The 71,182-nt window shown below is 30.9% G+C and overlaps 6 protein-coding genes, 1 long non-coding RNA gene and 1 pseudogene across 14 annotated transcripts; 5 read left to right on the top strand and 3 right to left on the bottom strand.

Moving 5' to 3' along the window:
• Positions 1-18,830: 18,830 nt before the first annotated feature.
• On the top strand, positions 18,831-20,454 carry LOC149882579 (uncharacterized; annotated as a pseudogene).
• A 655-nt stretch (positions 20,455-21,109) lies between these two features.
• On the top strand, positions 21,110-23,434 carry LOC145193490 (GTPase Era, mitochondrial-like). Its single transcript, XM_080070953.2, has 2 exons — positions 21,110-21,945; positions 22,336-23,434. Exons 1-2 carry the CDS (start codon positions 21,127-21,129, stop codon positions 22,552-22,554), a joined length of 1,038 nt encoding a protein of 345 aa, XP_079927079.2. The 5' UTR covers positions 21,110-21,126; the 3' UTR covers positions 22,555-23,434.
• Positions 23,435-25,179: 1,745 nt separating this feature from the next.
• On the top strand, positions 25,180-28,087 carry LOC149882578 (uncharacterized). Its single transcript, XM_090101223.1, has one exon. It carries the CDS (start codon positions 25,564-25,566, stop codon positions 27,925-27,927), a length of 2,364 nt encoding a protein of 787 aa, XP_089957349.1. The 5' UTR covers positions 25,180-25,563; the 3' UTR covers positions 27,928-28,087.
• Positions 28,088-29,454: 1,367 nt separating this feature from the next.
• LOC149882577 (uncharacterized) lies at positions 29,455-31,404 on the bottom strand. 3 transcript variants are annotated; one of them, XR_016456615.1, is made up of 5 exons: positions 31,143-31,404; positions 30,719-31,052; positions 29,994-30,287; positions 29,762-29,914; positions 29,455-29,613 (listed from the first exon to the last, which is right to left on the bottom strand). It is a non-coding gene; the product is annotated as an uncharacterized LOC149882577 (long non-coding RNA). The 3 variants fall into 3 exon arrangements; XR_016456613.1 differs by having other exon boundaries at positions 29,762-30,287; XR_016456614.1 differs by having other exon boundaries at positions 29,762-30,287; positions 30,755-31,052.
• A 4,231-nt stretch (positions 31,405-35,635) lies between these two features.
• LOC149882576 (uncharacterized) lies at positions 35,636-40,577 on the bottom strand. 5 transcript variants are annotated; one of them, XM_090065505.1, is made up of 4 exons: positions 40,185-40,577; positions 36,990-37,088; positions 36,575-36,735; positions 35,636-36,258 (listed from the first exon to the last, which is right to left on the bottom strand). In XM_090065505.1, exons 3-4 carry the CDS (start codon positions 36,725-36,727, stop codon positions 35,770-35,772), a joined length of 642 nt encoding a protein of 213 aa, XP_089921631.1. In that variant the 5' UTR covers positions 36,728-36,735; positions 36,990-37,088; positions 40,185-40,577; the 3' UTR covers positions 35,636-35,769. The 5 variants fall into 5 exon arrangements, with proteins under 5 accessions (XP_089921631.1, XP_089921628.1, XP_089921632.1 ...); XM_090065502.1 differs by having other exon boundaries at positions 37,020-37,088; XM_090065506.1 differs by lacking the exon at positions 40,185-40,577 and adding an exon at positions 38,105-38,452.
• A 2,529-nt stretch (positions 40,578-43,106) lies between these two features.
• On the top strand, positions 43,107-46,950 carry LOC145193304 (translocon-associated protein subunit alpha-like). The gene is made up of 8 exons (XM_090100765.1): positions 43,107-43,332; positions 43,970-44,055; positions 45,200-45,235; positions 45,357-45,447; positions 45,534-45,793; positions 45,877-46,035; positions 46,212-46,314; positions 46,622-46,950. The coding sequence occupies exons 1-8, from the start codon at positions 43,257-43,259 to the stop codon at positions 46,690-46,692; spliced, it is 882 nt and encodes a 293-aa protein (XP_089956891.1). The 5' UTR covers positions 43,107-43,256; the 3' UTR covers positions 46,693-46,950.
• Positions 46,951-57,602: 10,652 nt separating this feature from the next.
• LOC145193184 (GPI-anchor transamidase component PIGT-like) lies at positions 57,603-65,996 on the top strand. 2 transcript variants are annotated; one of them, XM_090099900.1, is made up of 13 exons: positions 57,603-57,948; positions 58,128-58,311; positions 59,153-59,387; positions 61,690-61,776; positions 62,242-62,323; positions 62,433-62,524; positions 62,713-62,809; positions 63,047-63,100; positions 63,198-63,239; positions 63,513-63,668; positions 63,767-63,932; positions 65,126-65,203; positions 65,610-65,996. In XM_090099900.1, the coding sequence occupies exons 1-13, from the start codon at positions 57,786-57,788 to the stop codon at positions 65,875-65,877; spliced, it is 1,704 nt and encodes a 567-aa protein (XP_089956026.1). In that variant the 5' UTR covers positions 57,603-57,785; the 3' UTR covers positions 65,878-65,996. The 2 variants fall into 2 exon arrangements, 1 of the variants encoding a protein (XP_089956026.1); XR_016456260.1 differs by lacking the exons at positions 65,126-65,203; positions 65,610-65,996 and adding an exon at positions 64,784-64,871 and having other exon boundaries at positions 57,628-57,948; positions 63,767-64,700.
• LOC145193192 (uncharacterized) lies at positions 65,993-68,357 on the bottom strand. Its single transcript, XM_090099901.1, has 2 exons — positions 67,994-68,357; positions 65,993-66,928 (listed from the first exon to the last, which is right to left on the bottom strand). Exons 1-2 carry the CDS (start codon positions 68,255-68,257, stop codon positions 66,113-66,115), a joined length of 1,080 nt encoding a protein of 359 aa, XP_089956027.1. The 5' UTR covers positions 68,258-68,357; the 3' UTR covers positions 65,993-66,112.
• Positions 68,358-71,182: the final 2,825 nt, after the last annotated feature.

The following is a 71,182-nucleotide window of genomic DNA, read 5'->3' as shown; positions in this document are numbered from 1 at the left end:
CATTGCCAGTAGCAGATTTTCAGGGTGGGCAAAGTAGGCATTCCTTTGAATTACAGGATCAATAAACCTCCTAACTTCCTGTAGCTGGGCACGAGATAGATTAGTTGTAAGCTAAACATATTTAGCACCATCTTTACAACTGGGAGTGGTTTTGATGGTAAACCACACAGGAGCATAAACTTGCACTTTGAATTTGGCCAACAGCTGCAAACTTTGCTCAGACTTTTTTGTGGAAATATAACGAAGAAGAATTTGAATTTCTGTTGTCAGCTAACGTAAGTGAGCTATCTTCCCTGGATTTTGTCTAGCAAGACCTTCAGAGTAGTTTCTATTGCTTACACTGCAACACATCTCATATAAATACTTTTGGTCGATGATTAAATTCTGGATTATCGCTTCAGGAATTTCACAGCTAATAGCTTCAAACTTGCATACGGGCTGAAGCTCACAGTTTGGCAAAGCTAACCCTATTGGTCCTGAGAACTATTTTAGTCTAGATGTTCCACTATCGAGATGTTTCATAAGATGGTGCAGTGTAGTTCATTTGTATGAAGCTGGCAGGGCAGCCACTGTAAAAGGTTTGCCAAGTTTTACCTCTATGACTCATTATTATTCTACCAGTAGCAGCAGTATTTGTGGCAGTGCCTACTCCTAATACTTTGTTCATATTCATACTGTTTTCAACATAGTACTTGCAAATGCAATCTGTTATGCTTCGTGCTGATGATGATTGAGGTGTCAGATGTGTAAGAAATTTCTCACTGGGTTCACAAATTAGAGTTAAGTGCTCTTCATTTACAGTTTTTTGGTACAATCGTGTTCCTTTTTTCTCAAGTTTCAGAGTATAATCCTTATGTCCATCAAAGTACATGATGTCAATAAAACCATCTATTAAAAGACAGTCTCTGGTGAACTTACGCTCCCACCGCAATTTATAGCAATCAATAACGTGTGTTAGTTCAGTTTGCAAAACAGCAACAAAACTCTCCACCACAGCAGCAGCTAATGCTGCTCCAGCTCTATCTGATGCACCAAACCGATCACACATTTTTGCCAACTTTGGTAATCTTTTTCTCATTTGTCTGGTGCTTGTTGATGAAGGTGTCTGAACATGCTTTACTTCAGCAACTTCATTTGATTCGTTGTTTGTTCCAACATCGTCAATATCTTACGACAATGTGCTTAAATCTTCTAAATCATATTGCTGATCACACAGGTCAAGTTTTCTTTTGACCCTTGCGTTTTTTATCATTTTTCGGTCAAAACATTTCTTTAACTTAGCTGAGCTAACCTTATCCACACTGCTAATAATCATCAGTCAAGTGGTTCGTTGATCCTGCACAAAAGTTTTGCTCATTAGCTGGCACTTTGTGCTCCTTTTCACACTCGCAATTTCCATAGGAACACTTGCATATAGCAATGTTGAACAACTTTTACTTGTTTTTGTCTGCATATGCCTGAAACTTCAACATATCTTAACAGTCTTCCTTTCTTTGTAAGGTTTTATCAGCTTTCTAAACTCATTGTGAGTACATCGTATTAGCTTCAGAATTCTAGTTTGTGAAACAGCAGGGACAGAGGCTCTTTTCCACACAGCCTGGATATCAGATTCAACAATTTCAGCTACTTCGCTTTCAATAGGCTCTTTTGCTTTTTCTGCTTCGATGTTTTGCGTAATGTGATTGTAATGTTTCATTACATCCATGTATGTTAGCAAAATAATTGTAGGAAATTAACAGGGATGATCAAAAGCTGTACATTTGTGGTGCGTCCTAGTGCAGATTTTTGACAGCGAAATCCTTTTCCTAGCAATCAATGAAAAATAAAATAACAATTCTCTCTGAATATGATTTTACACCTACATCTGTTATTCATTGGTCGTTAAGCAGTCCAAACTTACAGATCTACAGCTTTATTCCCATTTGGCAAACAAAATACCTGGAACTAGTTTAAACTGCAATAGCTGCATACTATAGTTTTAACTAAATTGAAGGAATTTTAAATCACTGTACATATTTTTCAAGTAAGTTTCATGCAAACATGTTCAGCTTACCTTTAAACAACAGCGAATAAAACCACAACACAGATTTAACACAATTGATTAAAATAATGTCAGACAGCCGTGTTTGTGTGCACAAAGATGCAAAACATTGAGCACGCTTAGAACACCTCTAAATATTAAAATAAGTAGGAAATATTTTGCAGTTTTTTCAGTCCATAAAATGCAAGCTTTTTTTGCTATTAAGTTTAAAAAATCGCATTTTCATTTTATCACAACAGCCTAATGTACATGCTGCATGGACTATTAGCTGAACGCTGCGAGTACACACAACTCAGTAGTTTCTTCTTGGGTTATTTAATAGATGAATTTAACTAATGGATATATATGTTTAATAAGAATATTAAATATGAAACATAATTTTTTAAATTTTATATTATTTTATATATTATTTTATTTATGTTTTAATATTTTTATTTTATATTATATATCATTTTATTTATGTAATATTCTTTGTAATATACCTGCTCTCAATAAATGAGTCATTTGTTTTTGACTTGTTTATTCAAAACAACTTTAAAAAATTGTTTATGGAATTTTTTGATAACATACTTCTGTCCATCAAAGTACATGGTCTATTAAAGTACATGGTTTCTATTGGATTACGTATGTTATCAAAAATTAACATACATACATTAGGTATGTTATCAAAAAATATATGATACATATATGTTTGTATGATTAAAAACTAATATTAATCCCTTAAAATTTAGGAATAATCGCTTCTAGCTTTAGGTATAAATGCATGTAAAAACACCTTTAATTTTTTTTTAAATGTATTGTTTAGTAAATTTTTGAATAAAGAAATATTTAGATCATCTACTATACTTTTCTCCTATATTATATACTGTTATACTTACTGTTATATATTATGGCTTCAGTTACACAGAAATTAAATAACTTTATCACGACGCTAGTTTGACAAAATATTTTATCTTAAAAAAAAATTCACCTGCCTACCATGCAGTTTTGTTATTACCAACTCGCACATATCATAGGGTAGTTAAGAACTAAAAGGTGCATAAATTATATAACAAATGCTAGTTAGGGTGAGTCGGGGGAGATATATATATAGGGTAAGAGATGGCCAGTTCAATTATTTTTAGAACTAAAAGCTAGATAGCACTAGTTTACGCTTATTTCACTTCTGTCAGCGGAGACCGCTAGTGCAAGTGCAAAGTTAGAGTGAAATTAAATCGAAAAGTAAGTAAAAACCTCTTTATTTGTTTTCAAAAGGGTAAATATTTTTCAATAAATTCACATTTTAACTCGCAGTGAAAAAAATTTCGATTGCAACTTGTAGTTTTTTTGTTTTATCTTGTTTATTATGATTGATTTATTGCATTCAAACCTCAAATTTGTAAGTATTGAAATTATTCACTTTATTCCGAAATGACCATTAGAATCATGCGCAAATAGGAGAGATGACCATATGCGGTCCGGTAAAGATGGCCTTATTTTTAATTTCGTTTTTTATTTTTAATTACATTTTTCGCTACTTCTCTGTAGATGCCAAATGTCTACAAGAGAAAAACAGATATAGGGCGCGGTAATTGGACAGAAGAATCATTTAAAGCCGTTATTCCTACTGTTAAAAATCAGGAAATGACCATCTACTTTGCATCTAAAACCTACGGCATTCCACGTAAAAAATTAGAACGAAGATACAAAAATGATATCGATAAAAAAGGACAATTGGGGCCATCTTCTATGCTTGGTGAAAACAATGAACAAAAACTTGTTACTTATATAAAAACCATGCAAAGTAAAGGATTCCCATTGACTATTGATGACTCCAGGGAAATAGCATTTTATTTTGCAGAGCGACTAAATATTTCTCATAGATTCAACAAAACAATTGAAAAAGCTGGTAATGATTGAATGCAAACGTTTTTGGAAAGACACACTGATACTTCATTAGGAAAAGTTTGAAGGAGTCTCATTGGCTAGATCTCAAGCTTTGAACAGAGTAGAAGTCGAAGCTTTTTTAATATAAGTTATTGGAACAGGTTTTCGCAGATAATAAATTTATGGGAAAAGCAAACTGTATTTTCAATCAGGATGGATAGGGTCTGCAATTAAGTAATCGTCTAGGTAAAGTTTTAGCAGAAAGAGGATCAAAGGCTGTATCTACGATAACTTCTAACGAGAAAGGTGAAACTATTTTTGTTATTGGATGTTGCAATGCCGAAGGAACTTTTAGAAAGGGTTAAAACCCATTTCGTGCCGAGGAAACCACCGGGCAAGGTTTTACTGCTATTACTTAGCCATTCTACCCACTCTAATTCAGTAGAACTACATGTTAGAATATGCAGTTGCTAATGATGTCATATTGTTATGTATTCCAAATCATACGTCGCATTATTTGCAATCTTTAGATAGATTTATATTCAAATTTTTGAAAAGTCATTTTTTCGAACAATGTAGACTTTGGGTAAAAAAAAATCCTAGTTGGCAAAATCTCAAGTGTATGTTTTAGCATGTTGATCAGTAAGGCTTAAGCAAAAGTTGCCTCGATTGAAAATGCTATTGCAGGCTTTAAAGCTACGGGAGTATTTCCTTTTAACGCAACTGAAATACTGGAGTACGCATTTCTTACAAGCTAGGCAGACGTTACACCTAATCCAACTGCATGTCAAAGCTCATTCATAACATCGCCTATTGTAAATCCCATACCCTGTGTCAACAATGAAACGTCTAAGTTTGAAGTAATAGCGAGTACATCTAAAACGCCATCTGCTGCACAATCAAACCTACCTGATTCTTCCAAAGAAAATACTTCTAGATGCCAAAGACTGTGTGACCAGAGTTCAAATATCGAAGAAAAACATTTTTTAGTGCTTCTAACAACGATGGTGTGGAAAATTTTGAAAAAGAATTTACTTTTTACCTCTAAAATTCTGAACGAAATCTCACCAATATCACAGAAAGTTGTTGAAACTAGAAAACGGGCGAAGCAAGTAGGCATTCTGTTAATATCTGAATGTCATATAGAGTTAAGAAAAGCCAAAGAACAGGAAAATATACCTAAGAAGAGAAAGTAATAAGTAAAAAAGAAAAATTAATGGAAAATAAAGAGAATGACACTAAGAAGATTAAGGTAGCTAAAGAGCGAAAGTTTGTTCAAAGGGTTTCAGAAAGCAGTGAGGACGAAGAAGAACCAATACACTGCGATTCAGATATATTGATACAGAAAATGAACAAGACAACTGCACTAGATGTGGGGAAAATTATTACGCTACTCAAATTATTGAGGGCTTGTTACAATATGTCATTTTTTCATTTTGGGTTGATGAAAAATGTACTGAATTTAACAATATGTGTTCTAAATGTGGTCAAAAAAAGAGAAGAGAAGTGATCCTGAAAACTAAAAAAAGAGTGAAGTAAAATACTGGCCGACTCTCCCGGACACCTCTGGAGAGATGGTCAATGTAGAGTTTTCTTTATAACTTTTTTTAATTTTATTTGATTAAACTTTGCTAATTACTTAATGATCTTGAAAAAATAATTAAAAAAAAAAAAACTCAAATGATTAAAGACTGATCTGATATAAGTAGTTCGTAAAAAACACCACTAGTTGGATTTTTACAGCCTCTAACAAAAACTAAGGCCATCTCCCCCGGACTTATCCTGCTAGAAATTTGAGATTTCTGCACAAGCGATTAATAAATTACTATGTTGGCAACTGCCAACAGTTGCAAGTTGGTTAGCAATATTCATTTTTGACCTAATACCTATGTTTCTTTGATCTAAAATGACAATTTATACAAATGCCTTTTCTTCACGACGATTAAACAAAATAAATTTAAACAAACTAATATAAAAAAATATATTTAGTTTTACTGAGAATTTGTATTTTATTTTATCATACTTGTTCTAAAATATGCGTTGAAGACGAGGCACGGCCTGAATGACCATCAACATCAAATGATGAGCTAGATGTCAACGAAATCAAAAAATTGGTGCTCTAAAATTGTAAACTGACTGTCCGAGACCTTACTGACCTCATTGGAATATATCAGTGAAAATAATTTTGAGTGATACTTTGGACCTCAGAAAAGTGAAATCTCAATTGAGATTTCACTTTTCTGACGTCCATGAAATTGAGCGCCAAAAACGCTCAATTTCATGGAAAAACAGCGCCGCGTTAAAGTGTGAAACAATGCTTTCTGACAAATCAAGACAAAATGAAAGGCTGGAGGTGAGACTTAGATCTACGTTTACGACCCGGAAACAACCAATTAATTGGGTGAATACCGTACCAAAGGTGAGCCGAGACCGAAAAAAAAGTTAAAACAATTCAAAAATCAAGCTCATGTTGACAATTTTTCTTTAAATATCGTGGTGTGGTGTTTTATGAATTCCTTCCACCCGGCCAAACTATTAACGGAGAATACTATTTGGGTGTTATACGTCGTTTTTGTAAAATTGTAAGTAAAAAAATGACCGTATTTGTGGAGAGGCAATTCTTGGTTTTTGCATCAAGCTAATGCACCATCTCACACTGTACTCGAAATTCGTGATCATTTTGCCACAAACTCCACTCATATTGTTCCACATCAAAGTATTGGCTAGGAGACTACTTTAAAGAGATGAAATGAATTTAGAAGAATAATTAAAGATTTTTTGATTTATAAACAAATTCCCGTTGTTTTTCTTTTGGCCACAGTAGTATTTATCAATATTTGAACTTATGATAAAACTTTATTATCATCAGTTTCTTAATTCTCATATAAGCGTTCGTTAATTTCGCCGCCATCTTGAAAGGCCACTGGTCACTGGCTTTTCAGTGACAAGTATAAAGTTACCGAAACAAAACTTTCGGTTTCCGAAAAGCCGAAAATTTCCGTTTACTAATAAAGATATAACGATTTTAATTGTTAGGCCGCTACGTTTTATAGATTTTTGCAGTAACATGTTATTTATAAAAATAATATTTGTGCTAATAAGCCTTTATAATACTCATTTCTGCAATTATAACATGCCTCTTATACCAGAGTCAATTAATTGGTATTAGAAACTGATGATTCTTTTCTAAAATCTCACTACCTGTCTCACGTAAGATTTAAGAGCGATCTGAATTTATGAATTTATTTTATGCAATCGTTTCATTTCACAGAAAAGCACGGAAATTCTCGGCATTCACGGCAAATGACAAAGTTTACAAAAATAACAAAATTTACGTGACTTCGGGAATTTCTGTTAGCCCTCGTCATTTTCTATTGTAAATTTATTTTGATGTTTGCAGTAAATTCAGATAACAGCTTGAATTGTGTCTTGTTTCCCACCTTTACGGATGAGTAGACCTTAGACCAGATTATTACAAACTTCGGAAGTTAGTTACCTAAATGCAATTTATAAAAGGTTCATGCGATGCCTTAACAAAATAGCTGAAATGGTATCTAGCCTAAATTTATATGTTTTAAGATTTTGCAAGTCGAAAAACATGAAAAAAGATTTCAAATAGGCTAACCAAAAATGGAACAGATACTATTAATCTGCAATGTATATAGGTTCTAAATTAGTACCTAATCCTAAAAGATTCTTCCCATATAAGCAAAAATTCAACTCACCTTTCAAAAAAGATTTTATCATTTAACTGACGTGGTTAGTTATAACTTGTTTTTATTGATCTATTTATCATAAAAATGGTTTAAATTGATTCAGAATAAATTAATAGACCTGTAGATACCCATCGAAAGACAGAATCTAGCCATGAAGAGGATAGAGTTAATGCATGTGCCACGTGTGGGAGAAAAATAAAACGAACATTGAAACCAATGACTTTTAACACCTACCTAAGGGAATATAGCAAAGAAGATTTTCGCTTTGGCAATGAAAAGTGTCTTAAAGGGCTATGCTCTACGTGCAGAGTGAAGCTGAACAGGACTGAAAAAGGTATCCTGACTTAACTTGTCCTGTGTTTAACTATTTAGATATTTTTTTGGTTAAGAGCACTACGTCAAATGAACGGAGAACACAGAAGTGAAAACAGAAATTGAGCCTGAATCAGTATCTGAGATAAACGGTGTTGTTAAAGAAACACTTCCCAAAAAAGATCCTATGTCTAAGAGGGCATCATTAGCCATATTTGTAACCTGTGGGAAAGAACTCGAAAATGGTGTAAGTAATAAATGTTTTATTTCGAAAGTTTCGCTAATATTTATCATTATTCAAGATGAATATCTTTTGGCACTAATAAGGGTTTTGAATGGCGTTGAAAAAAAACAAAGTGCTTCAGGAATTTATTAGAAACCTTAAATTGGAGCTCTTATGAAAAAAAGAAAATAGTAACTATCAATTCATTAAATTTTGCAAGCAAAGATACGGCTAGTTCAACAATGCAGAAAGAAAATTTCTAGATACGAAGTTTGGGGAGGTTGGAACTCTATTGAATTCTCTTTCATGAAACACGAATGAGAAAGGGGACATTACTTAAGTTACTTTTTGCACAATAGAAACCAGTTTCTTAAAGATAAACAGGATTAGCAGAAGATTCTTGAAAATAGGCTTGTAATTTTTGCGAATGCAAGTGCTGTTTTGGATGCAGCTGTAGAGTCTAGAGGTATGTGGAAATTCTTTACGCAGATTTGTGGATAAAGAGAAGGGCAATCAAAAGAAGGGTAAATTTGCTTTCAGTACAGTCCATGATTCTGTAGTTTTATTGGATTATCAAATCCTAATTATAAAAACGTGTTCACGTCCAGAGTTGCATATAATCTAAGGATTTTGTTAACCATACATTTTAAAATGGTTGTTTAAAGTTTTTTGGATATATACAACATAAAACTGGCCTAACAATTTTAATCTGCTTGCTAAAGGTTATCATGGTAGGTAGTTTGAAGCAAATCTATGCCTCAATTTATTGAGAAATTTTAATCTTTTAGCATCAACAGATGTAATTGTCCAGCCAAACTGTTCAGCCATTTGTCAGGATATTCAAAAAACTAGCAAGTATGTCGATATCAGGGATTTTATCACGGGTTTACCGCTAAATAGCTAATTTTAGTTCAATTTTTTTACCAGTAAGTTTTAAAAACTTGATTTTTGGAATCTCGGATTGAACCGAATTCATTGATCTTCACTTGTTGAGGTATGCGCAGAACTAATTGAAAAGAAGCTGGTAGACATTAATGTAGGTTTGTCAAATAATGTCTGCATAACACCAGGTGTAGTTGCCGTTAATAAGAGAGCGGTAAAATTACTTAAAAACTATCAGTTATGTTGGTTATTGGCAACTTTTACAATTGTTTGTTTTAGGCCATGTGTAATGTAGGCCATGTGTAATAATTTGTATATTTAGACATACAACATTCCAGGATTTCAGAAAAAATTGCGATCCTCGCAAATCTTTTGTAATTTTGTTTCAAGAAATTTCGCTGAGTGACGTTTCAATTAAAACCGATTTAATTCGATTCGAAAACAAATTTTAACTAACAATTTTAACAATTTTACTTACAATTTTACATACGAATGTAAACATGTCACACCGAAAAACATGGTTTTTTTAAACTCACAAAGAGTTTCATTTTCATAAACTTTAGAAAATTTGATTTTATCTTAATAGATTGATATAGAAATTTGTACTTTATTCATTATTCGTTTTTAACCGAAAAAACCAATGTCGATGCTTACTCCTTAATAGAAGTCTAAAACACGGAAAAAATCTGGGCTGTTGAGAGACTAAAACTCTTTAGACCAACAAATGCACAATGAATTACACAATGACGCAACTACAACACCCCTTGATCTCTAGATCACAAAGTCTGCATATCTATTCGGGAACTTCCGCATTCGCATCGATTTTCGGTGATTCAGGTTGTCCGCAATGGGTTCTTCCGATCCTCTAGTAGGCAAATCGGCTGCGATGGGAACAGGACGGACGTCCGATATGTGTCTCGTCAATCCATTGATCTCTACCGAAACTCCTCGTCCTTCATTTGTAACTTTTCCTCTGTTCCATTCGTTCGTACATTTCGAGTCAGGTGGTTTTACAAATACTTCTTGTCCTTGAAAATAATTGTGGAGAACTTCTTCGTTGGTTTTCGCAGAAATTGTGTGTGGTTTCCACTCATAAGAAAATATAGCTTTGTAGGGGAGCGATGTTTCCTCGCCATTTTTCCTGGGAGCCCGGTTATACCAATATACCAGTTTTAGCGGATCTTTGCCACTTCTGGCTGCCATTCGCTTGATAATGCGGTGATGACGTTCAACAATTCCGTTCCCTGATGGCCTGTAAGCGCAACGAAACAGGATGGACACTCCCCATTCTGCGCATAATTCACTAACGAGTTTTGAGCGAAAGGTCTTGCTGTTGTCAAATAGAACTTGCCATGGTGGTCCTCTTTCTCGAAATATTTCTTCCAAATGGAAACACACTGTTGTTTCTTTCTCGTTCTGTAGCTTTCTCCAAATTGCAAACTTGCTTCTTTTTCCACAGTCAATAATAGACAAATAATTCTCTGATTTATAGTGGGTTACATCGATAGCTAAACGGTGCCAACTCTTTCCAACTTCAAGATTTCCTTCTTCCCACTTTATTGGCGCAGGATCCACCGATAAACATCTTTCGCAACTTTTCACGACTGATTCAACGTCTTTTCTACTAACCTTCTCCTTCGGATATGTCTGTTTCATCAGATAAAGGGTTCGATTGACTCCAAAGTGATGAAGATTATGAAATGACTTCACATCAGGCGGTACAACATTTGCTGTCATTGCAGAATGGTTTAAATGCAGCCAGTTCTGCGGTACTCTCGTAAGAGCATCGGCTTTATTTTCTGCCGACTTTACCAGAAAAAGTTTTAATTTTATACCGCACTCCTTCACAAGGTCTTCAATTAACGACAACCGGCGACGGACAAGTGGTTCTCCAAGACCGTGTACTCGAACGGGTTTGTCACCGATAATTAAGGAGTTCAACCAGCCGGCAACAGTAACCGAATCACACTTTATGGTAATACATTCGAATCCCCATTTTGTTGCTAGATTTATTCCTTTTATCACGGCTTCTAACTCTGCAAGGTTAATGTGAGCCGTATCATCTTGTTTCCTCAACCACGAACAGTCTTCTACTATTTCCCCAGCCACTTCCAACACTATGCCAACGGCTAAGCTGCTTGCATCACACCACACTGTTGCTTCGGAAGTGTTTTTGACGTTCCATGACCCATGAACGGGATCTTCTTTTGTAAGTCTTTCATTTAAACTGTTTACTAATTTGACAATACGTTCGTCCACAAAAGAGTCCCATCCACAACTACTCAAAACCCTTTTTAGATAGCTGCACGAAGGGCGCAACCAATTTGCTATTGGAAAATGTCCGGTCAGCTGTCCGCACCAAGAAAAGATTTGCCGACGTGTCATTTTTCCTTCAGGAACTTTAGGTATGTTGTCACGTTTCCAACGGACTTGGTTGCATTGTTTGTACACTCGCAATCCAAGCACACGACCGCCGACAAGTTTTTCTGGCAACTTAGAATCCAAGCCATATTTTTCCAAGAGTTCTCGAACTCTGCAACTTGACACTATGTTATTATTGACAATGATATCATCAATAAATGAGTCCGTCCCAGCCTCGACAACTTTGTCTACGGATAATACCTTTTTTAAAGTTTTAGTCATTATTCTGGGCGCCACATTCAAACCAAAACCCAATCTTGTTAGACAGTAACGCTGCCCTTCATATTCCACGACTTGATATTTCCACAGTGCTTCGTCGACACGAATCTGCAGATACGCTTTCTTTAAATCGATTATTTCAAGATTTTCTCCCAACTTTCTCCAGTTGCGAAGTTTGGTACTGCAAACGTCGCCATCTGCAGTATGACTGGACACAAATTGATTCAGCTCCCGGTAGTCCATCACCGGACGTACTTTTAATTTGTTTCGTTGAATTACTGCCATCAACGGAATGATGCCATTACATCTCCCTTCAAATGGTTTCAGCCATCCCTGTGCTATCCATTCACTTATTTCCTTTGCATAATCACTTTTAACGTCATCAGAGATATGATAGTTTGGAATTTTGTTTGTCAAAGTTGGTGGTTCTATCAGCCACTTCCAAGACACGCTCCAGCTACCATTTTTGAATTCTGCTACGAAGTCTTTATCAATCAGCTTTTGAATAGTAGGCGAGGATACTTCATTCGTTTTTTCTTGAGAGACTGCAGTAGCACTGATAGATAGTTTTTCCACATTGAAGTTTATGGTTTCGCCGTCTCTCCCAACTTGGACACCTCCAAGCCGTCGTATTGCGTCCATACCAAGTAGCATTTGATATTCGGGGACAATGTTGGCAACCAGGCATTCCAAATCAATGGTAGTGTTATTTATAGAAAGATTAACAACAATCTGGTGTTTTACTTCAATTGACTTTCCATTCATCATCACGACCTTTTGTCTTGCGTGTTTGACATTTTTTGCGTTTACGATATCCCGACTTAAAATTGATTTCGAGCATCCAGTATCCAACAATGCTTTTATTTTTCTTCCATTGACATAAACACAGAGAGTTGGTGGTTTTATATTTCGTGGGAAGCCGCTCGCGCATAGACGGGTGGCTTCCCTTCCATGTTTTTTGAGTTCGTACACTTTTTGTAACAGTTCAGGGCCAGGTGGTTGTCCATTCCACACACAAAACACTTCTTCTTCTCAATTCCTTCGCTGCAATTTCGACTGATATGTCCCTCCTCACCGCATCGGTAGCAAGTCATGGTCTTTTTTCCGTTTCCTTGAGGAACCTTTCTTGGACCAATAGCACCAAGATTCACGCGACTAACAAAACACGATTCTTTACAACGCAAGATTACCAAACTTCTTGCTTTTTCAGCGATCTGGTGCAGCGACATTGTTGATATCGAGAGTGCTGTTTGGAGTTGTTTTCTTGCTTCGTCAGGTAATCCGAGAATAAATGCGCACCTTATCCACTCTTCGCTTACGTGAGACGATATTAGCTTGCTCAGCCTTGTTAATTCTGCGAGATATACGTCAACGGACTCGTTTTCCTTAAGACGACGATTCACGAACTCTTCGTATGCTGTTAGCGGAGAAGCAGAGAAGGCAGTAGTCAGTGCATTTTTCACTTCATTGTAGTCTTCTTTTATCTCATCACTGAGTCCTTGATAAACGGCAAACGCTCCGCCAGAAAGAAATAAGGGGAGCACCACATTCAGCTCGTCAACTTTTTGAAGTTTTGCTACCAGTTCCAACTTCTGTATCCATTCTGAAAATTCACCCGAACCATCGTACTGCGACACCAAATCCGCGAACTTTATAATAATACTCATTGCCGAAATAGCTTGTAATATCAAGACAACTAAATTCTATGTTTGCTGTATATTTTCTCATAATGTTCATCCGCTTGTACAATTTAAATATCATTTCTAAATTCATTGTGCACAATGAATTATGCACAACGAGCCATATATAGTCATTGAACTACATATTCATTGTGCACAATGAATTACACAATGACGCAACTACAGTACTGGCGGGCGAACCGTTCTGCTGGAAAACATACGGCAGACGTCGCAGTTTCCATCAACGACTTTAATACATTTATCAGAACATGTAAATAAAGTTTCTTTTGTGGCATTTCCCCCTTTACTTAAAAAATGCGGCGACATTTTGAAAAATAACTTTTAGTCTGTAGGATGTATTAATTTTTGCATAATTAGATATTGACTTTTTACGATGAACAATCGAGTTTATTTGTTAAATCAAAAATTTTTTTTAATTAAAGTTTTCTTTTTAACAAAAAAAAAAAAGAAATCTAATTTTCAAAGTGGACATAAAATTTTACATAAAAATTTAAGAAGACCTCAAGACAGAGTATTCAAACAATTTACCAAATAAATTTTCCTCCTTGGTACAGTATTATTTTTATACAGCGTGTAAAATGCAGAATGATTATAATCACACGTATACAATTGTTCCCCCACCCCCTCACCCAATCCCTCTCCGCCAAATAAATATGCATTTTTAATGGGAAAAAAATTATAATCATACGTATATAATCACACAAAGTTCCTGTATGTTACAGATTATTGAGATTAAAAAACAGTTTTCAACAATTTTGGAAATATAATATAAACTTCTAATGGCTTTTTTAGTACAGCGTCTTTAAAATCACTTAAAGCTAAAAAAAACGTGGCACTTTACAATTAGCTACGTTTTTTTAGCAACGTAATTGGCTTGTTGTAGTGTTGGTAGTAGAGTTATTAGTGGGTTAAGAAAATTGAACCCAACCCACTGCCACATGAACCCAACCCAACCCATGGGTTGACCCACGGAGTGCATGCAAACGTGTATAATTATACCGTTAAATTGGCGACATTTTAATACATTCTAGCCTATACAACCATATCAGATACAAATAATATGTTGTTACTCAGTTACTGTCACTATATGTGTTAGTAAGCAAACTAACAAAGAACAGCTTTAACATAAATGAGCACTATATTAGTGAAACATGTCATTTCGCATTCCCCAGCGTACTAATTCGATAGCTTCTACGTTAGCCGGTGATAGTTGCGACCTTGTGTCTGTAATGGAGTGCCCAACAGAAGAAAAGTCTCTTTCTGACTTCGCAGAGCTTGCTGATATGCAGTATAGTCTGCGAGATGTTGCTGCTAGAATGGGATAATCGGCTGCGTTGTCCTTCCAGAAGGTTACGGGATTCTTGCACGCAGCAGTAACACGAAGACTCTTGTAGCTGGACAGTTCATGTTGGCAAGTCTCCTGTAGCACTGTTGCTTCATTATGTAATTGCGCGTCTTGCGTCTGTGGCCGATCTCGCTTTGACTGCATTGTTCGCAGCTCATCAAACGGGTCCGTTCTTCTCTTCTTTGCTGGCGCTTCCAATTGGAGTTGGACACCTTGTTCCATCAATTCTTCTGCTGCTGCTTTCCTGGCAATTTGTGTAGCAGCGGGCTGCATTTCAGCCAGAAGCCACTAATCGACGTCATTGAGCAAGTCACGCTTAAATCTTTTGTCAGCCGCCGTCACATTAGGTATAAATGCAAAATTTCTGAAAGAGGGATCTAGGAAACAAGATAGCCAATGCATTGCTTTAATAGATGTCCAAAACTTTAAATCTAAGTATTTAATGAGTTTTTGCCGAAATGTTGCTGCTGCTGTTGTCAATCCTGGTGCAGGTTGATGCCGCTTAATCAGTAGGTAGTAAGACGGAACTGCTAGTTGCATAGTTGGTTCAGTAACCTTCTCCATACCTTCAAATATATCTTTTATGCCGTCAGTCACATCACGAATTTCGACGGTTGGCTTTAATAAAACTGCGTCATTCGATAGCAAATCCGTTAAATCTTAAGCGCAAATAATGAAATAAACATAACGGTGAAACGGCGAAAATACAATGAAAACGCAGCTAAGGCGTGGGTTATCAGTGGGTTATACTTCCTCAACCCAACCCAACCCAACCCAACCCAACCCAACCCATGGGTTAACCCAACCCACTAACAACTCTGGTTGGTAGCAACGCTATGAGTAGTATTCGGAATATTTTGTATAAAATCTTTTGATCTTCTTTATCCTTATTTATGCAAACCGATCGTTCTTACTTTCAGAAATTGTTTAACAACTTTTGTTTTAAATGAAATAAATTTAATTTGATATGTTAACATGAAGCAATAAAGTTGTAGGAGCTGAAAGCAACACCTTTGTTGACCAGCTCCAGTCATTTGTCAGATATTTCCAAAGCAGTATTCGTTATCAATGCCTTTGCAAAACAACAAGCCTAAACAGTAGAGAAAAAAAGATTTTACGTATTGCTATTATCCAAATTCTCTAATTCTTATCAATAATTCAAAAGATACAACATAAAAAATCAATGACAGTAGTTGTTGTTTTACATATAAATGGACTTGTAAAACGAGTTCAATTATTTATTATAAATATTAACATACAATACAGTTAAACACAAAAAAGAAATTGCAGATCACAGCTAGTAGTAGATGAAGTGCTCGAGTCTGTTGTAGTTTGATAGTTAACTGCAAGAGAAATACTCACTTAACCATGATATCTATACCTATTCCAAAGGGAAACATTAGTTGTTTGTATAATAATAAACCAATCCAAACACGATACGTTTAATACGATTTAATTAGCGCAACTGTAATGTTCCTTATCAAAGATGCTCTTTTGTCAATGTTTTAACACATGGTAGTATATAGTCTTTACACAAATAACGATACAAACTCCAAGATGTTGACAAATAGGAATAATAAATCCATCTCTATCTTCCGTCCACCTTTTTTATTTTCGCTCTGTTCAAAGATATTTTCTAGTTCAGTGGAGAATACGTCAATCACAAACAAAATTTTTTGGTTTGTTTGGGATACTATTTTGTGCAATAGACTTCAGCCAACAATTTCTCTCACCTTTGCTGAATGGATTTTTGTAAACGTGGACCTTATTTTTCCATATCATAATTTCCTCTGTTACACGATATCTTTTAATCTTTATTGATACAAAATTTGATAAAAATAAGAAAAAATTGAAAATGTACTACCTAGAACTAAATGTGAAAGTTCATAAAAGCAAGACGTTTAGAAGATGACAGTATTGGCCATTAATAACAATCCATCATGTTATTGTAGCATGGATGTAAGTTTAAAATTACATATTTTAAAAATTAAAAGAGATTTTTTCTTGATTTTTTTTTTATTATTATTTAAATAAATCAAATATATACTATATAAATTTATTATAAAGTAATAATGAATAAAAAAATTAAAAATTGAAATATTGAAATGAGAACAAGTGTTCATATGTATCAAAAAAAAATGTGGCCTAAATAAAAAAACCACATCAACAAAATTAACTAACCATAAGAACAAAAAAAAATTAAAATACACAAAAAACAAAAAAAAGTAAAAACTAATATTTTGTTGACAATCCTTTAGCTTTTAAGCATTCATTGATCCATTTTGGCATGGAATTCACTAAATTCTGAGTAATATTTTTTGGACATTATTTAGTAATTTTGTTACTTCTTCTTTCAGCTGGTCCAGATCTTTTAATTCAATTTTACCAAGATTGTGGTCTAACCAAGACCACAAATTCTCTATACAATTGAGATCTGGATTATTGGCAGGCTAAGGCATAAATTTAATGTTGTTTTCTTCAAACCATTGCTTACAAATTTTAGCAGTATGACATGGAGCATTATCTTGTTGGAAGATAATTCCCGTGTCTTTTCAGAAAATGTCAACAGAAGACATCAAATAGTTATCCAATATGTCTAAATATATTTGAGAATCAAGCCTTCCATCAAATAGTTTGAAGCAACCAACACCTTCATAGTTCATGCAGGCCCAGATGCCTATACTGCCACTACCTTGTTTTGTTCTACACATAGAACAATCTGGGCGCATTTTTTCATCTGTATTCTTCTCAGCATTACTCGGTTTTTTCTTGAATCAACCTCAATGTTTATTTCATCGCTGAAAAGAACGTTGTGCCACATGCTCTTACACCAAATTTTATGAACTAAGCACCAGTTTTTCCTTGCTTTCTGATGTTTTTTGATAGACGTGGTTATTTGTAAGCAGCTTGTCACATGTAATTAATTTTTTGTAGTACTTTTCTAATTGTTCGAGCAATAGCAACAACACCAGAAGCTTCCTGCCATTTTCGACTGAGATCAGTAGATGATAACTTTCTATTTTTTTTCACTATGCGAATAAGTGAACGCTCATTTCTTTTGTTTGAAATGCTAGGTCTTCCAGGACGCGGAAGATTTCAATTGCATTGTATTCATGATATCGGTTGATTATTCTGCTACCAGTTGCATGTGATGTGTTTAAATGTTTCGCAATTTTTCTTATTGAGATGTGTTTTGGTCATTCATAGCTATGATTTTGTCATTTTGTCCTATTATCAATAGTTTTTCCAGTCTTTTTTTCATTTTATTGCTGAAATGTTTTAGTTAATTAGATACTAATTTTTATATTTCATTTTACACAAACTTTTCAAATATCTATAACAATTAAAAAAAAAAATTCTCGAACAATAATTATTAATTTGCAAATAAGTTCAAAGTTTTTCTCAAAGACAAACTCAATTTTGAAGGATTTTTGAAATAATAGAGTGGATGGTTAATTTTGGCCATTATAATTATTTTAGATTATGAGGTAAGTGTTAAAAAAAATCCAGATAATTAGCGCATCAATTGATACTTTTATGAATATCTATATTTATTTGAAAGAAAATATGATACTCATCAATTTACACTTTTTATATTTGAAAACAATGATTGATTTTCTATCAATCAAACAATCATTCAATATATCAATCATATCAAGGCAAACAATCATTGATTTATTATCAATCAAAGTCGAATGATATTAAAAAAATTATGGTGGATTGTTATTAATGGCCAATACTGTAGTTTCCTATTCATACTGGCTCAGATTTGTCTCTACTCAAATTTTAACTACCCCACAATCAAATCTTATGAACGCGACCCCACAATCAAATCTTATGAATCTTTGAAGTATCCCTGCGTTTCAAATATAAAGATTTTCGAGTATATTCAACACATCTGTTGCACTTCATGTTTTAATTCTTTAAGTCTTAGATTTACCTTCTCGCCTCTAAACCACGGCGTTCTCTATTACAGGCCTATTCATTGTGCAACCGGAATTTTTTGTGGGGACCTATTTTTTACGGCTGTCTAAAATTATTTGTTCAGACTAATTTTTAAAAGAGAAAATGTGATGTTGTATATAATGTTGTAAATCGTTGTAACATGATATAATATAAATAAACTTATAAAATTTAAACGTGGAGTTTTAGAATTAATTTAAAGCAAATAATTTATTTTTCAATTTCAGAATAAATCTTTATATCATGCCAAAAAAATATGTATGCTGATCACACCAATTTTAAAAATGAAAAGAAATATACATCGAGTGAAGCTAGTAAAGTATCAGTGTATCAATTTCCAAATGATAGTTTTGAGAGTGAAAAATGGATAAAAGCTGTTCCAATCTCTAATTTAGTTGTCACCAATAATACTGTTATCTGTGAGTTATATTGGCCTCCAAATTTTGAAACAGTCACAGTACATGGAGGAAAACGTTGACCAAAAAATGCTCCATCTGTTTGGCTGAGAGTTTCCAAATCTCAGATTCCAACTGCTGTTCCAATTCAAAAAACTACCATAATATCTTTAAGTGGCATTAAAAAATACATTAAACGATAAGTTTATGAAAATCTTAGCTTTGAAACATTTCATAATAGAGTTCAGTGTAATGATTCTAGTTTAACAATCAATCTAATGATAACTGTTGACACCTGCTCTAAGTTTGATAAGATACTTCAGTTTTTAAGTTCCATGAATATGGACAATAAAAAAGAAGTAATTATGCAACATATTTCAGTTATGGAACCAAAAATAGTTGGAGATAAAATTTATACATCAGACATGTTTATATGCTCTTTTTTATATTTTCATCGTCAAGAGCATTTTATAATTGTTTGAGAAATGATTTGGTGATATGGCATGCAAAATGGTAGGTCCACAAGTTAGATTTATTAAACAACTTTCTAAAGAAGCTGCAACTTGTATACATCAAACTTGTTATGGCTTGGTGGATTTATGCAGACATTTACTTAACACTACTCAAAATTATGTTCTTCTTGGTCAATTTACATCAGATCACCTGGAAAAAGAATATAGTATACTTCATCAATGTTCTAGTGGTATTTTCTGAATGTTCAACAGGTCAATGAAAAATTACTTATCAAACATGCATCTTTACTTTTGAAATTAATGTAGACATGGACAATTTTAATGTGGAATCTGGTCATTAATGTGCATTATGCTAATATAAATTATCTGATAAAAGTTATAAAAGTTTTGATAACTTGCAAGAATTGAAATCTATTGCTGAAGAAAGTATCACTTGTTCATATTGCTGGTTATGTTACATGGAATGATAAAGAAAGAAGTAAATATGAACTTTTAGATCAAATAAAATTCTATTATTATAAATATGATCAATTTTCTAAATTTTTGGATTGTGGTGGATTAAAAATTCCAACAGATAATTCTTGCCAATGGAGATTTTTTTGTTTTATAATATTTCAAAAAGTTAAAGATCATGTTTGCAGAAATTCTTTAAGCAATTTTAATGATAATATCAGACTATTATTTATTGGATATAGAAGAACATAATTGTATAATTCTGAGCAACATTAAAAAAAAAAAAATTATGTACCACTGTCACTCCAAGATCTGGCAAAGATCTGCATTAAATGATCTAGTTGTAAAAATATTATTACAGTTTATAAAATTGATTGATTGAGTACCACTTTCTAATCATTATAAGAAAATATCAATTTTGTTGTTTCAGACAGTAAGGCTTCCTTTCTTCCTTTTTTCCTTCCTTTAGGTGAAATTATAATTATGTAAATATGTGAAGTTTTGAATAAAAAAGTATTTCAATGCATTTTATTTAAATTGTCTATTACTTTAGGTTGTTCATTTTTTGTTTTGTTTTTTTACTTCATACAAAAAAAAATTGCTAGTATATAAACTCAAAATATTTTTTAGTTTTTAAAAATTAACTCTTACTAAAGTTTTCTTTTTTTTTTTTTTTTTTTTTTTTTTTTGCTGTAAAAAAGTAAGCCCCCACAAAGAATCCGGTTGCAAGATGAATGGGCCAGTAGTAGAGAACACCATAGTCTAAACGTAATAGCCTAATTTCATTTGTGACATTTCTATTTGCTAAATAAATTTTTGCATTGCGCAAACAAACAAAAAAAGTTGCAAGATGCAACCTTTCTGGAAAACCACTTTTTTAATTGAAATTTTTACTGATTGAAATTACAATCATTTAGTTAAAAAAATTTTTAATTATTTTCTGGTTATTAGATTTATCAATATTAGGAATCATAAGTATATGTTTAATTATGCTTGCTGTTTTAAGTCATTAAATAGAAGGCTGTTTTATAAGTCTGTATGACTTGTTTGTATATTTCTTGTATATCTAGTATCTTTAGCTATGTATGTAAAACAAATCTGTAATTATCATGCATTTATGCGTATGAAAATTTTGTTTAGATGCCTGTATGATATACAAATGTTTCAATCTCAATGTAAATTTTTTGGACAACACATGAGGTCACTGCAAAGATTTTTTTGCTCCTTAAATCAAAGTGATCAGAAGGTGCTAAAAGTTGCAATTATTGGTACTCCAAATGCTGGTAAGTCAACTTTAATAAACACTGTGGTTGGTTCACGAGTATCTGCAGTTTCTGAAATTAAACATACAACGCGCACAGTAACTAATGGGATTAAGAATATAGGTAGTTGTCAGATTATTTTTACAGACACTCCTGGTATAATTTCTCATGAAGAAGGACATCGTCTTAATATGGATCGTGCTCATTTACGTGGTCCTCGCCGTGTTGTTGAATCTGTTGATATGTTAGCTGTCATCACAGATATAGCATCTAAAAAGACAAGGAACTTCATTGATGAAAATATACTTCATATTATGAACAATAACCCTAAAACTCCAGCTGTTCTAATATTAAATAAAGTAGACCTACTGAAGCGAAAAGAAGACATTATTCCCATTGCATGCATGTTAATGATGGACCGAAAAAAAGATGTTTGGGGATATGAGTCATTTGGAGGATCTAAACATTTTAAAAAATGTTTTATGATATCAGCATTTTCAGGCGATGGTGTAGATGATTTGCTTAATTATTTTGTATTAAATGCAAAACCACGTGCTTGGGAGTATTCTGAACAAATATATTGTGATTCCAGTATAGACTTTCAAATTGCTGAGGTTTTTAGAGAGAAGCTATTGGTACTCTTTGGTCAGGAAATTCCATGGAAAGTAAAACAGGTGAATAAAAACATTTTTCATTTATTACTTAACATCATATGCTTGTAGTTTTTTTGAGCTCTTACTAAAAATTATCTTAAAGCTATGAAGTGTAAAGATAAGCAACTATCAGTTGTCTTATCAGTAGACTTATCAAAAGCACTCAACTAGAGAGATTTTTTTTTTTTTTTTTTCTCAACCAGAGATTTTTTTTTGCAAATTCTTTTTATGTAATTGTTTTTAATTTAGTTTTAATTTTTTACTTTAAAAGTTTCAAATGATTTTTTTACTTTGTTTAAATTTAAGTTATGTTCTAAATTTTTATTTAGTTTTTTTAACCTTATTTTTATTATTCTTATTTTTATTAATCTTATTTACTACAACAAAACACTTCATATACTTTTTGTTTAGGACACTGTGTTGTTTCATGGCAATGGTGATGTAATTCGACTTCATCAAAAGTTAACATGGCCAAAAAGTAGTCAATGTAGATATGTAATGACAAAACTTAATGATCTATCTCAAGCTTGCGAGATTGAGCTGGCTGAAATGTTTCAGAGTAAAGTCATACTCACAATTGACATTAGTCAAAAAGATAAAATGACAAAATATGATTTAAAGAATTATTAAAAGTTCTTATGCAAAAACTGATCGAAAATTTATCATTTAAAAACTCACTGTAAATATCTTTAGATTTTTTATTTTAAATTTGCTTTTGTTTGTAAAGTGATTTAGATGATCAGTTTTTTTGAAGGCTGCTTATTTTGCGCATTTTAAACCTTACTTATTTCAGGTTTCTCCACAGGTTTGACATAACTTTAAGACAATTACAGGAATCTCCACAAGTTTGTCATAACTTTAAGACAATATAAGTTATAAGTATGCTCCAAATTTAAATCAATAAACTGTGAATAATGGATGCTTTAGCTTTTAAACATTGATTTTTTTATCAATTTAATCGATTGATTTATTGATTACTTTATGAGCTTTCGTTAGGTTCACTTGACATTTTACATTTTATTGAATTAATTAGAAATTGAAACCTTAGCCACTCTCAATGAAAGTTTGATAGAGTAATTTAAAAAGGTTTTATTTGCTCTTGAAGGGCTCCATGTAATGCTTTATGATTAAGTCTCATTTTAATTTTCAACGTGGATTCAACAGTTTCTAAATCGAGCTGCTGTTTCTGTGCTGGCACCTTTACAAAATTACAGTGGTCAGGTTTTGCCCAAAGAAGCAAAAAAGTAAAAACTATTCGAGAATATTTTTTTGATACACAACTTTAAGTGGTATTATCATACGCATGCGTAATTAACACTGAACCACTTCATTATTGCTTATTTGGCGAAAAATTCAAATATCAATCATGGGAAAAACTAACAGAAAACGACAGAAAACGTGCTCAGATTGTTATTCTAGGTAAACAGGGATTGATAGCGAATGCTATTTTACATTGCTGCACGTATTAACATAAAACATGGTTTCACATGATAAAGCAGAAAGAAGAAAAGTTAAAAACAACTGAGAAAAGACGTAAACACGAAGACTCATCAACCTGCCATATAAATAAATGAAAAGGCATCGCAACTGAAAAACAAACAAAAACTATAAAAGTTCTAAAAAAAAAAGAGTTTCATGGAGAAGAGTTTTAAAAGGAGGAGGAAGACGAAGTTTTAAAGAGGTGTAGAAAATTTGAGTTTTTAAGAAGAGAGAGAGTTTTTAAGAGAGAGAATTTTGTGATAAGAAAAAAAATACTTTGACGAACGTGCAGTTCTATGAGCAGTAATATTTTATGAACATGCGATTAAAAAAATAGACGGTTCACAAACAAATATAGCTGTTCCTGTAGTTGCAAGCGTCGACACTCCAGATGACGTTACTCAAGTTAGCGAGTCCGATCAACCAAACAATTCGATCAACTATTACACTGACTATAGAAAAATACTTTGATGAACGTGCAGTTCTATGAGCAGTTTAAAAAGCAGTTGAATAAAAGAAGAAAAGTAGAAGATTTTAACATCGATTAAAGAAGATTAACCAGAAGCTTTAAATAAAGAAGAGATATTTGCAATAAAAAGAAGATATAAAAAAAAAGAGGAGTAATTGATATAAACAGTATTGAACACTGCATGAAGCGTAAGGGAATAATATTTGTATTTTATAAACGTAATGAATGTAAGAGTGCTAACCATCACACACTAATAAATGTCTATTTCTCTATTAGTCTAATTTTGATAATTTTGTTAATTTTTTTTTTAATTTTTGTCAAATTTTATCATACAATCTTACACATTAGCATAAGACTCTTTTTTCTAAAAAATCTTATTCAAAGTTTTCTTACGCTTTGCATATTTTCTTTGTAATTATTTATCTATTTATTTATTTACTTATTTAGTCATTCATTCTTTGAGGAAAAATTTCCATTTTTGAATTTGACATACCAATTACGCTTCTTTCGGGTGTGGCCCGCTCTCTATACACTGCCCAATCGTCGCGATTAGCTTTTGTGGCCTAAGAATCTCGATTAAAATCAAAAGGTGTCGAAAGTGCTCGTTTTTCTTAACGTTTTTCTTAACTTTATCTGAAAATCAACATAAATAAACACAGATAAAAAAATAAAACAGATTCCAGCAGGAATTTTTCTCTTCCAAGCGATTTTAAATATTGCGCCAAAAAAAAAAAATGGATTTTTTTAAATATCGTTTAATCTATTTCCATTTTTCAGATTTAAAGAAGTCATAGCTTGTTTTAACCTGGTTCATTCATCTGGCAAATTCTTTCCGGAGAACATTAGTGTTTAAATCTATATAGACAATTTATGGAGGTGTTAATTATAATGAATATTGACTAAAACAGACTTTAAAAAGTATTCTACAGCAAACGTCTGCAAGCTTCTAGATTAAAACTCAGTTTTTGAGGTTTTTTATTGAAAGTTTACGAGTTTTTGGAGTTTTTTTAAGCAAAATTTACCAACTTAGTTAAGGTGATTACCAGGAAAGTTTCTTTGTGGTCATTTTTATGAATGAACCTTTTTTTTAATGACTTTTACTGACTCAATTTAAAATAAAAAGTAAAAACGAAGATAACATAATCAATATAAATAAAAACGTAGATAAATAGCATAAAAATATAAATATAAATAAAAAGACTGGTAATAAGAAACTCTTTTTTTTTTTTTTAAATTTGTGAGAAATATTTTTACTATGAGAAATGTGCATTTTTTTCGCAGAGCACTGTATTTTTTTTTGCGGCATGATAAGAAACTTTTTGGAAACGGAACGAGACAACCACTTTTGAGTGCACATTTCACCCGATGGAATTTTCTGTTTATTATTTCTATGTAGATTTTCTTAAACTTTATTGAGCATGATTCTGTTTCACTAATTTGTTTCAATTTGCTGAAAATGAGAAGTATTGAGTTTAAAGAACCCCAACTGAGTTAACGCTTCTACAAAACAGTATACATCTGGTGCCCCCTCTAGAGTGTTAATTTGACGTTTTAAACTATATACAAAAGTTTATCAACTCGTTATTAGACTCATAATCTATTGTGCTCCTATTTGATATCAAGATGTTTTAAAAAGAGTTGATACGGGTGATTGAATGGCTAGCCAATGGTCATGATAGTTCGACAATGTAATGTTTCTTTCCTCTTGCAAAGTACTGCAAAGGACATTGGTTGTTGTTATTCTACTTATCGTGTATTCTGATCAGAAGCTACTTGAGAAAATTCTAAAACCGGTTAAACGTCAAGACGCAAACGGAGTTTCTCTGGACTCCATACTTAATGCTACTCGAAATGCCGTGCTCAAACACATCCCAGAGACTTACTTATCATTCCAAAACATTAGCTACGTGTTAAAACTCAAGAGCGCTGATGATGTGAAAAGCGATGTTGAAAAAGCTGTTGATTCACCAGAGAACGGAAATATTCCACTCCGTGAAATAATTGCAGACGACGAGAAATCACACAAAAAAGAACAGAACTTTAACAGCAAATTCCAGTCACAAACTTTAAAAGTACCGAATCAAATTAATCAGACAAAACAAACAAAAGAAGAGCTGCCTCAACCTGTAGACGAGCCTAGTGTTGTAATAAAAGGAGCGAAATTGATAAGTTATCATAAACATCACAGTTATAATGAGGGTTCAAAGACGATTACCTCGCACGGAAATAATCTTACGAACCCGGACATTCTTACGGATGAAACAATTTTTAGTAAAGATATATTTGAACCACTTCATAAAGTTAGTGAATCTCAAGATATATTTGAACCACTTCATAAAGTTAGTGAATCTCAAGACTCGAAGCAACGTTTACTCTTAAAAACTCGAGGTAAATTTAGTTTACCTAAAACTTATAACTCTCTACTAACAAAAAAAACTCTAAGGCCAAAGTACGCAACATTTAAAAATGACTTATCGAGACCTTTAATGCAGCCTTTTAAAATTCAAAAAACGTACTTAAAGATTAAACAAAAGCAAAGTGCATTCCTTCCTCCTTTGACACAAGACACTTTCAAAATACCTTTTAACTCTGGAGTACATGATTTGAATGATCTTTCGCAAGATATATTTGATGAACATGCGATTAAAAAAATAGACGATTCACAAACAAATATAGCTGTTCCTGTAGTTGCAAGCGTCGACACTCCAGATGACGTTACTCAAGTTAGCGAGTCCGATCAACCAAACAATCCGATCAACTATTACACTGACTATAGAAAAAAAATTAATCCACAGCAACCATACCCCAATAATCTTTACCCTGTAGCAGCAAACGCATTTGAAAATTTAGGAGATCAAAGCCTTTCAAGAACTTCACCTATTTTCCCAACGCTTTCTTCCTTCGCAAATAACCCGAACCCCCAAACACCAAAAAATCCTGCTTTGACAACGGGGTTACAAAGCCAACCCTATAACATTGAGAAAGATAGTTTAGCTTCTCAATGGCCGATGCGCTATGATTCATTGCAATATAATAACGTTGAAAATCTCTACGCACAACCCTCATACGGACAAATTTTATACGGTCCTCAGACGGTTCCGTATTGGAATTTTATGAACAAAAATAGATTTCCTAATTATGTGGACATTTCCAGCCCTGAAATCCATAACAAAGCTACTAAACTAAAACCAGAAATTAAAAGCGCAAGTGAAAAGGAGCTTACAAATCAGCAATCATTTAGCATCTTTAACATTCCCTCTGAAAGCACTCCACAACAACTTGATAACCCATCTGAAAGTTCTCCACAACAACTTGATAACCCATCTGAAAGTTTTCCTCAACAATTAAAAATTGCAACCGAAAGCTCTTTGCAGCAATCAAGTTTTCCAGCTGAAAGTTCTCCGTTACAGTTTCAAAAAAAAAGTAAGTCAGGAGATAATTTGAACAAAATTCGTATTTTGTGTATAGGTGATTCCTTGACGTCAGGCTATTATGGAAACCGCAAGATTTACCATCCTTACTCTGTAATGCTCGGTTATTTACTTAAATCAAATATCGGAAACGAATTTGAAATAATAAATAAAGGTGTCGGAGGTGAGAAAGTACATATACAAATGTATAAAAGATTAGAAAAACTACTCGTAACAGAAGCGCCATTAGACTTAGTAGTTATACTTGGAGGCTTAAATGATCTTATTAAGCTGGACCTAAAAGTAGACATATTTTCAGATATCGAGGCTCTGCATGAACTTTGTCATGCCCATGGTGTTTCTACCGTTAGCTTAACAATTCCTGAGACAAGAATGCCGTTAAGTAAGCGTGTCTATTCGAGCTATAACGAATTTTTGGTTGTTTGGGGTATTTTAAACGAAAAAATTCGAAATTATAAATCTAATTGGACGATATCGTGCGATTTAGCGCGGCAATTTCCTTTAGCATCATTATCTGATCCAGAAAAAAGAGCATGGTGGTCAGATGATTATATACATCCTACAATTGCAGGGTATGATCAAATAGGACGCATCATATATGACTGTATAGTAGCAATTCTATAACACAACTATATTTTAACAATATAGTAAATAGTACCGCATTGTTACAACAGCATAATTTTGCAATTGTGTTAACACGACTGTAATATGGCATATGTATTTTTATGTTAAATTGTTTATAGCTTTTAATTGTGTTTTTATAAGTATAACCGTTAGTGGTTAAGCTTTTTTTTTTTTTTTTAAAAAAAACAATCAACTATTAAGTGCTCATATTGATAACTGCTCAGGTTAGCTTTTCATTGATCTGCTTACATCGTCTCACTGGCGTTTGTGATAAATCTGTTTTCATCGTCTCACTGGTGTTCGTGGTAAATATTTTTAATAGGTGTTTGTCTAAAAAGAATATTGCGAGGCGATTTCGCCACGGAATGACGAAAAAGTCCCACAGCTAGTAAACGACCGAAATCGATCATTCCGGCCGAAACCGAAAGTACCGAAATTTCGGTTCAGTAAAACCGTAACCGAAATTTGAGCAAAACTGAAACCGAAACTGAAACAGCCCGACACTTGGAAGTCAAATTTCGGTTTTTCTTTCGTATTATGTGCAATTTTTTTGCTTTCTAAACAATTTTTTCATAAAAGCATGGGATATTGAAGGGATAGTAGTATGATTTAGAAATACATTTAAAAACAAAGTAACATAAATTCAATTATAAAAGTAGGTCATTTCAAATTGTCTTCTAAAAATTTTGAAATTTCCATGTTTCTTGTTCAAGTTGAATGCATTTCTTTTGTTCATTTTTCTTATCATATCGCATATTTTTTGTAAGCCATCATATTAGTTAACGTATAAAAAACATAAAGTGCAACAAACTAATTGTAATTTAGTTCGTTCCATTTTATGTTTTTATAGCGCTGCTGAACTTTACAATTTATTGCGCTGCTGAATTTCATTGTGTTTCTCTAACTAAACAAGTAACCTACCCCCTATTTATAGTAAACAAATAGTTTCTGCTTCAATGAAGACATTTTTGTGCTGACTTATCTTTGAAAATTTAGTTATGATTTAGTTATACTTTATAAAGTTAAAAAAAATAGGAAGAAAAACAGTGTTTTTCAAGAAAAGCAAAAGGAACAAGCGCTGGTAAACAGACATTTTTGAATGGGAGATCGTAAATATTCCATCGACACCAGAAGGGGTATAATGCCAACTTATACGCCAAAAAAGTTACATTGTTGTCTATTACTTCAAAAGAACTTGCCTACTACTGAGCATAAATCACATTCGACATTTTGTATGGTTGGTTTCTGACCTTCCCAGTGGGTACTTGGACGTCATTGGACCTTGGACGTCTATTTAGGACGTCCAAATGAAACACCTTTTGTCCGTCCATATAAGACGTTGACAGACGTCCTTTTTAGACACTTTTAGGACGAATTAAGACGTCTGGCGGACATCCAAATTAAACTTATGGTCTTTGTATTCAATGATTATTGACGCTAAAGTCTAGGAGTAACTACTTTTTTGAAGTTATTTATAAAAATATATTTAAATGGTTAAATACAGACTAGATAATATAAATGCTATAACAAAAAAAAAAAAAACTTTTATATTATTTAATTTCTTCTTTTCGCAATTTAGGGATTGCTTGTTTTAGCAAGTCACCAACGAGTGTCTCGATAGCAAGTCACCAACGAGTGTCTCGATATTGCCCACGTTAAAACCATCTTTTTCTGAAATAAGTGCTTCTAAAGCAAGCAAAATAAAGAACTATTTTTTATTTAGATAATCATATTTAATTAAATACAAATTTAAATTTTATTAAAACCTTTTTTTTCTTCATAGAAACACTCAGTGGAAACCTTACAATATAACTTGGTATGTAAACTAACTCACTTTTTAATCATTTGTATAACGCTACAAATTTCCGTTTTCCCTTTATTCCATCTTTACGAAAACAGCTTTGCAAAGGTTGAGTCATTATGCTGTCAAACACGTTTTTAACTGTTCACGTGGCGTTGAACCACCAACACGTTTAATCTGTTTAATCTAGAGAAAATAAAAAATTTAGTTAAAAAAAGTCCGGTGCAAACAAATCTATAGTTGAGGAAAGACAATAATAGTTTACTTCAAAGTGTAGGGATTCTTTTAGGGAATTCATCAGTGTAGGGATGCTTTTAAATCAAAACAGCATTAACTTTGTTTTTAGTTTTGAGCGGCAACATTTAAAAAATTTTTTGATTAAAGTTACTTTTTCGTTAAAGGTCGTTTTGTCAGTGTTATTAAAAAAAATAACACTGACAAAACGACCTTCCGAAATCTCGCTGCTTTGCTGAAATTTAATCGCTTTTCCTCTTCGTCAAACCTCTTTGTCACGAGTCAAGTGGTTCTGTAAAAACGTCATCAGTCTAACCTGTGTAATCTAAAGAAAATAAAATCCGCCTCATAATTTTGGTCCTGCCTCATTATTTTCAAGAAGTTCAAGGCAACCAAAGGTTTTGTTTTGATTTTTTTAAAACTTGATCAAACTGACTTGTCAGTTCCATAAAAATAGCATATTGGAATTCTGAAAATAAAAGCTTAGATTTTAATTAAACATTTTAAAACATTCGTTCGTCAAAAATGACAAAACTTTTTAATTAGATTTAATTAACTTTTTTATTCAATAAACTCTTAATTCTAATACTAAAATTAAATCAATAAATTGAAAAGTTTATATCGTTAATAATATAATACAAAAATATGAATAAGAAGTAGTTTTCAAAAATTATCTGTAATATAATTCTGAAAAAATATACACAAGTAAATACAAAAGTACTAATGCATTTGTCATTTTTTTAAAAGAAACTCCACCTTCATCTATAATTAAATGTTTCCTTTTTAATTTACCAATTTTAAAATCATCTAAAGTTGATAATTCAATGCCAACATTTTTTTAACCAAATCAGGCAGAAAATCAAGTAACACACTGAGAGTTTGTGCTGCTTTCAAGTTTTCTAATTCTAAAAAATAATTAAGTTAAAATAAATACTAAGATAGTTTATCTGGAGTATTTTGAAATAAATCTTCATCATCTGTATTTGAATATTTATCACTCAGCTTGTGAGAAAATCCACTTCTCAAAGGTTCATTAGAATGAAAAATGAAGTCAAGCTCTGGACTTGGTGCACGAACTTTTTTGACTTTCCTAATAGTTGATACAAAAAAATTATTTATACATTACAAATTTTTTTTATCACGAAAAATAATTATATAAATAATAATTAAAAAAATGAACCTTGATATTAAGACTCATCTTCTGTTTGAAATAAAATCATCTGGTAGCATATCTCCAATGTCCCAGCCTCCAAAATAAATTCAACAAACTCAAATTTTTTCCATCCTGGCTTCAGAACAGCCCACTCAGAAATATGCGTTCCAAGAGTTTTGTAACTTTTGAGTGAGAAATAAACAATCCATTCGGCTAAATAAGCCCAACTAGAAGGAATCACTATCTTGGTTGGTAGACCTTTTTCAGTTATAACGACAGTACTAAAATAGCCTTAGAATAAAAAAAAAGGACTTAATACAACTAGTGAATGTATCAAAAGCAAATACACTTAACATTAATTTTTCTAAAACTTTAAAAAAAAAAAAAATTATTTGGTCGTCAATAGACAACAAAATTAGAAATCAAGACGAAATTCGATTAATTTGGACCTCCATGGACGTCTAATTATTTCGCGGAAGCTCGAACCAAATTTGTTCGTCTTTGGACATCCTAGGACGTCAAATGCCCACTGGGATTAAGCATAAATATCCTCTCTTTTGACTTTTCTTGCTCTGGAAGGATTTTCTAAAGCATATGTGGAAGTGTTTATTTTAAGAAGAAACAAATTGAGAAATATTTTAAAGGTTGCTATCAATATGAAAAATTACTGGTTTCTATGATTTTTTATTTCTATGATTTCTCTACGGTTGCGAAGAAACTAGAAGAAAGATATAGAAGCTATCAAAAGCTGATAATGAAATAAAAATCGAATAATGAAATTCAGCAGGGAGATTTCTGTTTATAAGATTTTAATTGTTCCTTCATTAAAAAAAGTTTTAAACCCAACTCATACAGAACCTCATTCCGCACACATAACAAGCGCTGAAAACATTGAATAACTGAAAGAAAAAAAAGAAGAAGATCTTTAAATGTGTTTTTCCAATCCAATACCAGCGAGGAAATTCTTGTGCGACTCGAGTTTAAAATCATTTATTTAATCCGATGCAACCAAATACATTGAATGCTAACAACAGCAACAACAACAAAATATAACTCATTTCTATGTGTGCGGTGTAGAATGGGTAAATTTATGTTTTTGCTTTCATTTGTAACGAAAAAATATCCAGCTTAGATTTACAAAATGCTTGCTGTAAAAATTGATTGGTCCCTCAATAACTTTTTCTAATATGAAATGACATAAAACATTATTCAAATTAAAAAGATATTGATCAAATTTTTCTTTAGCCGGTAAAGCTTAATTTTAAACACAATATTGCGAAAAGAAATTTTTTTTTAATTTTAGATTTGAAAATAATTTAATTTTACATGTTCTTTTTTTTTTCAATGTAAAAATGACGTAAAATCCTTTACTTTTAAAACGAAGTGTAAATTACTTTTTAATAAAAAATGACGTAAAAGTAATTTACTTTTACGTAAAAATGACGTAAAAGTAATTTACTTTTACGTAAAAATAAATTCTTGTAAGTTAATGACGTAAAACTGAAACAAAAGTACACTTTTTTTTAAAAAAAAATAAGAAACATGTTTATAAGAAACGAGTACTAGAAGCCCGAAGATCTTAAGAAACTATTAGCACTAAGTTACTTATCGATAAGAAAAGATTTCGATTTCATTAAGAGAAATATTTCCTATTTTGTGTTTTGTTCAGGGAAAAATCTGAGGATTATATTACATTGAATGATGTTTGATGGAATTCAAATGATTTTAGTGGACTGTAAAATATTTTATCTTGCTTGTTAACATGTTTTCAAGTTATATCTTACGTACTTTTTCTCTCTTTTGATAACCTGAAACTTAATAAACTTCTTAAAGAAACTTTAGTAGTAGAGTTGTAACAAAGTATTCTTAAATTAAGAAACTTTGTTACAACTCTACTACTAAAGTCATTAAATTAAGAAACTTTGTTACAACTCTACTACTAAAGTCTCATTTGCTTGGTTTCTCATGATAAACAAAAAAAAAACGCGTAGTAAAAAAAGGCCATTTGTAGATAAGAAACTTTTCACTAACTATTTTGTCAGCGATAAAAAAATATTATCAAAATCGTTTTTGGGTTCCGTTTAATTCATTGGAACTCAAAATTTCTCTATTTGTCCAGTGGCTCAAATACTCTGTACAAGTGTTGCATATGATATGAAGAGCCATTGACTTATCTTATATAAATAACTTTGTTTGACAAACTGTAAAACGTTCTATCTTATTAACATGTTTTCAAACTGCATTTTACTTTTTTTTCCTCATCCATATTTGAAAATAAAATAACTTAGTTATGCCACGCACTCGAAAACAGGTCTCGTCATGGCTTTCAAGTTGTACTCCCCACAAATAAGGTAAAAAACATTGGAATCATTTAAGTAGCGCTATCGTGAAGTTGCGATGTTCAATCTTAAAAAATAAAGAAATGGTAATATAAACACATCTCCTATAAAATCGTAATAATATTACAGTGAACGACTAATCCTTGATCTCGGTATAAAATTGCATCCAATTTTATACCGAGATCAAGGTATAAAATTGGATGCAATTTTATACCGAGATTATATTGCATCAATGATCTCAATATAAAATTACAGATAAAAGTACGTAAATGCTGTATCTACAGAAATACCAACCCAGGTAATAAAAGAATAACGCAAACTACTGAAGAAATTCTTTTAAAAATAACTAAAAACCTGTGTAAGCTCAAATCTCACAAAAACTAATACAGTCTAGTTTAACTTTCTGAACCAGGGATCCTAAAAAGAAATCTTAAGAGCAAGGCACCAAAAAAAATATTTTATTTGTTCGGCTGTGTTATTTAAAGCAGTTTTTGCAATCCTTCATCAACTCATTGATGATGGATTGCATCATTGCGTTTCCTTTCATTAAGATATTTTGAATGTAAGCAAATAAATATCCAATATTTAACTCACCTTTTCTGAACTCTAATCTTTCTTTGGAAGAACCATCAAACTAACTCTTTTAACCAAATCCTTTTTTTTAACTTCCATCAAAAAATTTTGAATTTTGAAAAAAAAAATTTTTTAATTTTTTTATTTCCATTATCAGTTTATTTTACCTAAAATTTATACACAACTACCCGCGCAAGCTCAGAATTTAAATAAAATACTTAGTTTTCCAATAGCAAAACAAATGGGCTGTATTTTAACGCCGGGGGTTTAAAATCTGCTTTGATCATCTTCAAATTTAAAAATGATAATTTTCTAATGGTAGTTTTTGACCATTAACGACAATTACCATCTTAGAGCGATCTAAAAATTCTTTCTAGGATGAGTTTATACATCCAACTCTCTTCACTAATAATTTTTTCATTTTATTCGTCATCTTTTTGATCTTTTGAACTTAAATCATTTCCCAAATGCTGTCCAAGTAATCATTTTGTTTTAACCTTTATCAAGCGTATCCAACTTGTTGAGAGATCAAAAGCGGATATCAACTGGTTTGTATGCCTCAAGCCTCTGTGGCGATCATTATTTATGTGTGATAAAAAAAAAGACTTCTGGTTTGGTCCGCTCAACTTTTAAGGTTTGAATTTAGACAGGAGAAAATGTTTACTTTGAGTAGATGCAGCGTTTTTTTTTTTATATATCGATACAGAGTTTTACTAGTTTTATTTCACTTTTGGGTCGTTCAACCATGAAAAACCTGAGATGACTGAGTTTTTTTTCATGTTAACAACGTGAATTGGAATATTCCTGAAATTTCACTCGGCAACTCAATACTTTTACAGATATCTTTTACCAATGATTGGCTGTTTTTAGTTTTTCTAAATCGTCATCTTGGATTTCAATTAATTTCCAAAAAAAAGATCCTTTAGCCGATCAAGGGTTAAAAATTTATGATAAAGGATATCTTGATATCTTCATAGTAGGAAATCAATAGCATGGGTTTAAATTTCTAAAATGTTGTTAAAAGTGTAAAAGATATTAACTGAGTGTGACTAGTATCTTTTAGGTTTCTTCAGGACCTTATCTACCCATGTGAGCAGAGTCTGGTATATCTCATATCTTTTATCATGTTCTATTAATGCATAGATCAGTTAAATTTAAAATTTTAAGTCGCGGAAATACTTTTTTAAAAAGATTAAACATTCAGTCCGCCTTTGTTTAAAGCATTTTAAAATTTGGGTAGATTAAGAACGTCTGATGATGAAATTTTGTTATAGCTTACCACCTAAAACCTAACATAACTTGAGCTTATGAAGATTAGTTTTGGGGCCTGTGAATATAAAATAGTCAAAGCCTTTAACAGAAAAGGAAGATATTTTGATACTTTCTTTTTAAAATGTCCTGAAGCTTTTAGTTTCAAAAGTTTACATGGGTCTTTTTCATGGCAAATTCAAAACTTGAAAGGTAGAAGTGCGAATTTTATTTTAGTTTTCTGAAATATATACAATAATAAAATGTTATACATAAAAAATATGAAACGAAGAAAGTTTAATAAAAATTCGTGAACTTTTAACAGTTTCAATATTTTGTTTTTAAGAAATATTTTACAACTTTTCTTTTTTGATATTTTTCATTAAGAAACTTTACAATAAATTAAAAAGACAACAGAAAGTTTTAGAAAAACTAATTTTTATTCAAATTACGCATTGGCTTTTGCAATTTCGTGAATTTTTCCGTGCGCTCTCCTAAAACGGAGGCATAAACATGAGAAATTTGTTTTTCGGACCTCTTAGCAGCATGCAATTTGAATAAAATTCTGCCAACAGCTGATATGATATAGAAAATTTCTCTTTTTCATCGATATCGAGTTCAACAAGAACGGAACTTTTGCTTTTGGAGAGCAGATTTAAAAATAACTGCACGCTTTCAAGTCTATCGAAAGTGGAAACATGAATGTAGTCGGGGGGGTTGTCGTTTAGACAGTCTAAGATCTTGCTAATACTACTTATTTTTACGCAAAGTGATTCTGTATTTTTAACTGAAGACATTTTTTCGTATTCGTTTTGTTTAACATCTACTTTGGATTCAAAACGAGGTTTTTCGTTGGTTACAATATCGGCATTGTTTCGCTCATTCAGTTCTGTAAGCGAGTCAAATTTAGCTGATGTACCTATTTGATACTCTTGCGGTGCTTTGTTACTTTCAATTACCTCTGAAGCGTCATTATCTGAGACCTGTTATCAGAAAATGTTTAAAATGAAGAGTTGACCTGTTAGACCTGTCATCAGAATTTGTTTAGGGCAATTATTTCTCTTCTTATAAATATCACATTTAGAAATAGTTTTTCAATATTAGCACTATTTTCATCACATCGACAGTTTTGTTAAATCTTTTTACAACAACACTAAACACCAACAAGTAAAAAATCAAAACAAACTACGGACCAGATCTTCAATTCAATATATGAGTGTTACCACTACGTCATAGATGGTGGCAAATTTAACGCAGCTCTAGAATATTTGTTTTTATTGATTTTCTTTAGAAACTTACCGATTTTTTCCTCCGGTTAACAAGATTGTTGATAATTTTTCCCAACTCCACAATTTCAATCGGAATAAGTGTGCCTCTATCGTAATCACAACGTAGCAAAATACTTTCTGAAATGACAAACTTTTCTCTTGATAGAAGGTTTGTAGACGACATTTTGGGTTCTATGATAAAATAGAATTAAAATGGATAAATCCATGACAGAGAAACGTATAGAAATATTACCATTTATTAAATGGTAATCTTATAGAAGTAAGTAATGTTTAGAACTAAGCGGTTGCGGAAATGTAAAAAAAAAAAATTATTCATTATATTTCTAATGAAGAAAATAGATTTTTGCTCAATATACTTCATTGATTTTATTAAGTGTAGAAAACCCGAAACGAAATTAGATAAAGAAAAAAAAACATGCTAGTACATATCCATTTCAAAATCTTGTTCGCTTCACCTCTAATAATATTGTTTACTCATCAACTTTTAGTAAAACCAAGAAAAACCAGTAAAGTTGTGAAGATCTCTACGAAATAAGAAAAAGAACTAGTTTTATTTTTCGTTAAAACTTATTATTATAAAAATGATTTTCTAAAAAACTTAAAGTTTGAAAGCTGAAAAATTTAAAATTTTATAAATATGTAACTATATAAATATATAACTATATGAATAAATAACAATACATCCTTAAATGAATGACTTCATTTTTTGATTGAAAATGCAATTATAATTCTACACTTAAAGATTGATGGTTATTTACAAAATAAATATAAATTTGTTTATTAAAAATATTTCAAATCCTCTCATCCTACACCGTTTTAAAGAAACTATAAGAGGTTTTTAATATTCTTGATATCCCAAGTTATATTACCAATATTCTTGATATCCCAAGTTTTATCAATATTAGTGCTGATTTAGTTACTGATAATTTAGTTATCAATATTAGTGCTGATTTAGTTACTGAATTTGCAATACAGAACTGTATTGTTTCTTTTTGTTTTAACTAATTTTGTACTTTTTAAATATCTTTTCCATGTATGGAAAAGTGTTAAATGTTGCGTAATTATTCTCATAATATTGGAATAGATTGAACAAGCATACAGAGAGTTGAGTTGAATTTACAACGAGAGAAATAAGTTCGATTAAATTAAAAGCTATCGATGTTACATCAAAACTATCGATGTTACATCAAAACTATCGATGTTACATCAAAACTATCGATGATACATCAAGACAAATTTGACTTTTGAATTCAGTTGTAAAAGATTCTTATATGAACAATAAAAAAGTTTTCAAAGGATGGTTTAGAAAAGCGTAATTACTGGTTTTTAATACTAACTGACGTTTCATCTAACATCGAAAGTGCAGTAATACAATCGAAATGCATTTTCATAAAATCGCATATTTCAGTCGTCCCTGGAGAAAACTTCCTTTATCAAATTTGATGCTTAAAAAAAGAAAGAAAAAAAAAGCTTGGCCGAACAATCCATGCAGCAATTTTTTGAAATGATCAAATTTGAATAAAATTGAATAAAAAAGCACCGTTTTTAACAGGAATAGCATATCTCTATGATCCGTTTACTTTATGACTCAACGCATTAAACAAGCTTAATTGTGGTTGCAGCACTCAAAACTTATAGGTCTGAAAAAAATAAATATAACTTCGCAACCCAGAACGCTCTGTTAGCAGAATCTTCCATGATCTTCCATGATTTGGGTATTAAACACAGTTTCCTTGGTTCCCTTATAGAAACCAGCCGAACCTTTTTTGTCACAATAGTAAGAGTTCTGCTAACCAATTGTTAAATGAATCAAAATTGTAGTATTATAACAAAATATATAAAATCTTAAGATATCTGGAGTTTGCAAATATTAAAAAGTTTATGAAATGCAAACTTATACGTGATTCTTTATATCTTCGTTAAAGGAGTTTTGAAGGAGTTTTGAAGGAGTATCAAAAAACATTTTCCTTCACGAAAATATTTTGAGATTACACTTTAAAAAATTTCCGTTTAAATAAATTTTCACCAGTCTTTCCTAAAGGATACTTTTCATAAAAAGAAAAACAGACTGGAAATTAGATTGTAATATGAGATAAATCATGCTACGTTTAATATCTTTGAGAAATAATTTCCTTCACGGAAATGTTTTGAAATGCCACTTTAAAAAATCCTGTTTAAAATATTTGCACCAGTCCTAAACAAGATTTTTCATTAAAAAAAAGACTGGAAACTAGCTTGTAATATGAAATTAATTATACTATGTTAAACACGTTAAAATGAGACTTATCACAAAAATAAAAAAATAAAAAAGACTGACAGGAAATAAGGTTGTTAATGCGAAATTATTCTTTAAATAACCTTTATCAAAGGGGTAATTAGCGTAAAAAAGCTCGCCCAATCACCTTGAGTTATTCAGTTCACAAATAGATTAAATCCATAAAACAAAAAGTTGAGAAATGCGATGAAATAAAGTATATTGTTTTTTAAAATTCCTTTTATTGTAAAAAATCTTTTTTTTTTTGTCGTTTACTGGTGCTAGTCTTTATTATTCAGGAAAGTCATTATACATATAAAAAGTTATGACTGTACCAAGAGCTTTGGCTATTAAATTTAAGATTTTTCAAAAGATGGAGTTAATCCACTTGCACATTGAACGGCTCGCTTTAGCAAGTCTATTCTTTTTGGATACTTTTAGTACAAATAAGGAAGCTGTAGCCAGTTACTAGTTATCATGTTAAAAGCAAAACCTCATGGGTATTTTTCTTGTTAAATGTTTCGCTCTAATAATGACTTTTAGAATTCTGCGAGGTCTTAAAGCAGCTCATCGCGAATGTGTGGCTGCTTTAATTGAACTCTTGTTTTAACCAGAATTTTTTAAAGACAAAGAATCTTTCCCCAGAGAATGCAAACTAGATAAGAGAATCGATTATTAAATACTGTTGTAATCGTTATATTGCGGGCAATTTTCAATTTTTATAGGCGCGATTACGAACAAGATTGTCCAAAATTTTCCAAGGTACTTTTGAGGTTAATTGAATTGTTTATGCAAGAATAGTGTATGTGAAATTAAGGTTAATATGGTCAGGGCGTCAATATTATAAAACAAATACGTACGTTTTTACGCGCGAACCTTCTCGTACTTCACGAAAAAAAATCAAAATTGATGCTAAAATTGTTTCACAATTTAGTTGTTTAAAATTCAATAGTGGTGTGATTAAGAACTAGTATTATTTTTGATAATCACGAAGGCATTTTGTAGTTTTTTTTAATCACAGACCTTTTTTCGTTGCATGATAGTTTTTACATTTTCACGAAATTCGTTGTGTTAGGAAAGCGTAGGTTTTATAACATTGACCACTGATGTTTTAAGTAAAAGGTTTCATAAGCTTTGAAAATATTTTTTTGTTGTGTGTATTAAATTTCCAATTTCCAATTACATGAAGTTCAGCTTAGTTTAAAAACAAAAGGTATTTCTTAAATAAGTTTGTTTAAAGGTTTTTGGAAGTCATATGTATGTAATGTATACTTAGTTCTAAGTAAATAAACAAATCATTAAAGAGCAACACGTTTTACTTTTAACAAAATTTTGATTACAAGAAATAATAATATTTTTCTCTTACTTTTTCTAAGTTCCCAAAACTTTTCAACTTCTTGCCCGATGCTTTAATGGGCGAACATGATCAGCATTGATCATCTCAAACTCGTAGTTTCATTAAAATGGTTTTTAAAAATAGTTAGTATTGCCACTTCGATTTTTCACTAAAATAGGAAAAAAGTTGAAGAGAGTATGTTCAAAAAAATTTAGTGATAACGCAAGTAATGTTTCAGAAATATGTAAAAAATGTCACGAGATTTAAGTTTTGTGTGACAACACACTCTAAAGAGTCTAAAAATCTTTAACTTCTGGTGTTGTGATGGCTTTTATATGTTTGGTGTTGATATTTGTTTTGCTATTTGTTTGAATTTTTACAAATCATTTAAAAAGTTAAATTCTTTTGGTGTACAAAATTTTCCAGCCCCACACGAAGTTGATTAAGTTAAATGCATGTTTAACATAACACGCGGTTAAATAAACACAAAAAAATATCGAACGTAATTGAGACGTCGCAATTACGCAATAAACCATTTTAAACGTAATCGCAAAATTTTTGGACACAGTGCGGGATGACTTTTAAGCAAAGTACATTAAAGATTACCTAAATTACATAAACTTGAATTAATGTTTGCATAAATACTGTTTTACTTATTCTGTCAAAAAATGATTTACAAAAAATAAAGTTTGAAAATCAAAAAATTTTATTGTTAAAATCTGCGTTAAAATCACCCCTCAAATCGAAAAGTGAGGCTTGTTCCCAAAGCATACGCTTTCATAACATCTAAAAGCAATTGCTGGTAGGTTTCCTTTTAACCTCATAACAAAAAAATTATTTTAAAAGAAAGATTGGATTAAATTCTCTTGTTTCAAATTTGGAAATGTTTCCAGCTTGGCTTCATCTTATATTTTATCTGAACAAAAGAATATTTCCCGGGGGACAGGAACCGTTAAAGAAATTTTTTTTCGTTTACTTATTTACTAAATTCATGATAAATCTTTTTACAAATTTATTACGCCGTAATTAGGGTAATCAAAGGAGTTGAGTTTTGTTGTAATACGTTGGTGTTTGTTGAAATACGTTGGTGTTTGTTCAAAAACGTTGGTGTAGACCAAAGTAAAGATATGTATGAAAAATCCTTTTAATTTCAATTTTTTATTTCAAAACTAGAATATATTAGTATATATTTTCATAATTAGTATATATGCATCTCACTCAGCTAAATCTCAGTTTTAATGAATTACACGACTGATAGATATTCTTTTATATTTAACTCATATCAGTGATTCACCACGTTTTCTGATTGGAAAATAGTTTGTAAAAGGTCTTTTTAAAAGTTAGTAAATGCCCCGCAAAAAAAAAAACACAAATTTTCCATAAAACAAGTAAAAATTTTTGTTATTTTTAACAGAAACAATTAATGACAGACACAAAACACTGTGAAATATTCTATCAAATTAGTTATGTAAATCAAATAAGTTAGGTTTTTTATGTAACTGCATTTTATTAAACCATAGTTGTTTTAGGTTCCCCCCTCACTACCTCACTTGCTTAATTTTGTTTGACGTCATATTTTAAAAGAAGGTAAAATGCATAAAACATTCCATTTTGCTTAATTTCATTTGCAAAATTTCAAAACAACTTTGGATAAGTTCGTTAGTTAGAATTTAAAGAACGAACAGGAACAATCATATTGTTTGTTCTGCTTTACAAAGTACACCAGCTTCGAGGTTTGACAAGCCCAAAGTACACCAGCTTCGAGGTTTGACAAGCATAAAGCACTACATGAGAGTTTGAAAAAAGAAATGGAAAATGAGATGAAGAGTTCTTTTCCAAGAGAAAAGTCGGTCTCAAGAAAAAAAAAAATCTAAGCAATCTAATATTCCTAAAGTTGCTTGTCAATGGATCCTAGAACTCGGTAATATTGATCGTCTCAAAAAAAGAGAAGTAGAATTGCAACTCAAAAAGCTGAAAAAGACGCAAAAGACATAAAACTAGCTGCAAACTCTCAATGACATCCTCATGTCTAAAAAAAAAAAAAAGAAGAAGCTAAAGGATGAAGAACAGCTATAGTCAAAAGAAATAAAGTTACTAAATGTAAAAAGTGTAAAAAGGAACTCCATTGAGACGTCATGATGTCCTGCGAGAATCCAAATTCCAACGCTTGAGTCTGCAAGGAAGCATGTTTACCAAAGAGATTTGTAAAAGCTACTGAATCTTTTGCGTGCGTGCGTTTGTGTGCGTGCGTGCGTGCTTGTGTGTGCGTGTGCGTGCGTGCGTGTGCGTGTGTGTGTGTTAAGAATTTAAAACTTAAGTCTTTTTTTATTTCAATGAAAAAAATTAGTTATTAGATTGTTATTTGAAATTTTAAATGTTTTATTATTTTATCGGTTTTAAAAGATTATTTGCCAAAAAACGATCTTCTTTTTTTCTTTTTTTTTTGTTATTAATAATTGTAACTTCTCTTTTTATTAGTAATAAATGTTTTTCATTATTTGTCTTATTTACTAAAAAAAAAAAAAAATTTTAAAGATTCTAAAATAAAAAATAAAAAAAATCATTTGGATTTAATTGTTCGGTGATCAGTTTGCGCATATTTTACTTTATATCTTCCTTTTATTTCAAAATTAATATTGTGTCTTTCGTGCAGTTATTAAATTTAAATTTTTTCAAAATTTGCATTTTCTAAAGAGAATTTATAGTTACTCAATTCGAATGATTTTAATTTTCACCGAATACTTTTTAACAGGAAGTTTTTTCAATAAAGAATATAAATTAATAAAATGTTACACAAGTGACAATTAAAAAGACTTATCTTTACAAAAAGAATTAAATATATTTACGCAAATGAAAAGTTGTGTGTTTTGAAGGGTTTTGTTTTTAAAAGTAACGACTTTGTTTCTTGACTGCTGTCGTCATACAAAAAACATCTCATTTGCTAATAAGAGTACAGACGTGTCGCTTCCATTCCCCCCCGGTTTGTAACTCAAAACAAATCTAAGATAACTAACCAACTGACTGAAATTTCCTAACTTAGTCCTGCCTTAAAGAATTCTTAAATTATCTCCATGATCTTATTTTGCTGAAAATTTAACAAGGATGTTCAAGTTTCTATATGTTTTACTCGTTTTAGCAGTATTGTTATTTCCCACAACTTTGATTAGTATCAATACAGGTAAATTTCTGTGCTATGTCACATATATATATTTTTTTTCTTTTGTGATTACAAGATAAATATTTTGCAAAGTTCATATTTTTTTGGATTTAAGATAATTTATTGCTTACAAATTACTTTATGCAAAAGCTAGCAGCTAAATCTTTAAAATCTTTTTTTTAAAGTTAAAAGATGTCTCTGATGCCACATTTTATAGCTAAGATTAGTTTGAATTATAAGACAGAAATAGGCATAAAATAACTACATTAAATTCTCTCTTTCTGAGATTAAATTTCAATATCTGCTCTGATTCAAATTCATCATAATTACAATTATACCAAAATATTTTTCAAAAATAAATTTTTTAATGTTTACATAAAATTGCATTAGTAAGTACTTTGTTTAACAACAAGTGAGTTCATAACTAAATAAGATATTTTTATTCTTTACTGAGAAAAAATATTTTCTTCTATGTGTAAAGTTTTATTTGGTTAAATATCATTAAGTGCTCTCAGCAAAAATTCAAAGTAAACAATGGTATTTATAAAATATTTAGCTTAAATATTGAAAACTAAAAGCTAAACATGCTGCAGTATATCTTACTTTTAGAAAAGACTAGATTAGTATACATAAATTAATTATAGCAATTTAATTTAAGTTTATGCACAAGAGGATCCTGTTGAAGATGAAGTAACAACAGATGATGATGAGGTAACAACAGAAGAGGATACTAGTGATGTAAAGGTAAGTCTTGTACCTCTCAATATCTAATGAAATGTTATCAGAGAGAAAAGTATTTCTTTGTAGCAAGGATTCAAAAAGTCATAAAATATTTTTAGAAATTTTTAGAAAAATTAAAAAAAAAAAAATTTCTGTTCATTTGAACAATTTATTTATCTACTATGAAAATGATACAAAAGATGAGTAATTTTTTATTTTTGATCAACCATTTCAAACCTTTTTTTTTTGGTGAATTTATTAGTAATAGAACTAACTTGAGTTGAATAAGTAATTTCAGAATGCTGCCATATTTGAAGATCTAATATTTTTATAACTGAAGATTTGTTTGCTAATTAAGGAAAAGTATATATAATTACTAAAATATGAAGTAATTATTTTTTCAAAACTGGATTATAATTTTATTTGCATTAAAGTGTTCACACACCATTGTAAACAGAAATCAGAATAACTAATAAGACAAGAAATAACATGATCTCTTTTTATTACACTATTTTTTAGTAAAAAAAAAATTCAGTTAATTGTGTAAAATGATTTGTCAGTATATGTAATAATTTAAGAGTGAAAAATAAAAACTAATTAATATTTTTTTTTTTTTTAAGTAAAATACAAATAGAAAGAATAAATTTAACTTTTTAAAGTTAATGTTTTAATAATTTTTATTTCTTTTTTTTTTTTTTCTTTTTTTTTTTATTTCTTCCTCTTCTTCTTCTCCAAAAGAAAAATTCAGTAGTAAATATTTTATCAATTTCATTGTAAACAAAGAATTGTTTTTTTATCTTATTTTTTTTATCTTATTTTTTTTATCTTCATTTTGAAATTACTGCTACAAGTATAAATATCAATAACTTTTTATAACAATGATTTTTTAATCCTTTTTTTACAAATTTTTGCAAATATTTCTTTGAAAGTTCTTTAATATACATGAATAAAGAATGTTCATTAATTATTTTGAACTTTTTATAAGTTAATACTTTTACATCTTTAAACATCTCAACTTCTGATAAAAACTGTCATGTCAACCATTGATAAAGTAGCTTAAGCCTTGTGACATCTATTAATCCTGCATTTTTATACAATTTTTATTGACTTTTAAATCTACTTGCAAAAATAAGTTTTTTACATAGATTTATAGTTTTTTTAAATTTAGGTTGAACCTGAACCAGAAACTGCTCCTACTGGAAAGGTAGAGTTTTATACTTTTAACAGGACCTCTGATATTAACCTTTTGAAATTATCAAAACCTTTTTAGATTACCAAAACTTTTTTAGATTTTAGATTTTATAGATATTTTATTGTTTTAAAAGGAGGCAGAAGATGAGGAAAAGCAACCACAAGGTTTAAGAATGTCACCAGATGTTTCAACTGCAGTTCTTTTCCCAGAGTTTCCTGAAAAACGTAAGAAAATTTTTTCAAGCAGTGTTGGTTTTAGGAGGTTTTTTACTCGAATTTGATCTTAATTCTTAAATTTTCCTTCTATTTAGAGCTACCTGCAGGTCAACCTATTTATGTGTTGGTTGGTTTCCATAACAAAGGCGAAAAAGACTTCATTGTTGAAAGTTTAGATGCTTCATTTCGCTATCCTCAAGATTACAGCTACTATATTCAAAACTTTACTGGTACAGTGTATAATACTGTTGTAAAACCTGGTCAAGAAGCCTCCTTTAATTATGCTTTTCATCCTCATGAAAGTTATGGAGGTCGACCATTTGGACTCACTATTTTGATGATGTATAAAGATTCAGTACGTATAATACATAGTTTATTTACTCTTTATATTTAGGCATTTAATATTTTTTTATAACTTTTTTTATCTTAACTTTCAAGGATGGTAATCAATTTGGAGCTGGTGTCTTTAATGAAACTGTTACCTTCCATGAGCTAGAGGAAAACTTTGATGGTGAAACATTTTTTTTGTATGTCTTACTTGCTGCAGTTGGATTACTGGTCATTTTTGGAATAAGTTATGCTTTCAATAAAAGTGGAGTAAGTTTTTTTCTTTCACGTTTATTTTTTTTAATGCAAATAAAAAGCTGTAGAATTGTAAATAAATATCTGCATTAAGGAAATGTTTAAATATTATTGTATAAATAATATTGGATATTATATTGAATATTTTTGATGAATTTATCAAAATATTAAAAATTATTTTGTTCTTTTAGTTTAAAAAGCAATCTTCTAGACAAACAGCTCCTGAAACTGGAACTCAAAATGGAAAAGCCAATGTTGATTATGATTGGTTGCCTAAAGAAACAACTGAATTTAGTAAGCAAAATATAAATTAATAAATTTTTTTTTCTTATATAAAAAAATTTAGGACACACAAACTAATTATGATCACCTTAAATTGATAATGTAGAATTGTTGGTGAATAAAAAATACAAATTAATTTGAGAATTTTTAAGGCTATGATTTAGGTTCCAGTAATTTGGAAATGCTTAGGTTGCAAATTAATAGTTAATAGATTTTATCAGGTTGTAACCCCGTTTAACAATCTTGCAATTTTTAAGGACCTTTAATCGACTTAACGGTTGGTTTCACGGATTTTCAGATAATTCTGTATTGACTTTAGACAAAGCTTCCCCTCGTCAGTCACCACGGAAACGTCGAGTTAAAAGAAGTACGGGATCTGGAGAGGAATAGCTTGGTAGAATTTAGTTATGTTATGCATTGTTTTGCGATAGTTTTATTATAGTCATTTTGTGCGTGGAACGGAATTTATAAATGTGTCGTTTTTTCTTAATAGAAATATTTTTGACACGAACATTTATTAGGTTGTGTAACGTTTAGGTAAAAAGAAAGACTTATTTATAAGAATTACTGCTTTGGAATGCGTACGTAAAAAATGTGAAACTTATTCGAATAAATTTTATAATTGGAAATATAGCTAATCTTGTCATATTTTTAATTTGTCCTTCATTCCCACTTATTAAAAAGTTCTTTAAAAGATTGTTGTGTATTGTAGTCTCTCTTTCTCTAAAGATAAATAAACTTTTTGGTATGACGTGAAAGGAAATAAACCACAGAGAAAATGGCCCATATTTACAACCCCAAGTGATTTTTTGAAAAAAAATCCCTTATCAGCGAAGTTTTTTGAAAAATTTAAAAGCATTAGTGATTTCTAGTGAAGTTAACTTTGCGATGAAACTATTTAATAAACGGCAAAAAGCGAAAGATCCTATACTTTCTAGATTCTACATCTTTTAAATGTATAAATATAATACATGTTAACTAAAAAGTTACTAATTCTAAAGAATTAGTAATTTTTTTGTTAACATGTATTATATTTATACATTTCAGTTTTTTTAAATATGCAGTTCGTAAATAAGTTAAAAATAAGGACACAACGTGATAAACTTGCCGTTTTTTTTTTTTTTTTTTTTTTTTAAATTTCTCTGCCGTACCTATTCAATGTTCTCCTATGACCGTGATCTTCCGGTCAATGGAAGATCCGAGACGTAGCCTTTCATTTTCTACAGATACACAGTGTTCAATGGATTCTGATACCAACTATCAGAAATTAATGAACACTGGGTGGCATTACATATCAAACGAACTTATCAAATTTAGTTTTTGCCTTATCAGTAAATTTTAAATTAGTCTATTAATATTTGTACTTAGAGGATATTGAAATGAACTCAAAAGTTCAAGTTTGAAATATTAGCAAAAAGGGTTTCTTGTTTACCTTTTTTTTTTTTTGCTTAATCTATAACATTCATCCCTTAGAGCTTAGGACACATTGCAAGACTAAAATGACTACTAACTAGTAACCAGACTAGTCTATGGATAGACTTACAACACAGACATAGACAATTCTGTATGTTGTAATGGACACAACAAATGTTTAATTTTTTGTCCTTGTTGTGTCTATCAAATTTTTGATGGTGTCCTAAGATTGCTCAGTTAAAAAATAATTTTCACTTCATAAGTCTACAAAGCATAATTTTTTGTCTATTTGGTGTCTATGATTTTGTCTAAATTTACTTGATTTCATAAAACCAGAAATATTGATTTTTGCCAATAAAATCTAAATTACCCAAAAAATCCCTTAGAAACAAAAAAGAAAATATACGATACATTATATTTGAATTTTATTTCATGGTAAAAATGACTTTTATGGTGACAAATTTAAAGTGGTGACAAATTTTAGGACGGAATATGACAATAATGTTTACACAAATAGTTGATTTTCCAAAATTTAGATCCAATCATAGTCAGATTCACAGTCTGAGGATAGAATGTTAAGAAATCAGGATTGATTAGATTCTTTTCCTGCAGGCCTGCCAAGGGCTTCCTGTGAATAAGTCCCTCCAGACCAGGTGTTGCTTCAAAAAATGAAGGAGATTCAGCTTCTTCTACTGAGGTTTCATCCTTCTCATTCATGTCACTTTTACTAAAGTACCATTTTTCCACATAGGGGACCAGAGTTGAGAAGTTAGTTTTCACAAAAATGCATTTGCTGGCAAGATCAGGAGACAAATTGTACCTTTCGTCTGTAATAACTTGCCCTGCTTGAGAGAAGGCTCTTTCAGATGAAGCTGAAGACACTGGCATGCCTAAATACCCCCTTAGGAGCTCTGTTAACAATGGTAGTTTTGGGGCATTGATCATCCACCACTTCAGAGGTGGAACTGAAGAATCAGGCCTAGGCATGGAGAGGAAAGTGTTGAATTCTTCTTGTAGTGGAGGAATACCACTGGAATGACGATCCTGCACAAATCCATCTAGATTATTTATCTCATTGATCATTAAGTCATATGCAGCCATCATACCATCCCTTGGCTCTGGTTGTGAAACTGGTGAAGGTGGTTCGGCAAGCAGGCTCTCAGACGAGTCAGTATCCATTGATTGTGATTGAAATTGAGCTGTAGTTTTGTGGCTTGACACCAAGGTTCGAACTACATTGTGAATCTCTGGTCCAAGCAGATGACCCTTGAAGTATGGGTGCAGTAAATTTCCAACAGCCATAGGGAAAATTCCAACCCCTCTTTGAGGAAATTTTTCATGCAGGTTTTTTAGAAACTCAGTAAAGAAAGCTTTAGCAGTGTTGCTGCTTTGTGATGAGGTGCACATCTTCTCAGCACATGCAAACAGACAGAAAACTCTGACCAAAGCTTGGTCCATCCTAGGCTCACTGTCATTTGAAAACCATTCACTGAGTTGTTTTACTTCTGTTAAGAATGGTAGGAGCTCCTCAAACAAATCCATTTCCTCAAGGCTGGGGACAATTTTTCCAAAGTCTTTGTTTTCAGAGCTGAGCTTCAGTAAAGGAACTCTCATCCTTATAATAGCATCAAGAATTTTCTGGTGACCATTCCACCGAGTTAGGCTGAGAGTTGGAATTTTAATGGCTCTTACATCACTTAGCCTGCAAGCTCTTCTCAGCTTTTTGTTTTTCTTTCCTGATTGATGCATGTTTGATGCCAAATTTCTGGCTTTGTCAAAAGTTTTTTCCAAAACAGGATCTTTAACAATAGATTTCCTCAGGCATGTGTTGAGCTTGTGATCCAAACATTGCATACTGCCATCTTCAAGAGACTCCACATATTTGCTTTTCCTTAGGCCAACTGCCATATTACTTGCTTGATCAACAACAGCAGTTATTGTGATATCTTGTAGTTCTTTGTGTTTTTCAATGATAGCATCAACTGTTGTGGCAATATTGTCACCAGTATGGTCCTCAGGAAAAAGTTTCACTTCATAAACTATCTTGTTCAATCTGTAATATAAAATAAACATCGATATAAAAATTATTTAAGGACCAATATAACCAGCAATAACTCAGTAAGAACGAATTTTGCGGACCAAAAACAAAAAAAAGTAAAAACTCGGACATAACTACAAGATGAATTCTATTTAGTGAGCAATACTGGCTCTGGTGCGAGCGCACCCGAGTTCGAGTCCCAGTCCATCCAAACTCGACCATTCATTAAAAACTAACAAAACAAAAATGCTTTTCAACTTACTTGAAGTTTTTGTCCATGTAATGCAAGGTTACACCAAGATAGGAATCTGTTGTCACTGAGGACCAATGATCCATAGTCAAGGTGGCCATTTTGCAATCTTTCAGGTCTGTTTCCAGTTTTTTTTGTAATGCATTTTCAAGTGTCAGGTAAAGCAAGGGCACTTTATATTTTGCAAAGGTTGTAGAGTGCTTCAAATTTCCTTTTGGTGCTAAGTACGTCATCACCCTTTTATAGGCAGGAGTGTCCACAGCTCCAAAGGGATAGCCATCACAAACAAGCCATACTGTGATTTCCATGTCAAACTCCAACTGTTTTGCACTTTTAACAGGATATTTAGACACTTGCTTCAAATCAGTTTTAAGCGAAGTAATCAGGGCTTCTCTGGCTGCCTTTTCATCTTTTCTCTCTTTGAATTTCCCAATCAGATCAAGATATTTATTATTATGTTTGGATTTCAGATGATTTTTGATGTTGGTAGTATTGCAGTTCTTAATTTTAACACTTTTTTCACAGAGCAGGCACTGTGGGTCATTCCCTTAAAGAAAAATCATAAAAATATTTTAGATTTGTGTGGCAGGTATAAGTTAGTAAAGCTAATACTTTTGTAGTGGTGTAAAGTTTGCACATTTAGGATACGAATCCTCTTTAAAAATAAAACTCTTCAATAATATCCTGCGTTTGGCACTTTGATAAGCTAAATATCATTTTGATCTTTCATTACCGTATTATTTGAAGATTGTTATGTAGTAAATTTATAATATTAAAAAAATATTGAAATGACATCAAAACTCCAAATGATGATCATTGCCCATGATTAATTATTGTTTAAAACTTGCGTACATATTCATCAATAAAATGAAAGTAAAAAACATTTTTCTTTTTCACTATTGTTTTATTCACAAACCTAAATAAATTTTAACACCTATTGGAATCTTCTACTTACTAATCCACATTTTATAAAGGACAACTCCTTGATCACATATTTTTAAAATAATTTTATTGAAGGTGATAAAGATTTTAGTGACTGAGGAAAATTTTTTAAATGATAAACTTACCTTCAACTTTTTTGAAGTAATCCCAAACTGGAGAGGGCATTTTAAAAATAAATTTTCACGCACATTCACTGAGAATTGAAAAACAACTGAACTGAGTAATTAATGAACTTCAATTGAGCACAAAATAGTCCATTTTGAGGTTTTTAAATAGACATTAACTTTTTAATCAACAGCACACGCTGGACAAAAAATTAAAAAATGAACTTCTGTTAGAAAAATTGTATTTTTAATTTTGTGCTCGTTTTCAGTTTTTGAAACGATGCTGCAGTGAAAATTTAATTACTCGTTATAAGTCCAAATTATATATGAAATAGATCTTCTATACCTCATTAAAAAATCGAGATTGTTCATTTAGTGTCCGTTTTTAAAATGATTGTCTAGAAAGACAAACATTTTTTATAGACAATTCATTTTTGATAGTTGCAATTAAAATTGTTGCAATTAGTGCTTTGTCGAAGTCTATTTTTGTCCTTTTATAATAAGGCCATTAGAGATTGTCTGGTTGCTACTACTAACTCATAATTATACAACTAATACTAATTACTCGTTACTTTCCCGTCAAACATGACGTCATCTCAATTTTGAAAGTAAACTTAATGGTAGTTTTTGAATCAACGGTATTCAAATCTGCTGTTCTACAAAAACAAGAGTTTCAATCATATGAGTAGTTGATAGATTTATTATATGGCAACAGTTATCCATGCAATCCAATCTGTATGAATCCAAGTTTAGGCTCATTGACCAATCACTAAACCCTCAGATTTCATATTTATTTTCAAAAAAATTTTTGAATTCTTTCATATTATTAGCTATATTATCTTGTGTTTCAATGCACAAATCAATGGGAGATAATGATTTAACTCCCTAAATTGAATTTCATATTTATTTTCAAAAATAAATTTTTCTTAAGAAATTTTAAGTTTCTTATATATATCTTTTTTTTTTAATGTAAAAAAGGAGCTCACTAAAGACCATAGGCGTGGCAGTGATATTTAAGTTCTAAATGTAATTTCAATTTCCATTTTTACTTCGTTCTCGTAGCATTGATTTAATTTCTAATTTTAATTTTACTTCTTTTGAATCAGTTCTGATGAAATTAATTTCAGTTCAGTTCTTATGATTTTAATCATTTTAGTTCTTATTTCAGTTACTAAATCAGTTCATACTTTACTTCTATCAAATTTTACAGCAATTAGTAGTCCTAACGACACATTTTTTTGAAAAAATTAAAGTGTAGTCTTGAAGTCTATGAATTTGGATAACTTTTACTAGTTACATTCATTTAAAAAAAAATCTTATGGCTCCTTCCGGGGCCTTAAAAAAAGAAAAACTTGCCCTACCCCGGGGTAAGTTGGCGCAAACTTTAAAAAAGATTATTAACGTATTAGTGAGTAAAAATGTATAAAAATTATTTATTATTTCTATGAGCTAGTAGCAGTTAGTAGTTTGAATATGAAGCCAAAACAACACCCCACCTTTGTTCCTGGTAACAAAAGAACACCCCACCTTTGTTCCTGTAACAAAATCCCCTAAAAAAATTCAAAAATATTTTTTTTGTAAAAATAAATTTTTTCAATATTGTTAGAAATAAAAATTTTAAAAAAAATTAATTTTATAAAGATATTTTTTGTTTTCCAGCTTCCCCTGTGAAAATTTTGCCAATAAACCCCAAAAGCTTTTCAATAAACTGCCTAAAGATCCTGAAAAACGACAACTACTAAAACAACCTGACTAATAATAGTAAATCAATTGTGACTGGAATATTTATAGTAGTTTTATTCATAGGACCCAACATGAAATGGTCAATTAGGAAAGGTCCCTGAGATTTCTGATACTTTTTGATAAAAGACTCTGCAGATAAACGCACTTCGTCAATTTACCCCTGCTGACAACTAGTCCCGGTCTCCCCTATCATTATTTTAAGAAATAATGTAATACATAAATTTCAAGAAAAATATTTAAACAATTTTTTAACTTAGTAACCATAGTAACCACCTTAGTAACATCTAAATAAGCATACAAATAGTCATAAAATAGTCATTCAATGATTCAATTGAGTTATAATAAGAAATTGAAAGAAAATATCTGGTTGAATTATAATTACAAGTTTTTGTTCAGTTTCATAAAAATTTTCATCTCTAATGATTTTTTCGTTCGATTGCGGCGACCAACAGTTAAAATTCCACAAAGTAAAAATATCCTTTCTACAAACGCCTGTGATGCTGGGGCGGACAGTAAATCTTCAGCCAAAATTGCAATCTTGCTATACTTGTTTTTGTTTTGTTTCCAAAAGACCAGGCCGTTATTTGGCAGCGCTTCATCACCGCTTATGTCTATCAAATACCTTGGCAGCTGACTTGCAACAGTGAGATTGTCTTGGTTATAAATTTTTCCTTTTTTTGTAAAGATTTTATTTGACAAGAACTTAAAGCATTTTATGGCAGCAAATTCACATTCAGATCCATTTGACTCAGCAGCAGCTTGTAATTCTTGTTCTACTCCACAAACTTTTATTATATACATCTTTGCTGCATGGAGCAAGGTGCCCATTTCCGGTGTGAGGATAAAGACAGCAACGGTTGGATCTAACAAACATGCATCAGACGGAAGAGGATTAAACGTATCTGAGTCCGGCTTCAGAATTGATTGAAACCGTTGACGTAGATTTCCAAGAAGATTCGCTGTCAAAGACTTGTTGGTAGGATATTCTTGTAAATGGCATTCCAAATTGAGTATAGATGGTAGAACCTGTGAAAGAGACTGGGCATTGGTCTGAAGTATATCTGTTTGTACTGCAAAGGGTTCCAAAAGTGAAGAAATGTTTTGAAGACGAATCCAATCATTTGCTTAGAACGTGTCGATTCCTAAATTTAAGTAAACCGTCTGAAATTAAAGTTTACTAATAACAATTGTAATAACTAACAATTATCATTGATATACATATCTTTTTTCCATTCTGTTGTGATATGGTTTAAAAGGCAGGGTTGAGTTTTTCCGTGTTATTAGTAAACCTAATTTAAAGATTATATACCCTGTCTTGTTTTTTAACGATAATGACTAATGAACTTCTTACAATTTATTACCATTTTCATTTTTTTAGTTTAAATAAGGTAAGACGCAATTTTGTAGATTTAATAAAATTCCGAAAATAATTTATATACACTAATAACATATATAATAAAATAATATGTATCAATTTCTGTAAGAACTTCATTCACCGATGTCTTTATTTTCAACAGCCGGTCAATCATCTGATATGTACTGTTCCATCTTGAGGTGCAGTCAGTTATCACAGACTTCCCACACTTGTCAATAAGTTTCTCAATTGCCACACTTGATTTCCTAATTCTTGATACAACTTGTCTCGTTTCTAAGATGGTTGCACGATAATGTTCATAAACTGGTTTTATGAGAAGCTGGAGTGTGTGAGCCATACAGGGCATTCGACGATATGGAATATGATCTGGAAGAAATAAATCAGTTTGTTCAGACTGAGACTAGATCTCTTCCTCATCAGTTTCATTTTCAGACTCGTCAGATTCAAACTCATAAGATTCAGATTCGTCAGATTTCTTAGCTGCATGCACTTCCGGTTAGAGCCTGATGGCTTTAACCATATTAGACCCGTTGTCTGAAACAATCAACATAACTTGATTTTCTCTAATACCCCACTGGTTAAGACATTTCTTTAAACATTCGGCAAGCGTCCCACCCGTGTGGAGATGTTGGAGTTCCATCAAATTTAGGAAAGCATGTCGTGCTTTATCAATGGTGGTATCATAGAAACAAGCAGATATTTCAAGGAACGATGCTGTGAGACCCTTCTTCGTTCAACCATCAAGACAAATTGTTACTTTGCGTGTACGATTCATCAAGTCTTCCAGTTGTGCCGATTGTAGAAGAAAACGCTCGTTTATCCGCTTGTTCAGTGTTGCAGACCCTGGAATATAAAATTTAAATCAGTTAAAATTTAATGCACATCATTTTGTGTTTTTAGTTACTATAGTGTTACATTAATGATACTATAATTACAGGTAAACATTTAAAAATTGTTTAGCATTGAATGAATTTAAAACAATAATTTAAAAATTTAGTTGTGTTAACTTTTACCTGGCAATTTAAATTTTGGGTCAAGCGTTTTTATCATCTTTCGAAACGACGGCTGATCTAGCAATACCGTTGGATAGCTGGTATTAACAATCATTTCAATCACGCTATCCTGATGCACTTGATATTCACTTGATTCCGTTGGCCACGCGGTGATTCGGTGTTCAAAGCACTCTCTTATTGTCTGAGTTTTTGTCTTTCCACTATTTCGGGAAGATGTAGAATTGCTGTCATCAATTTTACGTTTCAAAAATATTTTTTCTTCATTTTGTTTTTTCTTTTCATCCGTGTAACATTTGTGTGTGTCTTTATGTATTCTCTGAATGTGCGCTGCCAAGTTACTGGAATTTTTTCCGGCAAGAGATGCACCACACGCGCTCTCATTATTTATGTCCTGTACTAGACACGTGGATTTGTCAGTTTTTTCATCGTAAACGAAGAATTTCCATGCAGGACTGTCACACTTCCTATCAGCCAACAACCTTGATAAACTCAGTATTCTGTTATTGATTGATTTGCAACTCTTAAGAATCTTTAGATGTTTATTTTATTTTACAACAAAAGATTGAACGCATTGAATTTATACTTAACGTAATGACAAGTACTTAACCAGTTTTGTGGTCCATTGATACATTCTATAATCATTCCAAATATCATTGTTATGGTCAAACATGTGCGCCAATTTTAAAACAAGTATGTAAAATTTGTAAATTAATTGTCAAAAAAACTAATTAGTGTATCAAAATTTTTTTAATTGTCAATAATTTTCGTTCGGTAATAATTCCTAATTCTATTCCTATTTTCGTTTTTTGATGCTTATATTCAATTCTGTTTCAGTTTTCGTTCTTCAGATATATCCTAATTTTAAATTTTTATTCACATTAACGAAATCAATTATTTTTACTTCTAATTTTACTTCACGTTAATGAAAATATCACTGCAGGCGTGGCAACTTCAAATTTATAATGTCTTAAGATTGTATACACTTTAGGAACCGTCATCTTTGCTTAAAATTTGATAAAAGTCAATTTCCATAACTTTTAAGTTGCAATTTTTAGTTTCCATACCTCTTTTAAAAATGAAGGTTGCTTTGGACACGATGATTCTGGATAGGGGTTATTTTATTAAGTTAGAGTTAAATCAAAAAATAACTAAAAAAAAAAAAATTAGGAATCAAAAAAATGAAACATGTAAAACATGAATATAAATCTTTAGTAAAAGGCGAATGGTTCGTAAAAGGAATATAAAAACCACAATTCTGTCTGAAACATTTGTCGCTCCAATTACACTGCAATTACTAATTTTTCAAGTTATACATGGACATAAACAAAAAATTTAGAGTGAGAAAAAAAGTACGCTTTTAAAAACCTGTAGCAAGTGAAAACTAAAAAATAAATTGCGCTCTTAGAGTTAAAGAAACAAATGAAAAGGTTGGGGGGGAGGGGAATTATAACTCTCCCTTTGTTTAACATGTAGTTATACCCCTAGGTTGTTACTTACTATGATATTTTTCTACTTCATAGAAAATACATCAGGACTTTACATCTAATAGTTGAGGAAAAAAATGCTTTAAAGTTTTATCTCTACTATTTGAAAGATTACAGTTTGTAAGTGTGTAACTGCAGTTTTACACTAACAAGGTTCTATCTTTAACTGTGCACATTTATTGAAATAATATCTTTTATGCGCTTATTTCATAAATTTGCTATTTAGCTACAAAATGGCTTCTCAGTTTACTTTTTCGCATTTTTGGAGCATTATTCATTTTCCACTCAGCAGTTGAACTCTTTTAACAGAAAATAAATTAAAGCCAATACCTTTTTTTTTTTTTTTTTTTTTTTTCCTTAAAGTTTAAGTTGTTTTACAACCTTTTTTTAAAATTAAATTTATTTTTGTTAATTTTTTAGTATATTGAATTTATATCCTGTCTAAAAGATATTGAGCAAAAAATAAACTTATCTTTTTTTATCATTTCCTTCTTAACAGAAAAACGCACAAATCTAAAAAAAGAGCGAAACTTTGGACCTTTTTAACTCTGGAGGAAGTTTTTGGCACGGTCAAATGTTAAAAATTAAAAAAATTCTAACCAGCAGATAGTAATAGTAAGAATAGTAAGGGTGTCATATGCACCTTATCTCATTTTTACGAAAAAAGTTGACGTTTTTTGGCAAACCCTTATGCTTAACGTCATATAAAACGATTTTCAATTTAGGGGTTATTTTTGAATAACCCCTAAATTGAAAATCGTAAATTTAATAGCATTTTTTAAAAAATGATATTCGAAAATTTAAAAAAGTAAATTTATAAGCATTTTTTAAAAAATGATATTCGAATTAAAAAATAAAACAAACGCAATCCTGTTTTCGTTTCGAATTAGAAACATACGGAAAAACTGATTTCCGTTACTTTTTTTTTTGTCTTCGAAATACGATGAAATACCGGATAAAACCAGCATTTCTTAAGATATTTTTGTTTAAAAACCGTTCCTGGATGATCGAAATGGGACGGAAGAAACTTTTATACCTATAAAAGATTTTGATACCTTAGTTAATACATAACCATGTTTATCAAGTTGTAGTCCTTAAAGTCATGTATTTTGGAACTAAAAATGTTTTTTGAGGTCTTATCAATAATTTTGTTCATATCTACTACAAGTGGTACAGAATCATTCTCAGAGGAGCTTTTTCTACGACATTTGCCATCTGGTCATCTTTACTCTTTGTTTCAATTTACAAATAGTTGGAATGTTGATTTGTTTGATGACAAACTTCGTAAGTTAAACAGTTAAAATGAATTTTTGATTTTTAATTTTTAATTTTTTAATTTTTATTTTTTACCTTTATTTTTAATTTTTATTAAAAAAATTTTATTTTTAATTTTTTTATTTAGTTTAAAAAATAGAAAGTCAGTTCTTCATCAAATTTGTAAGGTTTTTTAATTATTAATTTAGCCTTACACTTCAACTTGTTTCCTAAATCATTTGCTGAAATAATAGAGAAGTTTCATGTATTGGAATTACATCTTTCTCTGACCCAGGGTCGTTGGCAATATAGTAAATGGGGTTATCCAATTATTACAGCACCAACAGGTGTAGAATTATGGGCTTGGTTTCATCCGGATCTTGATAAAAAAAGGTATGTTATTTCTGTGCATTTTCAAAAAATTTGAGAAGTGTATTTTTATTTGATTTTACTAATGAAAGAATTTTTAACTAATTTTACTAATGAAAGAATTTATTAGTGAATAATCTTTGTAATATATGCTATATTTAACACTACATAATGTTATGTAGTGTTAAATATAGCATATTGAAGTGATACATGAAAATATTCTACATTATAGCAAGATATAGTTACAGTGAAAATTTTTATTGTTACAATTGATTCAAATCATTTTGTATAATAATAGATTCAAATCATTCTGTGGCAATCATAAGTTGTCTTTTTTTTTCTTTTTTTTTTTTTTTTTTTTACATAAAAAAAAGAAAGTAAGTTTTTTCTTAAATTATACGTATAAATGCAGTGGCGTACCTAGGGTAAATAGCGCCTGGGGTAAACACCGATCTCGCGCCCCTCTTCCCCCACATAAAGTGCTTAATTACAATTTTTTAATAAATGATGACACAAAATTTATTTTATATAATATATTTATTTTATATGATATATTATTTCTTAATTTATTTTATATAATTCTCGCTTATTGTATCGTAACCAAGCCTCTTTTGCGCCCCTTTCAGGCTGGCGCCCATGGCACGTGCCCTGCCTGCCCTACCCTAGATACGCCACTGTATAAATGCCATATTTCAAAACTAAATGTGAGTATTGCAGTTTTTCTATGAAAAGATAACATTCAAGATAATATACAAGGATACACTTTTTTTTTTATCAAGATAATACTTAAGTGGTAAAGTAAAGTTCTTTAATATAGTAAATAAAAAAACAATATAAGTTTACATAATTTTTGAAATTCTTTTAGTGTAGATATACATTGGAATGGATTGGTTAATGCACTGTCTGGCCAGTTTTGCTCATCTTTAAATTTTATTAATAAAGATACTACATCAAGTCCAAATTTCTCTTTTAAACCACAAGGTGTGTGGCCAAATGATTTAAATACAACTGTTCATTTAAGACATGCTACTTTGCCAAAAGAAACTGTTTGCACAGAAAATCTGACTCCTTGGAAGAAATTACTACCATGTGGAAGTGAGGTCAGGTACCTTATTTTACCTTATTTTTATTTTTAACAAACAATATTTATAATGGGTTTATCTTACATCAATATTTATAATTATTTATTAACCCTTTGGTTAGTATTTATAATGGACTTGTCTTATATTTTTAGTATAAAAAATTTTATATTTAGTATTTTCATTATAATAAAAAGATTTGACAAGTAGATGATTGAATGACAGTAGCTCTAATCATATGCCCATTATGGTACCCTCATCATGTGACCAATTTTTACAGGATAGAATAAGAATTGTTTGTAATCAATCAATTATGATGATTTTGTAAAACTGAAGTAATTAACTTTAATTTCAGATTAAATTCAGCTTGTAAAAAAAAAAAAAGAAAAAGAAAAGAAATGTAAAACATATTACTTTTACTTAACCTGTTTCTAGTGACCTATGAGTTAATAGATTTTGCAGATAGATGCAGCTTCAAATGTTACACACTTCTTGCACATTTAACTCAATTTTATGAAACTAATTTTTTGAAATTATTATGGGTTTTTACCAGATGTTTTTATCATAATGCTCTGATACTTGTGAAGTACATTATTCATATCAAGGAAAAACTGACAAATTGATTTCAAGGAAAAACTGACAAAATGATTTCAAGGAAAAACTGACAAAATGAAAAGATATGAAAGAGAGAGTTAGTTTCTTCATTTTAAGGCAAAGGCTTATTGAAATGAAATATAGGAATATAAGTTTGACAAAAACCTTTATTTTCAATGAAGTTATGTCCAGTCTTGGGCATGTTGTTACTGATTTCAATATTAATTGGAGCACTTTTATGCTGCAATAGCAAACCAATTGTAACCCAAGTTCACATTAGCTGTGCTGTAAATAATATGCTGGAATGTTTTTTTTAATAGCAGATTTAACTTCCACAATGCCATCATACAATAGAGTTAATGTTTGGTGCTGTATTTGAGGCAACAAGTGCTGCATTCAAGGCAACAAACAAGGCAGGATGGGCTGAGATGCCATCTTTGCAACTTTTTTAAAAGTTGCAATTTTATTTTTAAGTGCTTGAAGAGAAGTGGGATGGGGTGGGATGCCATTCTGAAACCTTTTTAAAAAATGTTCAAACCATCTCAGTTACTTTTTTTGAATAATTAAAATATAAGACAACCATCTTTCATAAATTGCAACGCTGGTTCCACTTCAAAATTCATTAATCAAACCAAAATAATTTGAAAGATATTTTTTTATAATGGGTTTTTACATACATACATACATGCATGCATGCATAGACAGAGATTTATGATTTGAACTTCAGTGGCTTTTAAAAATTTAAATTGTTTTCAGTGTTCTGTAACGGATTCAATGGTTTACAGTTTACAAGAATGCATTTTGAAACTCAAGGTTTCTGGTCTAAATGCTCATTTTATTCATAAGGCAAATACCTAGTAGGCCTAATAGTTAATTATAAAAAAAAGCAATTCAGTAAAAAAATATACAAACTTTTAAAAAAGATAAAAGTTTTTCCAAATTAAAGATAAATTATATTTAAATATTTTTTAATATTTGAATGAAGTATTTTGTTTTAAGTTAGTAATTTCTTTTATTTATTCATATTTTATTTTCTGCTTCAACACTAAAAGCATTTGAAAAATGCAAAATTTAAGATTTTTATAGCACTTATTTTTAAGTTACAAATGCTTGCATAATCGATTATGTGAAGATTTTTCTGACTGGTTCAATCATCAAATCATATTATCATATTTTTGGAATCTGCTCTTTAAGAGCTTTTAATGATATTAATATAAAAACTCTAGTATTAGCAGTTAAGAGACTTTCTCCAATACTATTAATAATCTGAAGATTTTTGCCAAAATCACAAAATTTAAAGTGTTTTTGGTTGTGTTAGGAGCATTGTAATAATTAGCTGAAATCTGTTTTGTCACAACATCTTTCTGAAATTTCAAGAAATGTTCTTTAATGTTAAGAAAAAAATTTAATATTTTGGGATGCCTTCAGTGACCAGTTCACTATGACTACAAAAAAGTGGAATTTGTAACCAATAATATTGAATGTGCTAATCTTTTAACTTGAATATTTACAGTTAGATATTTTTATATTTAATGTTAAATTTTAGAGTTTTAGAGCTAAGTATAAGTAGAACTAAGTTTTTAGCCCCTAAGTATCATAAAATTAGAATTAGTTTTTAATATAATTTTAAAAACTTGGCTATAATATGAAATACAATTAATTTTTGATGACGGTGATGATGGTGATGGTGACAATGATATGAATAATAATAATAATTTACATATACTAGGCTGGTTTGGCAATGTTACTAAATGCAGGTCATCTATTCGATGCTTCGTATCATTCGCTTGCAGTTCACCTACGTTCAGTTTGTGAGGTATTTTATCATAAAATAGTTGTGCAACAATTGTGCACAAAAATTTGACATCTTTAATCATCGTTATTAACCTTCTTTGCAATAATATTGCAAGTTCTTCAGTTTAATGGTGAATGGTTAACAGTTTTTTGATTTTAATTTTGTATGTTTTATAAACCTAATTTTCTTTTTCAATATTTAAAGGATTTTTTCTTAATCAATAAAGTTGAATTTGAAAAAAATTGAATCACGGTTATTATTAAAGGAGAGAAAGTTGTGTAGTTTATCAAATATATATATGAGGAAATTGTCAAATTTATTTGAGTGTACTTTTGTTTTTGATATTAAAAGAAAGTTTTGATGTTAAGTGTATAAATACGCTCATATTTCTGTTTATATCTACTTTCTAGGTTATATATGTTTATACTCTTTACAAGTTAGGATGTTTCTCTAACTTATGCTTATCTATTAAACATTTATCTATAGGGGGAGTGTGATGATGTAACTCTGGAGCTGAAGCAAACTTTGTCATTAGTATTTGATCCTCAACATGCTAGCCTTTATAAAGGTTTTTGATTTTTTGTTTATGTGGATGGTCTACAGGTTTCCTATAGCTATTAATCATTTTAAGAAGTATCATGTTATTTGCTTAGTGACCTTCCAAATTAATATTTAAGGTTGGTCATTGAAGCAAATATTTGGAAGTAATCTGCAATCAATATGTCCATTAGCATCACATAGTAACCTCATAGTTGATTTAGATGAAGAAGTAAGTAGAAAATACTAAGTATATTTATTTTTTGTTTTATTGGAGATTTCAAGTATTGCTAAAAATATTTGATTTTTTTACAAAATTTTGCAATTTTAGAAAGAATTATTTTTTTATTTTTTTTAAATGTTATTGTAAATATTTTCTACTAATTTTCTAAATTATATTTAATGCCCATAATTTATTAGATAAAAGAAAATATGTTTCCACACCCCAACTTGATTAAGACAATCAAGAATGGTGAGACAGAGGTTTGGAGAGCTATCTTTGATCTCAAACAAACTGGTAAGTTTGGCTTAACAAAGATTTTATATCTTGCAATCTTGAGCTATATATTGGATTGAAAATTAACTATTTACTAACAAGTTGAAATTTATGTTGTAGTTAAACATGTTATACTTGATCATTATCTTATTCTGTTGCGCATGAAAGAAATGATTATTTTGGCAATAGGTTTTGTTGAATCTTATTCTAGAGGACAACAATAAGAAATTATTATTATCAAAATATTTTTACTTTTAGATTTTACAAATGAGTTTGAGCTTGTTGTGAAAACAAAGTTGAGAAACCGTCATAGTGAGTTTTCAATTTTACAAATCTAGTATTGTCATTAATGAGTTGAAAACACTTGCATTAAAACTACTTAATATAATGATAATTTATTATTTCTTAGGTATTAATTTGCCATATTTAACAGCACATAAATATGCTACAGGTATTTTTTCAAACATTTTTGATGTTAGTTAAACTTATTGATGTTTTGAAATTTTTTAGCCATTTAATTTTTATTTGAAGTTATGAATTTTTTTGAAAGCATGTTTCTCTTACCAATTGTAAATTCAATATTGTTGAAAAACGATTGTGAAAAATTAGTGTTGCAATTAAGTTTGACAAATGTTTTTTTTTTTTTTTTTTTTTTTCCTTTTTTTTTTTTTTTTTTAAAAACATTTATAGCAAGCTTTTACACACATTTAAATATTTTCTTCAGGTTTTGGTTTAGAGATGGGTGGCATTTTTTGTATCATTAAGAATACTCATATGACAGAATCATTTTACTTGACCTATTTTGATGTTATACCATACTTTTTACGAATCTACTTCAATACATTAAAAGTAGAAGTAAATGATACCTCAGTAAGACCAGGTAAATTAAAATTTCAAACGTTTGATGCTTCTTAGCTCTTCTTCAATGGTAACTAACATGTGTATTATTATTACTAACAATCAATTATTGTATTAAAGATAGATTAAAGTTCAGTCCTGCAAATATGAGAGAGCGACCAACCTCAATGGAGTTTATGATTTTATTGCCGCCTCAAAGCACTTTAACAATAAAGTATGAGTATGAGAAAGTTTTTCTTGATTGGCTTCAACATCCTCCAGATTCTCATCACGGATACTATGTGAGGTATTTGCATGAAATGATTTTTTTTTGGGGGGAAAAAAAAATTAGTGAATATAAAAAAGGTAATAAAATCAGAAAAAAAGATTTTTAAAATAAGTTTAAGTTAATGTTAGGCAAACAACTTGACCAGAAATCACCCACTGACATTGTGTATATATTAAAACAGAGAAAATTAAAACGCATATAAAAAATGAATAGCACTTTTCCTGACAACCTAATAGATATGTTCTTCCAAAAGTTCATTCATAGTGGTTGATATTTTTATCACCTGATTTTATAGTGGCACTTATAATATTGTTCACTGAACATAATAAATAATAAGGAATTAAAATGAAAAAGGGAATAAATTAAATTTATCTAGTTTGTTTTCTACATGATAACTAGATATAATCTTTTTAATATTTTTCTAAATTCTTTTTTGACTGCCTCAAAGTTTTAATCGTCAGTTGTCGACTTTATCCAATTTTACAAAACAAAGTAGAGGTTCTTGATTGAACTCAGTTTTCGTGGGAAGGTTAATATTCAAAATTATTCCTTCATAGCCTGTGTTATTTAATTTTTGAAATATAAAATATCAGCTGCTTAGAATGCCTCACACAAATCATAGCTTTACTAATCACCAAAGACTCTGTTTGTCTCGTTTTCCTTTTTTGATTTAAGATGAGATTATTTGCTTTTTATTTATGATTGGTTTTATGTTTTCTGTAGTATTTGGAGGACAGTTATATATTAATTTTATGTGCATCACCGTAAACTGATATGTAATTGGTAGTTTGGAGTATCCCAGCTAACACAAAGAACGTGCCTGACCGTTTTTAACGTTCTACGAATGTTTCTTGAACGTTTTGTGTTAGCTGGGATGCCATGTGTTTTACTTGATCTATGTGATGTAAAAACACAAAATTTTAAAAAATAAAAAGTCAAGAAAAAGGAAACAAAAGTTAAACTTATAAACTGTATGATTCGTGAATATTTTTCATCAGAAAGTTTATGATTCGTGGATACTTTTCATCAGAAATTTTATGATTCGTAGAAATTGCAAAGAATAACTGCAAACAAGTTTTTAAATCGAGTCTCTAGATACTGCTAAAGAATTGAAATATAGAAAGGATGATGTCAAACTTAAAACTTGTATTTTTTGTTTTAAATTGTTTTCTATTTTGGTGTTTCAATTTTTTTATAAAACGCTTATTTAGTTCATCGATAATCAGTGGGAATTTTCCTGATTCTTCCAATAGTTCTGGTATATCGGATTTGTGTTCAAAGATAACAAGGTCAGTTTCATTTAATAGGTTAAGGAGGTCTCATTTACAGTAGATTTAACTATTTTATTGTCAAGTAAAATGAATTAATCGTGTTCTTTTAGTCCTTCGACCAAATTAACTTCAAGTCTAACAATAAAATAAGTTTTTTTTTTTAATGAAGTAGATTAACATTACATTTTTGTTAACATAAGTTGTTTACGTAAATTGCAATTCTACATAAAAATGATTTTTTTTTACATGCTTTTTATTCTATTTATTTAAAAATATTTAAAAATATCTATTTAAAAATATTTATCGATTAGGAATGTTTTATATCAAAACATAGTTGAAATAAATTTCTTATGGTAAAAGTTTTTTTTCATAAATACTTTGCCGCTTTTATTTTAGCGCTTTTTTATTTTTGTTTTATTTTCAGCCTCGAACAATGCAATCGTGGAACTGATCTTTTATTTCGACGTATTTATACAGAGCCTTTACTGATACCTGTTCCCTTACCAGACTTTAGCATGCCGTACAATGTTATTTGCTTAACTTGTACGGTCATTGCAATCGCATTTGGCTCTATTTTTAACATAACGACGCGAACTTTTCAAGTAGAAGAGAAAAACGCACCGAAAAAAATGTTCGATAAACTTAAGTGTATTTACTCAAAGATATTTAGTAAAGGGAACGACGCCTCCTAACTCATTTTCGTAGTGAGGAATATATAATGCGTGTATTTGAACCCAGACCTCACTACACTCCATTCAAGCTTAGTTTCTTTTTAAAATACACTGAACTTGAAATTTAAAAAAGTCATTTACATGAGTTTTTTTCTTTAACTTAAACAGTGCATCCGTTTAAAATGTTTTAACAATAGAAGCAAAAAAATGGTTTGTGCAGTTAAGTTTTCGTTAACAAAGTGTGGTTTTTATGAAATTATATTTGTTCGGGTAAAGCAGCTGCAAAGACAGCTCGATGGTCTGAAAATCCCTCACCATTGCTCCTTTTATCCATCAAAGTAGCAGCTAAAATGTTTGTAAAGCCGCTGCTCCAAACTTGATCTCTTAGTTCTGCGTTCGGTATTTCTAATCCGTTATTGACATTAATAACCGATGGCCTTGGAAAAGACTTTTTAGACGAATCCATCATGTCGACCAATTTTAGGCGGTGTCCTTTAATTTCATTATAAACCGTAGTTCCTTGCTCCCAGTTTATGTTACCTGCTAGAATGACTGGGTAACTGCGTCTGTCCATTATTTTATTACTTAGATGATCGAGTAGTATCTCAGCTTGCCTCTTAGCAATATCGGCATCCTCCCTACTTAGTTGTGTCGTTGCTACATAAAATTTTCTCCAACTATACATAACCCGTTTTCTAGTCACCGTAGTCTGTGGTTTATTGATGCGCTTACCTGTAGCGCCTTGTAATAAACGCAATAATTTATTTCTTGCAGGCTCGATTTGATGGCTTTGTGCCTCTAATTCCAGTTTTATGGCAAATTGAAGTTTTAACCATGTACAAGTTTGGTGTTCAGCAGCCGATTGAAGTTTTGTAGAAGGGTTGTTTGGAGTGTCACTCAACCAGAATGTCCCACTTTCGATTTTGTTGAGAAACTTCGTATTTTTATAGAAAATCGGGTTGTATTTAGAATTAATCGAAGAGCTCTTTGCAGACCCAACAAAAGAATAAAGTGGTAAGCATGAAGCAAGATAGCTGAGTTGAGATTTAGTTACTTTTTGTAATGCAAATATCTAAATTTAAAATATTTCCACTAAGCTAAGGTGATTTTAAGAAATCTAGGCATTGCATAATAAATGATACAATAGTAAAAAAACATGGTAAAGGGGTTCACTTAAGGTCTGTTTAAATAAAAACCTATTTTGTACGCTTAGTTTTTTTTCCTAAAGCGAAGTGTTTTGGCTTCGTTGATCATAACGTTATTAGTTAATGATGATTCAATTAATTGTGGTTTGCACAGCTAAAAGGATCAAGGTTCGCAAAATTTTCGTAATTTAAAGCAGTTTGCAATTCTCATTTTACCAAGAAGCAATATTTGGCTATATTTTTGTGATTACATAATTCGGTCGATAATATCCCCACTTTACTATCCGAAAGATTTACAGCAACTAAATTTAATCGTCTATAAACAAAAATCTTGTTGTTATTAGTTAACATAAGCATGCAAGTTTAAAACCTGTTTTACATTACATTTATTTTAAATACATTAAGAGACTAAGAGTTTGTTTTTAAATCTACTTATACCGTAACCAATTGAATTTCTGGAAAACATATTTTTTTAAAAAAAAAACAAATTTCATGCCTCTTAGCTTTTTTAGGTTGGCATTCTGGGGGTTTAATGGTTAAATATTCCTTGAGTAAAGATTTCACAAAGAGGTTTGATACTTTGTTGCGTAGTGCACAGTTGAAAGCTGAGAAAAACTGAGGGATTCCTTGTGGTATCAACAAACATGCAAATATTTTTTTATTATTGAGGTCAAAATAAAATGTAACATGCTTAAAAAAGAATTATTTTAACAAGCATAATTTTAATCAACTTTGATGTTCAAGTAATTTGGGTAAAAAAATATTTTTGCGGTTCATAAAACAAAGATTGAAAAAGTAATATTCATAATCTGTGTTCTGGGTTAAATGTTACAATTTTTTAAAAAAGTTTTTTTGTATCTGAAATGGGACTAAGCTAAAGCAACTGTTTTTACACGGCTGCTGTGTGAACTATACGAAGTTACATTTCGTAAACGAATATTTGTTTGCTAAGTCTTAATTATTTATTATCCAATTAAAATTTAAACCTTTACCATTAGATCGAGTTTCTTTATGTATTCACACAAATCTTTAATTCTATCCTCCCAGTTTTCTGTTTGGTTTTTGTCAGCTAAAACACTCCATGTTATTATTTTTACCAGATTTGAACTTGGGGCTGCATCAATCAACTTGTCAACTTCTGATGGAATGTCACTGCTCAGTAATCCGCTTGAGAATGAGCATCCGTGTTGCAAACACGTAGAATCAACATTTTCAAGCCCAAATATCAATGAAGCAATTATCAGATGAAACTTCATGCTTGAAGAGACCGTAGGAAAAAAAAACGCGTACTGCCGTCGTTGAAGCTTTTTTACTAATGCTAGCAATCGTTTGATTAAAATGAAACAACTGTTTTTATAGTGTTTGAAAACACCGTTTTAAAAGCAAACATTATTGTGTCCGACCGAATCGCATTTTTACAAAGCGCGATTTGCATCTGCTTATTTGCCAACTTTGCTTATTACACGACATTACGTCTTTACGTGAAGTTTTATAGTCGTTGCGTTAAAGTAAATGGTCTTTTATTGTAAATATAAGATATTGTCGCTTTGAAAGTGACGATGTAAGATCAATTATCGCTGAACAAAATGTTCTGTAAACTTTACGGGTTGTTTCTAACCGCTCATTGCGGAAGTAATAGAATTTTCCGTATATATTCAAGAGTTTTAATTGTTTATCGAGGATGAAAAATTTAAGACTGAGAATCAGCGCTGTGGCGCGGTAAAAAGCAGAATTCGATTTTTCTTTATAGGTGGTAATAACCAAAGCAGATATAGCGAGAAAAAACTTGAACTCATCATTTTTTTTGCGGAGAAAATACATTTTAAGTTTTAATTCTTTTCACTATTAAAATGTGTTGAAAGTATTTCCACCAAAAGAGATTATTCAAAACACATTGCAATGAAAGTGCTCTGTACTTTCATTGCAATGTTTTTGGTGGTGATAGCAAAAACGAAAAAATCTTAACGACACTGTTCATTCTCCATTTACAAGCCTGATGGTTTTCACACTATTAACCTTATTCCTTCGACGGAACTCCATCTTCTTCTATTAAGAGTTGTGAATCATCTGCTTGAATAGCTCGAAGAATCATTACTTAATAATGGCTGAATGCAATTCAAATTAAGCCATACCATGTCGGTCAATTGGCAGCACCAGATTGCAGAAAGCTCTATAAAAACAAAGATATGCTTCAACAAATTGTTGAAAGAGGATTTGCATTTCAAGTTTTTGGCTTATGAAATTGATGACGGCGTTGAATTTTATTGATGTTGAAGATGTTTTTAGATGTTAATTAAAATGATGAAGATAAAAAAACTTTGTTGTGATAGAAAAAACAAAGCATCGATCCAAATCTACCATAACACTGGAAATTTCGTGAAGACAGCTATTAAAAGAAACGTGTACAGCAGCCGATGGATCCAGTATTAGTCATTGACAACAAATAATTATTTTAGGAAAGATTTTAGCATTAGATGGAGTAACTTTAAATGACGTAACTCTTTTTAAAACATCAGTTAATAGAGCATGGAAACCAATAGAAATAATTAAAATCATGTAAAGAATATTGGATTCCACCTGACGTTTTTGGAAGTTCATTTGGATGAAAAAAACATTTAAGTGAGCTTCTGGAAAAAAAGCAAAGAGCGACTTGCTGTGTATGCAGATCCTTTTCTTAAAACCTGCTTGATGCTCCTAAAGTTGCGAATGAAACTCATGAGCAACTTTAGGAGTACCAAGGGGGTCAAACTTAATGTTGTTCAGTGATGAACCTAGCTGATAAGTGGCAATTAAAAGTATGCGTTGTTGCACTTGTTTATGAAATAACACTGCAAACAGCGGAACGTATAATTGAGCTGTAATTTTGAAGCATATAGATCATTCTCAACTGCAACTAGAATGTAGATACCTTATTCCAAAGCTCTTTATAAAAGCAAATTATAGTGCTACCAGTGGTCCTTTAGAACTCTATTTTACTTCTCTGTAAAGCTCCGTCTTCCTCTGTAAAACAAATTACGTGGCAGATTGAATAAGTCTCTGTGTGTACGTCTTTTCCCAGTTGTTGTTTTTAATTTTTTTTCATTTCGTCTTTATCTCCTTATCATTTATTTGCATGGCAGGTTGATGAGTTTTCGTGTGTACGTCTTTTCCGATCGTTGTTTTTAATTTAATTATCCCTCCTCACAGTATTGTGAGGTCAGGGTTTTTCTCATATACGACAATAGTGTAAGGGGGGGGGGGGTTCTGTGAGCGCCCAGATAGTGTGAGTGGCGAGATTATGTTAGGGTGGAGATACTTTCCAACAAAAATTGTTAATGTATATAATAGTAATAATAATGTCTAAATCAAAATAAATACAAAATAATGATACTTACCACTGGTTTCTTCTTTTCTTACTTATATTAATTAATAAATAATCTCAACTACCCACCCAACATAAGACGTCTTTAAGACGTCTTTAAGTGATCTTTAAGTCATCTAGACGTCTCAAAGACGTCTTTAAGACGTCTTATGTTAGGTGGGTATTTATCTCATGAATATATTCTTTTAACATTTACAAATACAAATAATGGTATACTAATCGCGAGGTTAGAATTATTTTGTTCTATCTCCTATTTTAAAAGTTGGGAGAAAATGAGTTATTAATTTTAGTAAGTAATGATTACTTCTGAAATGAGCTCTATTTTACAAGTTTTTTTTCTAAATAATTTGTTTAAACATAAATCATTTAAAGCATAAGTTATTATATCTTTAAAAATTAAGGCTAAAATTTTAAATAATTTTTACTTTAAGAAAAAAATCAAAAACTTTCTCCCAACGTGTAAACTTGGAGATAGAACAAAATAATTCTAACCTCGCGTAATGACGATGACAATAATATGCTGTCAAAGTCACTCAGATATTTTCGCTTACTACCTTTGGACTCGTGGTTATAGTGTCTTTCTACATTAGAGCTATTCTCACTTTGAAATCTTCTCTTTCTCTTTTTTCTAAAATCTCTTTTTTAAAAATCTTCCTTCTTTTTTTTAATTTTCTCCAGCGTTGTTATCGACTTCGACTAAATAGACTAAAAGTTGGCTAGTCGAAAGTCGAAACAAGTCGACCATGGCCTACTTAAATACACGGCCTTCTTTTCTGCTTAAATCGAAAAAAAATAGAAGGCCAGTTTAAAAAACGTATAT

Source organism: Hydra viridissima, unplaced genomic scaffold, assembly GCF_058129835.1.
Source record: "Hydra viridissima isolate aposymbiotic clone 2 unplaced genomic scaffold, HvirCarnegie_v1 scaffold_10, whole genome shotgun sequence".
Lineage (NCBI taxonomy): Eukaryota > Metazoa > Cnidaria > Hydrozoa > Anthoathecata > Hydridae > Hydra > Hydra viridissima.
This window is presented reverse-complemented; position numbering and strand designations above follow the sequence as displayed.

What these genes read in the sequence shown, in the direction of transcription:
- LOC145193490 (XM_080070953.2), top strand. Translation starts at nt 21,127, where the DNA reads ATGCGTATGAAAATTTTGTTTAGATGCCTGTATGATATACAAATGTTT. An exon ending in TTCCATGGAAAGTAAAACAG is followed by an intron (nt 21,946 to 22,335) that starts GTGAATAAAAAC and finishes CTTTTTGTTTAG; the next exon opens with GACACTGTGTTGTTTCATGG.
- LOC149882578 (XM_090101223.1), top strand. Translation starts at nt 25,564, where the DNA reads ATGTTTCTTTCCTCTTGCAAAGTACTGCAAAGGACATTGGTTGTTGTT.
- LOC149882576 (XM_090065505.1), bottom strand. Translation starts at nt 36,727, where the DNA reads ATGTCGTCTACAAACCTTCTATCAAGAGAAAAGTTTGTCATTTCAGAA. An exon ending in TTAACCGGAGGAAAAAATCG is followed by an intron (nt 36,259 to 36,574) that starts GTAAGTTTCTAA and finishes TTCTGATAACAG; the next exon opens with GTCTCAGATAATGACGCTTC.
- LOC145193304 (XM_090100765.1), top strand. Translation starts at nt 43,257, where the DNA reads ATGTTCAAGTTTCTATATGTTTTACTCGTTTTAGCAGTATTGTTATTT. An exon ending in AGGATACTAGTGATGTAAAG is followed by an intron (nt 44,056 to 45,199) that starts GTAAGTCTTGTA and finishes TTTTAAATTTAG; the next exon opens with GTTGAACCTGAACCAGAAAC. An exon ending in CCCAGAGTTTCCTGAAAAAC is followed by an intron (nt 45,448 to 45,533) that starts GTAAGAAAATTT and finishes CCTTCTATTTAG; the next exon opens with AGCTACCTGCAGGTCAACCT.
- LOC145193184 (XM_090099900.1), top strand. Translation starts at nt 57,786, where the DNA reads ATGTTTTTTGAGGTCTTATCAATAATTTTGTTCATATCTACTACAAGT. An exon ending in TGATACCTCAGTAAGACCAG is followed by an intron (nt 63,669 to 63,766) that starts GTAAATTAAAAT and finishes ATTGTATTAAAG; the next exon opens with ATAGATTAAAGTTCAGTCCT. An exon ending in CATCACGGATACTATGTGAG is followed by an intron (nt 63,933 to 65,125) that starts GTATTTGCATGA and finishes ACGCTTATTTAG; the next exon opens with TTCATCGATAATCAGTGGGA.
- LOC145193192 (XM_090099901.1), bottom strand. Translation starts at nt 68,257, where the DNA reads ATGAAGTTTCATCTGATAATTGCTTCATTGATATTTGGGCTTGAAAAT. An exon ending in TAAAGAAACTCGATCTAATG is followed by an intron (nt 66,929 to 67,993) that starts GTAAAGGTTTAA and finishes TTTTAAATTTAG; the next exon opens with ATATTTGCATTACAAAAAGT.